The 70,636-nt window shown below is 43.9% G+C and overlaps 4 protein-coding genes across 17 annotated transcripts in view; 3 read left to right on the top strand and 1 right to left on the bottom strand.

Moving 5' to 3' along the window:
* QSER1 (glutamine and serine rich 1) overlaps positions 1 to 8,264 on the top strand; it is an 82,779-nt gene extending 74,515 nt beyond the window's left edge. For all 5 annotated transcript variants that reach the window (XM_051825478.2, XM_051825482.2, XM_051825487.2 and 2 more), the window contains 3 exons: positions 2,151 to 2,303; positions 3,543 to 3,638; positions 4,623 to 8,264. In XM_051825478.2, the coding sequence (XP_051681438.2) occupies positions 2,151 to 2,303; positions 3,543 to 3,638; positions 4,623 to 4,763 (390 nt within the window). In that variant the 3' untranslated portion in view covers positions 4,764 to 8,264. The remainder of the gene's footprint in view (positions 1 to 2,150; positions 2,304 to 3,542; positions 3,639 to 4,622) is intronic.
* Positions 8,265 to 33,301: 25,037 nt separating this feature from the next.
* On the top strand, positions 33,302 to 54,503 carry DEPDC7 (DEP domain containing 7). 4 transcript variants are annotated; one of them, XM_051825615.2, is made up of 10 exons: positions 33,302 to 33,438; positions 43,052 to 43,233; positions 43,471 to 43,861; positions 47,750 to 47,877; positions 48,678 to 48,867; positions 51,993 to 52,204; positions 53,250 to 53,392; positions 53,582 to 53,707; positions 53,803 to 53,881; positions 54,179 to 54,503. In XM_051825615.2, the coding sequence occupies exons 3-10, from the start codon at positions 43,704 to 43,706 to the stop codon at positions 54,370 to 54,372; spliced, it is 1,230 nt and encodes a 409-aa protein (XP_051681575.2). In that variant the 5' UTR covers positions 33,302 to 33,438; positions 43,052 to 43,233; positions 43,471 to 43,703; the 3' UTR covers positions 54,373 to 54,503. The 4 variants fall into 4 exon arrangements, with proteins under 4 accessions (XP_051681575.2, XP_051681567.2, XP_051681578.2 ...); XM_051825618.2 differs by lacking the exon at positions 33,302 to 33,438 and adding an exon at positions 33,743 to 33,858; XM_051825607.2 differs by lacking the exon at positions 43,052 to 43,233 and having other exon boundaries at positions 33,308 to 33,438.
* A 7,254-nt stretch (positions 54,504 to 61,757) lies between these two features.
* Positions 61,758 to 70,636, top strand: part of TCP11L1 (t-complex 11 like 1) — a 46,243-nt gene continuing 37,364 nt past the window's right edge. Inside the window, exons 1-2 of one of the 7 annotated variants that reach the window (XM_008269518.4) lie at positions 61,758 to 61,895; positions 65,745 to 65,931. In XM_008269518.4, coding sequence (XP_008267740.2) covers positions 65,769 to 65,931 — 163 coding nt within the window. In that variant the 5' untranslated portion in view covers positions 61,758 to 61,895; positions 65,745 to 65,768. Of the gene's footprint in view, positions 61,896 to 62,147; positions 62,372 to 62,450; positions 62,470 to 65,744; positions 65,932 to 70,636 lie in introns of those variants that run through there. The other 6 variants (XM_008269545.4, XM_008269529.4, XM_051825641.2 and 3 more) reach the window with 6 other exon arrangements.
* CD59 (CD59 molecule (CD59 blood group)) overlaps positions 67,811 to 70,636 on the bottom strand; it is a 684,742-nt gene continuing 681,916 nt past the window's right edge. Inside the window, exon 4 of the transcript XR_011387757.1 lies at positions 67,811 to 67,893. The gene's annotated coding sequence lies outside the window, so the exon portion shown is untranslated. The remainder of the gene's footprint in view (positions 67,894 to 70,636) is intronic.

Genomic DNA, 70,636 nt, shown 5'->3' with positions numbered 1-70,636 from the left:
GGTTTACTCCCCAACTGGGCGCAACAGCTGGAGCTGGGCTAAATCGAAGCCAGGAGTCAGGAGCCTCTTCTAGGTCTCTCACGCAGGTGCGGGGGCCTGAGGACTTGGGCCATCTTCCACTGCTTTCCCAGGCAATAGCAGAGAGCTGAATTGGAAATGGAGCAGCCGGGTCTTGAACCAGCACCCATATGGGATGCTGGCACTTCAGGTTAGGGTGTTAATCCGCTGGGCTACAGTGCCAGCCCCCGGGGTAATTATTTTAGAAATGTCAAAACTGTTTTCTAATATCTTGTGAGGGAGTCTTCAAAAAAGTTCATGGAAAATGTGTATTATGAAAAAAAATGATGCATGAATAATCCAAATTCTATTGCACAAAAATTAACGCATCTTTTGTTTTACATGAACTTTTCAAAGTACTTCATATTACAATAAAACCATTAGTTGGAATTAAATCAGCTCAGTACATGCTTATAGCTTATGCAAGGTAACAGCTGAAAAGTTAATTTTCATAGAAAAAAGCAAGACTTCTAAGTTTGTGATTATTAATTTTATAATTTTCATGTAATATACTTTCCATTTCAAAATCAGTTCACACAAGTATTAGAAGTTAGGATGATTTGAAGTAAAATATTACTAGTGGTAGCTTTAAGATATTCCATTCCTTAGATATAATTAACACTGCTTCCCATGATGATCTTGGTAATTTGGGGAGTGAGTCCTGAATATGCTTTTTGTTTTTTAAGGTTTATTTATTTATGGGGCTAGCGCTATGGCATACTGGGTTAAGCCATAGCTTAACCTTAACCTCTAGTTGTGGTGCTGGCCTCACATGTGGGTGCTGTTTCAAGTCCCAGCTGCTCTACTTCCCATCCAGCTCTCTGCTAATGATTCAGGAAAGCAGTGGAGGATGACCCAAGTGCCCAACCCTGTGCCCACGTGAAATACCCAGAGGAGACTACTGACTCTTGGCTTCAGATCGGCCCAGCTCCTGCTGTTGCAGCCATCTGGGGAGTGAACCAGCAGATGGAACACCTCTCAGTCTGTAACTCTGCCTTTCAAATAAATAAATGAATCTTTCAAAAAAAAGATTTATTTATTTGAAAGGCAGAGTGACAGGGAGAGGCAGAAAGATCTTCCATCTGCTAGTTTCCTCTCTAAATGCCTGCATAGCTGGGACAGAGCTGGTCCAAAGCCAGGAGCCAGGAGCCAGGAACTTCATCTGGGACTCCCATGTGGATGTCAGGAACCCAAGTGCTTGAACCATCACCTGCTGCCTTTCCAGGCACATTAGCAGGAAGCTCGATCAGAAGCAGAGTGGACTTAAACCAGCGCTCCAATATGGGATGCAGGTGTCCCAGCAGATGCTTATCCTGCTGCCCCATAGCACCTACCCCTCCTGAAGCCTTTTGAGGATAGCGATGCTCTGTCTTCCTCCAAAATTCATGTCCTTCAGATTATCTTTAGCATCTAGCTCTCATTTTAAAGAGTCACATTTTCTCCTTTATTCCCACTGAAATTGGTCTTGCCACACGGCCACTGTATAACCAGTGGTAGCTACCCTGTGGTTGTGGTCTGAAGACTATCAGGCTCTCAAGATTTTATGTCACAAGTGCTTTCCCTGTAGTCAAAATGCAAGAAAAATAGTGAAGCCAGAGAAGCACTACAGTTCTTGTTTTCATCTCTCCTCATCTTCATGCAGGATAAAATGAGCTTGTTAGAGCAGAGCTTGTCCACGTGGCCATGTGTATTGACAGTAGTTCAGTTGGCAGCACTTAGAAGATACTTATATTTGGCTCTCTTTCCCCTGCCTTGAAGTCATAGAGGCATTTCTAGAAAGAACTCTTCCTTGTTCAGGAATCTGCATAGAGTGGTATATTGTTGCTTAAACAAGCAGGACATGAGGTTGGCCTAGATTCAAGGGATGGGGAAATAGATTTCACATCTGATGGGAAAATTTGAAAAGAATTTGAGCCAACCCACTTCCTGTGCATTGGCCACACACACAGGTACATGGGCATAAGTATATATTTACCACAGTCTGTCAGTACTGCTGCATGCGGGTATATGTGTTTATAGAAATTCTAAATGACTGGCCAGAGTTTAGGTTAGTGTTCTTCTGATATCAATTACTTTGTCTCACTGTTTTAAAGAATGCTTTGGAAAGTTTTCCTGAACTAACAATAATAACTCGAGACTCTAAAGCAAAAAGTGGAGGATCTGTTATTTCTAAAATCAAAATGAATGGCAAAGCTTACAATAAAAAAACTTTAAGGACTTCTAAAACGACCACTAAATCTGCCCAAGTAAGTATATATTGATTAATGTAAGTATCCCTTTGCCAGTTGTCACTATACTTCTCACTGAAAGCATTGAAACAAATGCTGTCCTGTGTTGCTAACGAGCGAGTCTTCCCAGGCAGGAATGAGCTGCTCTGCTACAGAGCAGGGACTGCCTGTGACTGTTTGCTCCAGTGACTTGTGCAGCATCTGGTTTATCGTAAACACACACAGGTTTCTTAAATGGACTAATAAGGAAGGAAATCATCTCACATTTCTATTTATATGTTTATATAATCAGTTTTTAATTGGCAAATACAAATGTGCGTGTTTATCTTGTTCAACATGTTGTTTTGAATTAAGTATATATTATGGAATGGCTAAATACCTGTATGTAGTCTTGTCATTGGATACACATGCATACATATGGGTGCACACATATCCCATAAGAAGATTCCATATTGATTTCATATCTGCAAGGTCAGTAAAATTGGTATTTGTTATCTTCAAACATAGTATAAATTGTTATACCTTCTCTAAAGTGTTTGGCAGTATAGCTACTCCATATCAAAAATACATTCTGGGATGGTGCCGCGGCTCAATAGGCTAATTCTCCGCCTGCGTCGCCAGCACCCCGGGTTCTAGTCTCAGTTGGGGCGCCGGATTCTGTCCCGCTTGCTCCTCTTCCAGTCCAGCTCTCTGCTGTGGCCCGGGATGGCCCAAGTGCTTGGGTCCTGCACCCACATAGGAGACCAGGAGAAGCACCTGGCTCCTGCTTCGGATCAGCGTGGTGTGCCGGCCACAGTGCGCCAGCTGCATTGGCCACTGCGGGGTGAACCAACAGCAAAGGAAGACCTTTCTCTCTGTCTCTCTCTCTTTCACTGTCCACTCTGCCTGTCCAAAAAAAAAAAAAAAAAAAAAAACATTCTGTGGAAACACATTCACGATGCATAAGAATGTATCCCTTTGTTTATTACACAGTTTTTAAGTGCTAGGGATACAACAATGAAAACCAATCAAAACTGCTGCCTTCATATAATTTATATCCAAGTGGATAGAAAGAGACCATATGTAATAATATGGAAAGATAACCAAGCTGCAGTTAGGTCAAAAAAAAGCTGAAAAAAGAAAAGTTGCAGGATAATATGTGTAATATGAATATTAGTCATTTTCATGATTGAGGTTGACACTTTTTATCTAGTATTTTCCTAGACGTATTCTTATCTTACATGCTCCAAGAAATACATCTACATCTTTTTTTTATAGGAGTTTGCTGTTGATCCAGAGAAAATACAGTTGTATTCTTTGTATCATTCACTCCATCATTATAAATATCATGTTTATCTGATATGTAAAGATGAGGTAATTGCTTTTCATTTATTTTTAAAAGAAACGTTTTTTTGAACTTTAAGGAGACTAGTATTTGTGAATGGTTTAAAGAGAATTGATGTAAATTGTATGTGTGTGTATTTTGCCATTTTTTCCTATAAATAATGACTGGAAGACTTATTGTTTATTCTCAGTCTTTCTGCTATGATTGTGCTCAGATTAGTCGAAGTCTTACCACCTATTGAGCTGTAATTGGTAATGTGTTTAAGCTGACAGTACTTGCTTCACGTTACCATAGTACATGATGCTTTTAATCCTCCTCTAATTCGTTGCTCTCACTGCTTTGAAAACTCAAGGTCTTATCACTGGAATGGCCTTTTTCCACTTAATTGCAGAGAAATGGAGATCTCTATTTTGGCATGAGGAAATGAAAGTTACATTTTAATTGTAAATTTTAAGTTCAGAAATTATATAGGACAAAGTACTACCTGTGGATGGGATATAAGGATTAGCTTCCTCAGACAGGTTAAATGACCAAAGCAAGTACTCTTCTATTTGAGTAGCACTATCACCTTTTTATTAAAAAGGATTCTGTTGGTCCCAAGATATATCTGATATGTGAGACAATTGTCTGGTATGAAAATATGTTCATAAACCTAACCTCTGTATAGCAAAGGAGAAAGTAAAGACAGTGAATCAAAATATATTGACTACTTTTACCATGCTCTGAAATGCAGAATTGACCCCAAAATTTGTCAGTTGCTGCTTAACACAATTGGAAGAAACTGAGAAAGTTTGAAGCACTTTTGTAGCCTTTCTCTGCCCCAGTGGAGCCAAAGGTAACAGGGTTAGGTTCAACAACATTTATCTGATTTAATCTCTATGGATGGAATTAAGACAAAAAGATCAATATTTTTAGGTGAATTAATTCTCATTTCATTCAAGACATACAAAAAAAAAATAAGCCCCCGTGAAGAGCTTAAGTTATTGCTAATATGGCAATTTTCTTTATTTTAGATTTCTTCTGTGCAGAAAAAAAATGAAGATTTAGGACAGGAGGAAATTGTTCAACTTTGTATGAAAAATGTAAAATGGGTGGAGGACCTATTTGAAAAATTTGGAGAACTTCTAAATCATGTACAGCAGAAATGTTCCTAACATTTCTACAAAAACCCCATCTTTTTTATAGCACTAATGAAATGGCGGAGGGGGGTGGTCAGAGATAATCAAGTGTCAAGCAGTGGTCTCCTGCAGGCATGGAGCTGTCATCGGGACCCCTGCTAAGGGACAGTGGTGCTGCTAAGGAAATCAGTCCTTTGGAAATGGACCTGAATCCCACCACATTTTTATCCTAATGATTTTTCTATTTTGTAAACAGTTGGGTAACTGAGTTTTATTTTCAGAAATGTTTTTTGACAAATGATGAAGCATGCACTAAATATAATTTTTTTTAATTGCTAGAGAAATAACACTTAAGTAACTTGATTTTTTTTTTATGGCTCTGGCTAAACACCAGAATGGAAGAGAGGTGGCAGAAAGCAAATGTTTGTATTCATGTCTGGCCACAAACCGAAACTAGTATACATTATGTAGACAGATCTGGTGTGATGTAACATCCTGTAGGAGAGTATCATCTACTTAAAATATAAAATTCAGAAACTGTCTTCTGCTTTATGGACTCCTTTACTCTTAACATGTTCAGGAAACTGGATGTGGAATTGGTGCAATTCTGTGACTGCTTTTTGTGTCAAATTATATTGTGATGAAAAATCAATGACATACTATTTTCCCTATCTTGAAGAAAAGTATTTTTGTTTATACTGTGTTTTTTCCTTTGGAAAAATTTCAATTGTACATTTTATTTTACTAATAGTTGTATTTTTCACAAGGAAAACATTGTGGTTATAAGTATGTTCTCTGTATCTGTACTACGCTTCATTATTTTCAGTAAATTTTATTTAGTTATATGTTGAATTTCTATTGTGGATTTTATCTACATCTGTTCATTCAGATTTTCTCCAGTGTTATCCAGAATATGCATTCAGTACTAGAATTAGTTCAGCTTTATAAATGGGGTTGTGTTAAACACTGCAGTTTTCTAATTCATAAAATAAATTTCTTGCTAAACTAGCACTTGATTAACTGATTCGCCAAAAGTCTAACTTTGTGATAAATTTTGAAAACTAAAATGGATAATTAGACTATGCAGTGTTAAACACAGTTCTTCCCTAACTCTTAGAACTGGAAGTGATAGAATTCTCTTTTTGGTGCCTTTTCAACCTTTATACACACTATTGTAGTTTTCTTAAGTTTAATGACTAGTAGCATTTCAAGTAGTTTAGCTGAGACAGTGAATGTATTAGGTTCAACATGACCTGGTGTTTTATTTGTGTTTGCCAACAGGATGCCTTATTTGTTTGTGAAAAAGATCTACTAGTGTCATTCTAAACTATCTCCTTTTTTAGGATTCTAAAGAACTTGTTAAACATCATACTTTTGTTTATTTTACCACCATTTAGTGCCTTAAGTCCTATTAGGAAAGCAGTGTTACTGCTTACTGCCCAAATATGACATGCTTATATGGATATTGGTATTGCTTTTTTGAGTTAAGAAGCCTGTTTCTCATACTTAAAAGTATTGGTAAAATAGCAAAAAAACTGAAGGTAACATGGGACTTAATTTAAGAATAAAATATTTGCATGATACCATTGGGTGAAAAATGAGTATTTGAGTTAGATTTACATATTTATTTCTAGTGGTTTTCTTATTAAAAGCAATAATCCTTAATACTTGTACTTGCCATTAAACAAGGTACTCACTAATGGAAGTTTCTCTCAAGGGTAAAATTTTCCATTTCTGAAAGTTTTTTAAAACCTATTTGGGCAGCTTATTTTGAAAACAAAAGTAACCTATTAGATTTATTTTGCCTAACTCTATGAGAGGTGCAGAGAATATCAACAATGGGATCATCATGAAATTAATTTTGTAAGTGGAGAAGAGTAGGAAGCAGCCATAATTCTTTGATGGTATTGACTCTGGACAGGATTGGTTTCTTTCATTTCCAAAGTGAAGAGTAGGGAATTATATTTCCTAATGTCATGTTGTAAGTATACATCTTTGCATTGCTCCCCAGCTTACTTTCCTGAATCATGGATGATTTAAATATTTTTGAAAGTTGCCTTGTGTATAGATAACTTTAAAGTAGATTTTGAAATCATAGCCACATTTTCTACATGACAGGTCCCATGGAAAGCAAAGACATTTCCTTAAAGTTAGTCTTGTTTCCCATAGCAAATAATGATTTCCTTTTGAAGTGCAGTTACCCTCTAAACTGTTTACAGTTGTGTTCATTTTAGTTGGCAAAACAAGTGTTTTCATAATATGGGAGGCCAAGTCCTATTGTACTGCCTTGTAGAGGCCCTGTTGGTTAAATGCATAATCATCTCTCGTTTGATCCATACAGCATAGGTGAAAATATCGACCTCAGGCCTTAGAGAAAAGTGGGACTATTTTAACAACCATGCTTGAGTCCTCTCCTTGTATGAAATTAAGTGAATACCTAGCTGGTTAGCATTTACATTCCTTACCAGGGAGCTTGAAATTTATAATATAGAAATAACTTTAGGTTGTAGATAGGAATAAAGAGGTAAATAAAGCACATGTTACCACAACCCAGGAAAATATTTTTGAGAAAGATTGGATTTTCCTACCTATAAAGATTGGAAATCATGAAATGTAAAAAATCAGTTTGTGATGATGTTTATCACTAGTTCAGATGAGCGGTTGGAGAAGGGGCCTGGCCTCCTTGTTGTTTTCACTATAACCTAATTCCCACTTATTTGATCCTTTAATGGAGTCATAAATTTATAATAATTTATGGATCATCACAGTAAGTCAACACTAGAAACTACCCATTTTCTATTACAGTCTCAAATAGCAAACATTGTTAAAGTGTAAAAAAATCTTATTTTAAAATGGCTTAGAAATTTGTCAGTTTACTTTTTAAAATTCTAAAGTTATTTAACTTTCTTAAATGTAAAAATAAAAATATATAGATGACTCATTCATTGGACTGTTTTCAAATATTTCTTCACATTCCTTAAAGTGTAATTTTCCTCTTACAATACATATTTATTTTCTTTAAAGCAGCTATATTCCTACCCATGACTTTGAAGATAGACCCACAGAAACCAATATAGCAGCAGGCATATGAAGCAACTTTTCCAAAAGTTGCTTGAGATGTGTATGTAAGTTGTGAGTTTTATTGTATTTGTAGAATACAAATTTGTTTTAAACTGTATTTTGAACTGTTTCATGAAAATGCTTTTCAAATAGAGTGAAATATCCCAGGATAATTGCTTCTGTGTCAGTTGTACTTGACACAGTAACTGCACAAATGAACAATGTACACTATGGGTTGTACATTAACTTCTGTGTACAACTTTTGGCATCTGTGTTCACAAATGCATGTTTTTACAAATCACTTTTATTTATAAGTGACAATAATTGAAGTTAAGGATATAAAGAAACCTGCATTTGTAGTCCAGAGTTTTTAATTGGTCCATAATACAATGTATGGAAATGTGAAAGACAATTTTGTATATTTGTTTGCTACTAACTCAGATTATTAAAATGAAAACAGTTTTTTAAACAACAAAATGAGAATGGGGTTTTTTTGGCTTTGTTTTTTTAAGAATTGAAAAATGAATTTCTACATAGCTAAAAGCATCATCATGTTATAGATACTTCACACAACACACATCATGTTATGGATTATTAGAGTTGTTAGGTACAAATGATATGGGGCTTGACTCTTTATTTGTTCTTTTGTAATTTGTTTTCGTTACACGGTTAGAAAATCTTCAGTGCAATCAATGATCTCCATCAAGAAATATTTAACATCTCTGTTTTCTCTGGTTACTGAGACTACTGTTCATTTTAGTATTTTCCACATATTTTAGAAAATCATTATTCTTATTATCCGTATTGCAAATCTGAATGATAGCACTTAACACTGCACTGTTTTGTAACATCTTGCTGCTCTGGTTCTTTTAGTACCTTTTTAAATGTACTTTGTATCTCAGAGAGGCTCTCTGAGCTCAGTTACGTAACTTGCCCCATCTCCAAGAAAATGTGCAAAAGAATATGTCTACTCTTGTTTTCAAAATAGAAATATTTTGTTATGAGAAAAACAATAAGGCTACTCTTGTTTGTTGCTGGGGGAAAAAAAAAACTGTGGGAAAGTTTAAAGAAAAAGATATAAAACACTCTGTACTAGGTCTTGATGTAGGCCTAAAACATGCTGTTTCATTTCCCAGTATGGTATAAGTCACGGATTTGGTATTAGATGGCCCCTTTAGTCCACTGCGGCTTCTTAAAAATTCCTAGATTTCAGAGATACTCACATTTCAATGAAAATAAAAAGCACATTCCAAAGTGAAATCAAAATGATCTGGGTTGTTGATCATTTTAAGTTATGTATATATCTGTTCTTCAGCTAGGATGAATAATTTAGAGCTGCCTGGTTTCAAATGAAAGGAAGATACAATTACCTGTCAGTCTTGTTAAACCTGATCTATTGTGTGACATTAATCGGAGGTCTGGAAATTGCTTTGCAAAAATCACTCGTGTTTTAATGTGTATTTTACCCGTGAAGCTTGATGTTTGTTGATTTCACTCAAATTAAATCTAGGTCTTCTTTGAGTTTTAGTCCTTAAAAGTATTTAGAATAAGGAAAGCAACAACAAAAATCATTTTAACATAGAATAATAAAGGACATGATAGAAATGTTTCTCTAAAACTGTAACCAGAATTATTGTTACCTTCTCATCTTCACAGCCTTTCTGTGGTTTTCCATTATTTTTAACCCAGTTATCACAGTTTACAAAGAAATAGTCGCCTTTAACTTTCTTGTCCTTCTTTTTGCCTGCTGTGGCCCAGTCTTGGGGACCGCCTTTAGGTTTTAATCCTTTAGACCAGATTAGCTGCCCTTGATTCTTACAGCGTAGCATTCACCATATTTTGGTGTAGTTGAGTAATTAGGGGTCTCTCCTGCTGCATCCTGTTATCTGATGATAGGACCCATGTCTGTTTTGCTCACCATTGCATTTCTGGCACCTCTACAATATCTGGAACATATTATATTTTCATTAAATATTTGGTGAATGGTCACGTGAAAGAAAAGTTACAGGGAATATTAAAAAGATAAAGACAGCAAAGTATAGATTTCGCAGTAAAGACACAGCTAACCCTAATGAGAAGTAGTAATTGCAACATTAGAAGAAAGTGAATATACTGAGAGTTTGTATAGTATCAAAAATTGTTGGTATTTTTTGAAAAAGTGAACAGCAGTAGCCATTTCTTATTTTTTTGACAGGCAGAGTTAGACAGTGAGAGAGAGAGAGAAAGGTCTTCCTTTTCCATTGGTTCACCCCCCAAATGGCCACTATGGCTGGCATGCTGTGCCAATCCAAAGCCAGGAGCCAGGTGCTTCCTCCTGGTCTCCCATGTGGGTGCAGGGCCCAAGGACTTGGGTCATCCTCCACTGCCCCCTGGGCTACAGCAGAGAGCTGGACTGGAAGAGGAGCTACTGGGACAAAATCTGGTGCCCCAACTGGGACTAGAACCTGGGGTGCCAGCGCCACAGGTGGAGGATTAGCCTAGTGAGCCTTGGCGCCATCCTAGCCATCATTTTTTAATTTTGTCCTCACACACAGAGATAAACATTCCTGTGTCTTTGAGGCTTGAGATTCTCCAACACAGAATGATGGAGGGAGGGAAGAAATTCCTGGTAAACATTTTAAAATGTTTGTTACATTCCTTCATTGTGAGTGGAGTAACCCAGTAGAGGGGTTTATTTATTTGGGAAGTTCATTGAAGTAGTAAGGATTCAGCTGAGCCTCAGGCTAGGAGACTTGACAGATCTACATGAGAAAGAAGGCAAAACACTTAAGTTTGTGGTCAGGAGAATGGTGTCTGTTTCAGTTCTACCACTAAACTAACTCTGTCCTCAGGCATAACATTTGGAACCTAATCTGATTTTATTTTCTTAAGATTCATTTATTTGAAAGGAAGAGACAGATCTACCATGCCCTGGTTCACTCCCCTAATGGCTATAATAGCCAGGACTGGGCCAGGCTGAAGCCAGGACCTTAGGAGCTTCTTCAGGGTCTCCCACAGCTCAATCACTTGAGCTCTTCCCCTGCTTTCCCAGGTGCATTGGCAGGGAGCTGGATCTGAATTGGAGCAGCAGAGGCTTGAACCAGTGCCTGTATGGATTCCGGCATTGCAGGCAACGGTGTAGGCTGCTATGCCACAATGCTGGCCCCTGAATCTATTTTCTTATCCTGAAGGTGAAGTAAGAAACAAAGTCTTTTGAAGCTGTTACTGTTCTTTGATCCTAGATGGACTAGAATGCTGAGAGCAGAGTGGTTCTATCTGGAAGCACCAGATGAGCAGAGTAGCAGAGTAGTGAAAATGGAAAGGTCTTAGCATAGTTCTACTTCTTGCGAGACTGAGTTCAAGACCAATTCAGTCATGTTGTGCACACACGCGCTCCCCTCCTCAGCAGTGCTTCCTTCCTCATGGGACACCAATATAATATTAGAACCACATCAGCATCTATTATGAAATGCTTAGGATCTGTATCCAGAGCCTTCATTCTTCTCCAGCAGCACAATAGGCTCCTAGTAGGTTTGTGTTCAATAGATTAGTAAATGTATAAATGAGAGTGTTTCAAGCTTGGCCTCTTAGGTGGTTCAGAATGCCCTCTTGTCAGTGGTATGTTCCATGCTTCTTTCTTGTATGTTTGTATGTGGGCTTTTTTTTTTTTTTTTTTTTTGGAAAGGCAGAGTTAGGAGAGAGAGAAAGATCTTCCACCTGTTGGTTCACTCCCCAAACGGCCACAACAGTTGGAGCTGGGCTGATCCAAAGTCAGGAGTTTCTTCCTGGTCTCCCATGTGGGTGCAGGAGCCCAAGGACTTGGTCCATCCTCTGTTGCTTTCCCAGGCCATAGTAGAGAGCTGGATTGGAAGTGGAGCAGCTGGGACATGAACCAGTGCCCATATGGGACACCAGCACTACAGGCCGTGGCATTAACCCGCTGAGCCACAGTGCTGCCCTCCCCTCGCTTTCTGTCTTTAAAATGTCTCCGACAAAAAAAAAATGTCTCCAACAATAGCCATCCTTTTCTTGTCATTCTTAGTTCTCATTGTGCTTGCTTTTCAACAGACTGGAATCCATTCTCATTTAATTATCATATTTAGCTTCCATCCAATCTGTGGATGTGAATTGGCCACAGGTTCTTTGAGCAATGAAAGAGAGAATTAAAAATACTAGTAGCAGCCTAACAGAAAGAACCTGGCTATAGAAGTCGAGAAGTAGGATTTTTCACAGCAGATACTAATGTAAGTACATTAACATTATCACAGGAGTTTGCAAATAATTCGCTATTTAAAAGATTATATATTAAAGCATCATTCAAAATCATTGCAAAGGAAGAACTTGACTTTTAAATCTGCCCATACTGCTCATGAGCAAGTACAGCATTCAAATGAGAAATATGAGAAGTCACCCCTGATGGATACAGCTGACCACTATTCTGCTCACGCTTCTATAACAAAACATAGACTGGTGGCTTAAGCAACAGAGATTTTCTCACAGTTCTGGAGGTGGAAGATCTTAGATCAAGGGCAACAAAGTTGGTTTCTGGTGAAGTTTCTCTTTCCTGGCTTGCAAACAACTGTATTCTCACTGCCCTTACATAGAACAAGTATTAACAGTTAGTACTGGGCATTTGGGGAATGAGCTAGTGGATGGAAGATCTCTTTCTCTGCCTTTCAAACAGATTAAATAACTAAATAAAAATTAAAGCAAAAGTTAGGGTTAAAAAATACACTATTTGTAAGTCAGTTGGTTATATTTCTGTATCCTCACCAAAACGTGTGAATGTGACCTTATTTTGAAATAGGATCTTGGGGCCGGCGCCATGGTGCAGGGCCTCAATGCCCTGGCCTGGAGGCCAGCATCCCATATGGGCGCCAGTTTGAGACCTGGCTGCTCCAATTCCAATCCTGTTCTCTGTTATGGCCTGGGAAAGCAGTACAAGATGGCCCAAGGGCCCAAGTCCTTGGGCCCCTGTACCCGCGTGGGAGACCTGGAAGAAGCTTCTGGCTCTTGGCTTTGGATTGGCGCAGCTCCAGCCGTTGCGGCCAACAGGGCAGTGAAAATCATCAGATGGAAGACCTCTCTCTCTCTCTCTCTCTCTCTCTGCCTGCCTCTCCTCTCTCTGTGTAACTGAATAAATAAATAAATAAATCTTTCTTAAAAAAAGAAAAAATTTAAAAAAAGGATCTTAATGCTTTTTCTGCATTTATTGAGATGGTATGATTTTATTTTATTATAGTAGTTTTTTAGAAGATTTTGAAATTATACAAATGTATGGGATACAGTGTGACAATCTTATACACATATATAATGTGTAATGTTCAAGTTAGGTCTGCATTCCATTCAAATTTCTTTCATTTTTATTTATTTATTTATTTTTGACAGGCAGAGTGGACAGTGAGAGAGAGAGAGACAGAGAGAAAGGTCTTCCTTTGCCGTTGGTTCACCCCTCCAATGGCCACTGTGGCCAGCGTGCTACGGCGGGCACACCGCGCTGATCCAAAGGCAGGAGCCAGGTACTTATCCTGATCTCCCATGGGGTGCAGGGCCCAAGCACTTGGGCCATCCTCCACTGCACTCCCGGGCCACAGCAGAGAGCTGGCCTGGAAGAGGGGCAACTGGGACAGAATCCAGCGCCCCGACCGGGACTAAGCAGAGGATTAGCCTGTTGAGCCGCGGGGCCGGCCTTTCATTATTTTTTTACTTAAGTTTTTTGTTTGCTTCTTTTAGCAACTGCTCTAGAGTTTACCATACACATCTTAGTAGAAGCAGCTTCAGATTTAAATGAACTTAATTCTGGTAATACACAGAAATGTTACCCTTATATAGCTCCAATCACCTTCCCTGTTTGTGATATTCTTGCTATACATATTACATCTCTATGTAACAAAGCCAACAACACTTGTTATAATTATTACATTATCATTTGTAGCTATTTTCTGAGCCCAACAGTGTGGCTTCCAAATACCTCCTCTGTGTTGTTTGTAACAAATTTCACCTACATTTCTGTATGTTGCAGGCCCAGGAATACATTATATACATATTATCTTACACAAATGCTTTTAAAGTCATTAACAAAAAAGATAAAGTACTCATACTGTCTTTCAAAAGTACATAATTGCCTTATGTACTTCTTGGTGTGAAACTGAATTATCATCTGGTGTCACTTGCTTTCAGCCTGAAGAACTTTCTTTATTATTTTTTGTTTATGTGACAAAGTGCACTTCACCTTCATTTTTCAAGGGTGGCTTTTCTGGATATAGGACTCTCAGTTGGCAAGGTACTTGAGTATTTTGAATACAATGTCCCACTGCTTTCTGGCCTTGATTTTTCTGCTGAAAATCCAACTGTTCCTCTTACTGGACAAGTCATTTTCTCATGCTGCTTTTAAGAACTGCTTGCGTTGGACTTGGAGCGCCTTTACCCTGATACGTCTATCTGTGCATCCCTTTGTTTATCCCACTTGGAGTTCACTGACTTTTCTAGACATGTAGGTTACTATTGTTTTTCAGTAACTTTAGGAAGTTTCCCTCCATTATTTCTTCAAAGGATACTTTTCCTGCTCCTCTCTTTCCTTCCGTTTTTCCATTTCATATGTGTTGCTGTGCTTATCCCATACGAGGCAGGGGTGCAGCTTAGGGGTTAAGATGCCTGCATTGTCTCCCTCAGTGCTGCCTGTGGAGGTGGCAAACATCTGCTCGGCGCCGTGGTCACCCTCAGGTCCCTTGGGAAGCCCAGGATCATCAAAAAGAGGGCCACGAAGTTCATCCAGTACCAGTCAGATCTGTGTGTCAAGATTAAGTGTAGGCCAGCCCGCGGCTCACTAGGCTAATCCTCCGCCTTGTGGCGCTGGCACACCGGGTTCTAGTCTGGGTCGGGGCACCGGATTCTGTCCCGGTTGCCCCTCTTCCAGGCCAGCTCTCTGCTTGGGCCCTGCACCCCATGGGAGACCAGGATAAGTACCTGGCTCCTGCCATCGGATCAGCGCGGTGCACCGGCTGCGGTGGCCATTGGAGGGTGAACCAATGGCAAAGGAAGACCTTTCTCTCTGTCTCTCTCTCTCTCTCTCACTGTCCACTCTGCCTGTCAAAAAAAAAAAAAAAAAGATTAAGTGTAACCGGTGGAAATCCAAGACGCCATGGAGAATTTCAAGGGCCAGATCTCGGTGCCCAGCACTGATTATGAGAGCAAAAAGAAAACAAAGTACACGCTGCCCAGTGGACTCTAGAAATCTCTAGTATATGATGTCAAGGAGCTGGAGGTACTGCTCATTCCAACTCTGATTCCAGCTTCCTGCTAATGTAAACCTTGGGAGGCAGTGGTTATGGCTCTGATAATCAAGTTTTTGCCATCATGTGTGAGACTGGGTTGAGTTCCCAGCTCTCAGTTTTAGCCCGGCCCAGCCCTGGCCATTGCACCCATTTGGGGAGTTAGCCAGTGGATGGAAGATCTCCCTCGCCCTCTCCCTCTCTCTGTAAATCTGCCTTTCAAATGAATAAATCAGTATTTAAAAAGTAAAAGGCAACCTATAGAATAAGAGAAAATGCCATAAATCTGATAAGGAGTTAATATCTAAAATATATTAAGAAATACACCTCAGCAACAATAAAAATAAAGGACCTGAATAAAAGAAGATATAGAGGGGCTGGTGCTGTGGCGTAGTGGGTAAAGCTGCCCAGTCTACAGTGCCAGCATCCCATATGGGCACCAGTTTGCATCCCAACTGTTCCACTTTCAATCCAGCTCTCTGCTATGGCCTCAGAAAGCAGTATAAGATGGCCCAAGTCCTTGGGTCCCTGCACCCACATGGGAAGACCCAGAGGAAGCTCCTGGCTCTCGGCTGCAGATCGGCACAGCTCCAGCCATTGCAGTCACCTGGGGAGTGAACCAGCGGATGGAAGACCTCTCTCTCTTTGCCTCTTGTCTGATTTTCAAATAATATATATATATATATATATATATATATATAAATCGCCAGCAAGCATCCAAAAAGATACTTAACATCACCAATCATTAAAGAAATGTAAATCCAAACAACCATGACATGCCACCTCACACCCATTAGGATGGCCACTACGATAAAAGAAAAAAAGAACAAGCATTGGCCAAGACAGGGAGAAACCAGAACTTTTCTGCATCGCTGGTGGGAATGGAAAATGTCATGGCTACTGTGGGAAACTATGAAAGTTCCTAAAACAGCATAGAATTATGGCCCAGTAATCTCACTTTGGGGTACATATATTCCAAAGATAGGAATGCAGATCTCAAAGATATGCACATCTATAGCCAAAAAGTACAAGCAGCCTAAATTCCCACTGACAGAGTTATAGATAGAAAATATTTTATATCTATTTTTCAGCCTTTAAGAATAAAATGCTGTCAAATGCCACAGCATGGATGAACCTTGAGGACAGTAAGCTAAAGGAAAGCATGTGGCACAGCAGTTAGGAATCCACTTGGGATTCCCGCATCCCATACTGGAGTGTGTGGGTTCAAGTCCCTGCTCTACTCATGCAAGTTTCCTGCTAACGGCAGACCTGGGAGACAGCAGGTGATGGCTCAAGTAATTGGGTCCCTGCCTTCCATGTGGGAGACCTGAATTGAGTTCCAAGCTCCTGGCTTTCCTCAGGCATTTGAGAAGTGAACCAGTAGAAGAAAGAGTGTTCTCTGTCTCTCTAACACTTTTCTGCCTCTCAAAGTAAAAAACTGAAGTCTTTGTATTGTGCCCCTACCTCCCTGAGTTAATGACCATGACTATCACATTTAAAAGTTATTGAGTTTAATACTTGTGCACATTGATGTATAAGTTGAATTATTTGAAGATTCTTTTTTTTTTTTTTTAAGGATTTACTTATTTATTTGAAAGAGTAACAGAGCAAGAGGGAGAGCAAGCTTCCATCCACTGGTTCACTGCCCAGATGGCTACAATGACCAGGTCTGGGCCTGGCTGAAACCAGGAGCTTTATCCAGGTCTCCCACGTAGGTGGCAGGGGCCCATGCAGTTGGGCCATCTGCTGCTTTTCCCAAGCCATTAGGAAGGTGCTGGATACGAAGTAGGGCAGCCAAGATATGATCCTGCACCCATATGGGATGTCAAGGTTATAGGCAGTGGTTTTAGCTGCTATGCCACAATGCTGGTGTACCTTTCTAATTTTTTTGACATTGACTTGTTTGTAAAGCAGAGTTACAGAGAGGGGGGAGACAGACCATCCGTCCACTGATTGACACCCTAGATGGCTGCAATGACCAGGATGGTCCCGGCCCAAGCCAGGAGCTTTATCTGGGTCTCCCACATGGGTACAGGGGCCAAAACACCTGGACCATTTTCCACTGCTTTTCCCATGTGCATTAGCAGGGAGCTGGATGGAAGTGGAGCAGCCGGGACATGAACTGGCACCCATATGGTATAGGGCATGGCAGGTGGTAGCTTTAGCTGCTACACTACAATTTCAGCCCCTTGACACTCACTTTAAAATTGTGGTTACCTTCACAATCCACAGTTGCCTGAGCTAGAAATACTAGGAATCATCTTTGACTCTTTGCTTTCCTTCTCTGACCAATCACATCTAATCATTTTCCTAGCTCTATACATTCCCCAAGCACAATGCACATCAATTAGGTGATGAAGAAAAGTATGTAGAAAGAATGATGGAAGGAATCTTTTAACTTTCCCTTTGTTTTGCCCTCTAATTTTCTTTTTTTAAAAAATTTGCTTATTTGAAAGGCAGAGTTACAGAGAAGCAGAGACAGAGAGAGAGGTCTTCCATCAGCTGGTTCACTCCCCAAATGGCCACAACGGCCAGAGCTGTGCTGATCAGGAGCCAGGAGCTGCTTCTGGGTCTCCCACGTGGGTGCAGGGGCCCAAGGACTTGAACCATCTTCTGCTGCTTTCCCAGGCCACAGCAGAGAGCTGGATTGGAAGTAGTGCAGCCGGGTCTCAAACCAGCACCCATATGGGATGTTGACATTGCTTTACCAGTTATGCCACAGCGCCAGCCCCCTCATTTTCTTTCAGTAGAGACTAACAGTACTGGTTTAGACTTGAGTCCTCCTCATCTGTTTCTTTTTTCTTCACTGATCTCTTTGTAGACTGACCTCCCAATCTAATCTGCACACTTTCATCAGAATTTGGCTTCTTTGATTACCGAAGACCACTCATCATGTGGCCCAGCGTATGTTTCTTACCCATCCTCCCATCAGCTCTCCATCCCTGCACTGGGGACCCTACTCTGCAGCCACACAGAAGTTGTAACTGTTGAGAATGCATTCACACTCTCACTGAGCATCTTCTTCTGTCAGCTGAGAATTCCTCCACTTCCTCTTCTTTTAATTCTCAAGTTTAACACAGCTCTACAAGGAAGACGTCCTGTACTTCAGAAAATTCATAGCAGGATGGGTGTTGTGGCACAGAATCAGGCCACTGAATGGGATGCCTGGATCTTGTGTCAGGGAGCGAGTCCACGGCACAGCTTCTCCCCTCCTGAATCAGCTTCCTTCTGAGGCATCTGGGGGTCCACGGTGATGGTTCGAGTGCTTGGGGCCCCGCCACCCACATGGGAGACCTAGATGGAGTTGTGCGTTTCTGGCTTCAGCCTGGCTCAGCCCTGGCTGCTGTGGCCATTTAAGAAGTGTACCAGTGAATGAAAGATTAATATTTTCTCTCTCTCCCTCCCCCCCACTTTCTGCCTTTCAAGTAGATAAAAATAAACAAACATTGAAAAATTAGGGGCCAGTGTTGTGCAGTGGGTTAAGCTGCCACCTGCAACACTGGCATCTCATATGGGTAGTGAATTGAGTTCCGGCTGTTCCACTTCTGATCCAGTGCCTTGCTAACGCACCTGGAAAAGCAGCACAAGATGGCCTAAGTACTTGGGCCCCTGCACCACATGAGACCCAGATGGAGTTCCAAGCTTCTGGCTTTGGCCTGGCCCAGCCTCAGCCATTTGGGGAGTGAATCATCAGATGGAGGGTTTCTGTCTGTCTCTCCCTTTCTCTGTAGCTCTGTATTTCAAATAAATAAAATTTTTTAATTAAAAGATTAGTTTATTTTTGTACAAAAAATTTGAAATCCATGCATAATTTTTTTTATTTTTTTTATTTTTTGACAGGCAGAGTGGACAGTGAGAGAGAGAGACAGAGAGAAAGGTCTTCCTTTGCCGTTGGTTCACCCTCCAATGGCCGCCGTGGCCGGCGCGCTGCGGCCGGCGCACCGCGCTGATCCGATGGCAGGAGCCAGGAGCCAGGTGCTTTTCCTGGTCTCCCATGGGGTGCAGGGCCCAAGCACTTGGGCCATCCTCCACTGCACTCCCTGGCCACAGCAGAGAGCTGGCCTGGAAGAGGGGCAACCGGGACAGAATCCGGCGCCCCGACCGGGACTAGAACCCGGTGTGCCGGCGCCGCTAGGCGGAGGATTAGCCCAGTGAGCCGCGGCGCCGGCCGCATAATTTTTTCATAATACACATTTTTATAAAACTTTTGAAGAAGTACCCTCATATTTGGAGTAGAAGTGGAACCAAACAAAAAGTTGGAAAACTGTGTACTATGGTTTGAATATGGTGTCAGTATGTCCCCCAAGGATTCCTGTGTTGAAATGTAATCCCCACTGTGAGGCATTAAGAGGGTAGAAACATAATCCAACTATGATTTTTTAAAAATATTTGTTTATTTTATTTGAAAGACAAGGTTACAGAGACAGAGAGAGATCTTCCATCTGCTGGTTCACTCCTTAAATGGCTGAGGCTGGGTCAGTCCAAAGTTCGGAGCTTCTTCTGGGTCTCCCATATGAGTGGAGGGGCCCAAGCACTTGGGCCACCCTCTGCTGCTTTCCAGGTCATTAGCAGGGAGTTGTTTGGGAGGCGGGGCAGCTGAGACTTGAACCAGGCCTATATGGGATGCTAGCATCACAGGTGGTGACTTTACCCGCTATGCCACAATGCCAGCCCCGACTGGTGTTTAGAGATGAGGCCATGGAGTCAGTGCTGTGACGAAGCGGGTAAGGCCGCTGCCTAAAGTGCTGGCATCCCATATGGGAACCGGTGCAAGACTCAGCTGCTCCACTTCTGATCCAGCTCTGATATGGCCTGGGAAAACAGTAGAAGATGGCTCAAGTCCTTGGGTCCCTGCACCCGCATGGGAGACCCAAAAGAAGCTCATGGCTCCTGGTTCCTGGTTCCTGGCTTTAGATTGGCACAGCTCTGGTCATTGCGGCCATCTGGGGAGTGAATCAGCAGATGGAAGCCTTCTCTTTCTCTCTGCCTCTCCTCTCTGTGTGTGATTCTGACCTTCAAATAAATAAATAAAATCTTAAAAAAAAAAAAAAAGAGAGAGAGAGAGAGAGAGAGAGAGAGATGAGGCCTTTGGGAAGTAATCAGAATAAGCTAAGATAATCCTCCACCTTGCGGCGCCGGCACACCGGGTTCTAATCCCGGTCGGGGCGCCGGATTCTGTCCCGGTTGCCCCTCTTCCAGGCCAGCTCTCTGCTATGGCCAGGGAGTGCAGTGGAGGATGGCCCAGGTGCTTGGGCCCTGCACCCCATGGGAGACCAGGAAAAAGCACCTGGATCCTGGCTCCTGCCATCGGATCAGCGCGGTGCGCCGGCTGCAGCGGCGGCCATTGGAGGGTGAACCAACGGCAAAGGAAGACCTTTCTCTCTCTGTCTCTCTCTCTCACTGTCCACTCTGCCTGTCAAAAATAAAAAAAAAAAAAAAAAAAAAAAAAAAAGAATAAGCTAAGAAAATGAGGGTGGAGCTTCCATGGCTGGATACTGTTGGCTTTGTGAGAGACCAGAAGAGACACACACTCCCTGTCTTTTGCCATGTGATAACCTGTGCTGCCTTGGGGCTCCAGAACCATGAACCAAAATAATCCTTTTCTTATAAAATTACCCAGCCTCAAGTATTTCATTATAACAATGAGAAATGGACTAATGTATTCTGGTATAGAGGTTTCATTAAGCATAATGAGCAGGAAGACTCATTGGTGTAAGTTCTATGACCAGCAGGTAAAGTCATATAAATTTATACCAATGAATTCTCCTATTAAATATTTGAGAGAAGGTAGTTCATAACAACGTATTATGTGGAGACACAAAGAAGATATGTTTTCCCTATTTTTAAGCATAATTAGACTTGAATAGACCTCTTTTAGGAGTAATAAAAAAAGAAGTAAATGGAACCTGAGACTCTTTTGCAGTGCAAATAAAATAAGCTGGTAGCAAAGAGGAAACTGCTTTTCAGCCTTCATTCATGAAAGACTCACTGAGTTCCTACCATATGCCGGATGCTGTTCTAGGTTAGGTTTATGTCAATGGATCTTGACCGTAGGAGGATTATGCTGGGGGAGGAGCAGGAAGACAGTAGATGGTTTGTTTGTTTGATTTTATTTTATCTGAAAGCCAGAATGAGAGAGAGAGAGAGAGAGAGAGAGAGAGACATCATCTATTTGCTGGTTCACTCCGCAAATGTCTGCAACAGCTATGGCTGGGCCAGGCTGAATCCAGGAGCCAAGAACTCTATCCAGGTCTCCTAAATGGGTGGCAGTGACTCAATTTCAGTTCACAATTGATCACACTGATAGGTCTAAGAGTCAAAGGGATCACACAAACAAGACTAGTGTCTGCTAATACTAACTGATAGAATCAAAAAGGGAGAGAACGATCCAACAAGGGAAGCGGGATACACAGCAGACTCATAGAATGGCAGATGTCCTAAACAGCACTCTGGCCTCAGCCCTTAAGGCATTGGGATCTGGCTGAAGAGCCCAAGAGAGTATTTTAGGCATGGAAAGCCAAGACACTCTGGCAAAAACAAAAACAAAAACAAACAAACAAAAAAACACCTAAATGAAAGATCTCTGAGTGAAATCCCAGTAGAAAGCACGGGGCCATCAAAGAAGGAGGTACCTTTTGCTGAAGGGAGGAGAGAATTTCCACTTTGACTATGACCTTGTCTGAATAAGATTGAAGTCGGCGAACTCAAAAGGCTTCCATAGGCTTGGCAACTCATGACTAGAGCCTAGGGAGATTACTGACGCCATAAACAAGAGTGTCAAATTGTCAAGTCAACAACAGGAGTCACTGTGTACTTACTTCTCATGTGGGATCTCTGTCCTTAATGTGTTGTCCAATGTGAATTAATGCTATAACTAGTACTCAAACAGTAGTTTTTCTTTTTATTTTTTTTTGACAGGCAGAGTGGACAGTGAGAGAGAGACAGAGAAAGGTCTTACCTTTGCTGTTGGTTCACCCTCCAATGGCTGCCGCGGCTGGTGCACTGCAGCCGGTGCATCGCGCTGATCCGAAGGCAGGAGCCAGGTACTTATCCTGGTCTCTCATGGGGTGCAGGGCCCAAGCACTTGGGCCATCCTCCACTGCACTCCCTGGTCACAGCAGAGAGCTGGCCTGGAAGAGGGGCAACCGGGACAGAATCCGGCGCCCCGACAGGGACTAGAACCCGGGGTGCCGGCGCCGCAAGGTGGAGGATTAGCCTAGTGAGCTACGGCGCCGACCCTCAAACAGTATTTTACACTTTATGTTCTGTGTGGATGCAAACTGATGAAATCTTTACTTAATATATACTAAATCAATCTTCTGTATATAAAGATAATTGAAAATGAAAAAAAATGTATAATACAAAAGCAAGCTATTTCAATATACAACTTTCAAATTAGGAGGTAGAGAACAGCTTTATCCACACTGGGGTAAATAATGTTAAACCCTTCTCATTACCATATAGACCACATATTCCTTTAAAAAAAAATGAAAGAGATATGGGGGCCAGCGCTGTGGCTCAACAGGTAAAGCCATCATCTGCAGCTCCAGCATCCCATATGGTTGCTGTTTCGAGCTCTGGCTGCTCTAGTTCCAATCCAGCTCCCTGCAGATGCACCTGGGAAAACAGTGGAAGATGGCCCAAATCCTTGGGCTCCAGGACCCACGTGGAAGACCCAGAAGAAGCTCCTGGCTCCTGGCTTCAGATCCTCCCTGCTCTGGCTTTTGTAGTCATTTGAGGAGTGAACCAGCAGATGGAAGATTCATATTCTCTCTCTCCTCTCTCTCCTCTTACTCTGTAACTCTTTCTTTCAAATAAATAAATCTTTTTAAAAAAAGGTAGGGATATCAAATTTGGAAAAGAGAAAAAGACTATTATAAGGAAGACCCAGAGTGCTACCAGGTAGCAGTGAAAGCTGGGGGTTACAGTTGCCGTATTTAAATAGGATGACTAAGGATGCCCTCACTGAAAAGGCGATATGATCAGGATTTGAAGAAAATGAGAAAGCTAACTCTGTGTTTAGAGAAGAGCATTTCAGGTAAAGCAGCTCTACAGAGACTTGGACAGGAATGTGCCTGGCACGTTAATGACCGGCGAGGAAGCTAGTGTGGTTGGAAGAGAACGGTGAAAGGGTGGAGTGGTAGGAAACCATTGCCAAGTTTTGAATCAAGGAGTGCCATATATGATTTCCACTTCAAAGACTGATGTTGCTACTTTGTTTGAAGACTGAAAAGGGTGAAGGCAAAGAATGAAACAAGGAGACCAGTTAGGAAGCTGGTGCAGAAATCCAGATAGAGACAATAGGGATTCAGGTCAGGATACTAGGAATGGAAGTAATGAGACATGGTCAGGTTCTGGCATAATTTGAAAACACAGTGAAAAGATTTGCAGTCAAGGATGACTCCAAAACTTAGGGCCTAAGCTGCTCGAGTTGATTTTGCCATTAATTGAGTTCCAGAAAATGCTGATCAGATCTTGAGTAGGAAGATCAGGAGTACAGTTTTAGACATGTTACGTTTGGGATGCCCACAGGACATCCAAGTAGAAATGCAGAGTAAGCAGCAGGATAAATGAGGTTGAAAATAAAGAAAAGTTTAGAGTAGAAATATAATCTGGGAGTCCTCAAATAGTTTTTAAAACCATGACACTGACAGCTGGTGTTGTGGTTTAGCAATTTAAGCTGCCGCCTTCAAGGCTGACATCCCATATGGGTGCCAGTTTGAGGCTCCTCCACTTCCGATTCAGCTCCCTGGTAATACACCTGGGAAAGCAGTGGAAAATGGCCCGAGTCCTTGGGTCCTTACACCCACATGGGAGACCTGGAGGAAGCTCCTTCCTGGCTCCTGGCTTTAGCCTGGCCCAGCCCTGGCTGTGGTAGTCATTTGGGGAGCGAACCAGTGGATGGAAGATTCTCTCTCTCTCTTTCTCTCTCTGCCTGTGTCTCTCTCTATGCCTTTCAAATAAATAAAATAAATCTATTTTTTAAAAAAGCAAAGCACTTAAGACTAAATGTGATTACTGAGGGGGAAAATAATAGAAAAAAGGACAAAGGACTAAGCTCTGGCACTTCCACATTGCTAGGCAGGGAGAAGCAGAGAGAGCAGAGAATGAAGGCTCAGGAATAACAACAGAGACAGAGAAATGTTCCTTATCCTGTTCTGGAAGCCAGGACCTCAGCTCTGTGTTTGGTGGCTATCAACCAAGGCTATTCTGGACTGGATGTTGACTCTTGGGTAGTATATTAACTCAAACTCTCTTTTTTTTTAAATAGAGAAACCAAATACTTATGAATATAACAAATTTTTATAATTTAAAAAATCATTTTTTTAGATTCTGTACATATTATTTTGGAAGACAAAGAAAAAGCTATACCCATTTTGTAGGGGAGAACAACTCCATTGATAAAAGAGAAAATGGTTAATCAACCCAAACTCTAGAGATCTTAATATTACAACAATGGCCATAGTTTATCTCTACTTAAGTTTACCAGCCCAAAATTGTCACATGACTTTACTACAGATATTATGATGTTCTAAATATTTGTCATGGAATGTATTAGTCATTAATTAATTAAACATATGGAAAGTAGAATAAAATGACCCATTAATGTATTTCATTAGTCCATGAGAAGGGTCATTGTTGATTTGTCATTTACTTAAAAGACAAAAGGGGACAAATGGGGATAACTGGAACATTTCTACAAAGTACTTATGGTAAACATGATTTATTCTAGTTTTTCCATAATTCCCATAGCCTCTAATAAGGAAACTTTAAAAGTCCTGCTCTTTTGAAATCATATAAAGGGGAATTTCTTATTAAGACTAATTTATTCTTCAGTCATCTCTGATTTCAATATCTAAGCAAAGGACACAGAAATTTACCTTAATATTTTCTGGTTTGATGTAAAGAAAACTTAGAGTATCTTTATATCAAATATACTACATATAGCTAAAATTACATACTTGAAATACTTTTTATCAAGGCCTACTGCATCTAAAATAAATACTTGATTCAGGCATTCACAAAAATTAAGAACTGACTATGAACCAGTTTCAAAACTAAGTAATAGGAGCAATGAAGAGAAAAGATGAAAATCCCTCCCCCCATCTAGGGAGCTACACTGTATGGAAAAAATACTTCCAGGTAAAAGGGAACTTTGTGTAGTACTAGAGGACTCCTCCTCAAAACATGCTTCTCTGAAATGGTAGTCATCACGAGTGCCTGTTAAAAACGATGAAGATTTCTGTCTTTCGTCATACTGGGGAGGAAAAAAAGATGAAGTCCCAGGGACTCTTCCTAAGAAGCAGTAAATCAGAGCATGGGGTGGGAGAAAGGGATCTGCATGATTTTAAAAGTTTATCTGGGAGCCGGCGCCGCAGCTCACTAGGCTAATCCTCCAGCTAGCAGCGCCGGCACACCAGGTTCTAGTCCCGGTCAGGGCGCCAGATTCTGTCCCGGTTGCCCCTCTTCCAGGCCAGCTCTCTGCTATGGCCCGGGAGTGCAGTGGAGGATGGCCCAAGTACTTGGGCCCTGCACTCCAGGGGAGACCAGGAGAAGCACCTGGCTCCTGCCATCGGATCAGCGCAGTGCGCCAGCCACAGCGCGGCGGCCATTGGAGGGTGAACCAATGGTAAAAGGAAGACCTTTCTCTCTGTCTCTCTCTCTCACTGCCCACTCTGCCTGTTAAAAAAAAAAAAGGTTAATCTGGGGCCGCCACTGTGACATAGCCGATAAAGCCACCATCTACAACGCCAGCATCCCACATGGGCATTGGTTTGAGTCCTGGCTGCTCTTTTTCTGATCCAGTTCTCTGCTGTGGCCTGGGAAGGCACTGGAGGATGGCCCAAGTCCTCCTGTACCCATGTGGGAGACCTGGAAGAAGCTCCTGGCTCCTGGCTTCAGATCAGCGCAGCTCTGGCTGTTTCTGCCATGTGGGGAGTGAACCAGCCGATGGAAGGCCTCTTTCTCTCTCTACTCTCTCTGTCTCTGCCTCTCTGTAACTCTATCTTTCAAATGGATAGATAAATCTTTAAAGAAAAGTTGATTATTTTTTTTCTTTAATTTGAAAGAGAGAATCTTCTATCAACAGATTCACTTCCTAAATGCCTGCAACAGCTGGGGCTGAGCCAGACTGAAGGCAGGAACCAGGAACTCCATTCAGGTTTCCCTTGTGGGTGACAGGGACCAAAGTACTCGAGTCATTACCTGCTGCCTCCTAGGGTGTGCATTAGCAGGAAGCTGGATCAGAAGCAGAAGTGGACCTCCATCCCAAGCATTCTGATATGGAGTGTGGTTGTCTTCACCACGGAGCCTCTTTAGAATACGTTTTTAGAGTATACGTAAAGTTGTCATAGGCCCAGGGTCCTTGGGAACCTCTAAAAGGCCATTATGAGGTCATGTAAATCTAAATTATCTTTTAAATTTTGAGCATGGATTTAAGCCTGTTGAAATGCACTCATTTGAATAGATATTAATCTATACTAAATATGCAAAATATCTGAGAAAAATCTTTCTTAAGAGACAGAAAAGGTATTTTTAATGTGTGATACTTAATCTTTAAGCTTTCAAGGCTTTGCAATAGCCTAAATAGAGAAAACAATTTATAAGCCTTTTTTTTTATATATAGTAACCAATCATCTGGGAAAGTGAGGATACAGACTTTCCCAAACAAAGCTCGGGTTTCTAAACAAGAGGTAGATTACCTGGGATATGTTCTAACCCCAGGAAAGCATGCTCTTTCAGTCAACAGAAAGGAAGCTGTTCTACACATACGGTCACAACAGACTAAAAAGCAGCTAAGGATATTTCTGGGAATGACAGGATTCTATGGAACATGAATTCCAGGATTTGGATTCCAAATTTTGCATGAAGCTTTAAAAGGCCCTGACACAGACACACTGTGCTGGACAGGGGAGCTACAAAAGTTGTTCCAAAGAATTAAGGAGCTTTTAACAGAAGCTCCTACATTGGGAATCCCTGATGGCAGGATTCTATGGAATATGGATTCCAGGATTTGGATTCCAAGCCTTTATATGAAGCTTTAAAAGGCCCTGATCCAGACACCCTGTGCTGGACAGGGGAGCTACAAAAAGTGATCCAAAGAATTAAAGAGCTTTTAACAGAAGCTCCAACGTTAGGAATTCCTCAGCAAGCCATTCATAGAAAGATCCCCTCAGATCAGCTGCAGCTTAAATGGCAGGGGCCTTATCAGGTGCTACTGAGCCAGCTACCTCACTACAATTAGGGTTAACCTTCTACCTCCTAAGTCTTCACAGGTGAACTCCAAAGACAGGCCTGATTATTCTGGTGAGCCAATTGAAGGTCGTAAGTACCTCTTCAAAAACAAAAAGATAATTAAAGCTTTAGCTTTTGTCACATCAAGACTGCTGCATCTTAAGGCAGGCATGCTGTACCTGCCTCTTTGATTATCTCTGGGAGCTGTTATTGACAAAAAACTCCTAAATGGGTTCATCTATTATGATTCTCTCTGCTCAAGCTAAATGAGTTTATAATCTACAAAAGGGTAGCCTATCACCACCCACTATCTGGGAGTCTGTAAGATATATTCTTTCCATCTTAAGGGGCACTTGCAATTGATTTTGTTCCAATTTTGCTTATGCTAATTAGCAATCTTGTATGTTTCAGAACTCAAAAACTTCTGAGAATAACTGACCATGCAGGGCACACAGCCATTGGTGGTGACCAAAAATTCTCCAGCTCATAAAGCAAATTCATTACATGAGATAGGCGGAGACTTCCAGACCCAGTACAGGCAGGGCCTGTGCTATGCCCCTAGTGAGCAGGAAGCAGCTATAGAAGATATGGTGATACTACACCCTTCAGCATCCCTTAAGATGAAGGTCTGGAGGCTCTGAGGGGGGAATGATACAGGTAAGCAGATAGGATCAAATAGATTAGGTTTGTGAGCTGGAAGACCACACCTCCTGTGTGATCTCATGTCCATGGCCCCACCTGTATGCCCACCTGCCAATCAGACTGTGTAACTACTCCCACTCTGGGAGTAAATAAAAGGCATGGAACAAGGTGGGCCCTTCCCTTGTTGCCCCATAATTGTGTGGCTTTTCAGCCGCCCGCTCTCTCCTTTCTGGCCTGCATGCTTGCTCCACATGGCTTGTGGCCTGCTCTCTGTCTTTGCTTTGCTGCTGCTCATAAACATACGCTTGTTCCACATGCCTCACTCCTGCTCTCTGCCTGGTATGGACCCAGCTTAGCTTCTAGACCTCTCTTTCTTCCCTAAATAAAGCCCTCACTTTCCTGCACATTTCTCTCACTGAATAAATAGCTTAAAAATTTAAAAAACAAAACAAAAGAAAATCATCATTTGGAGGAGTCAGCCTTGGAGCAAGCATTTGGCTTAGTGGTTAAGACCCTGGTTAAGGGGCCGGCGCTGTGGCATAGCAGGTAAAGCCGCTGCCTGCAGAGCTGGCATCCCATATGGGTGCCAATTCAAGTCCTGGCTGCCCACTTCCAATCCAGCCCTCTGCTATGGCCTAGGAAAGCAGTGGAAGATGGCCCAAGTCCTTGTGTGCCTGTACCCATGTGGCAGACCCAGAAGAAGCTCCTGGCTCCTGGCTTTGGATTGGCTCAGCCTCACCCTTTGTGGCCATTTGGGGAATGAACCAGCAGAGGGAAGACTCTCTCTCTCTCTCTCTCTCTCTCTCTCTCTCTCTGCCTCTCTGTAACTCTGCCTTTCAAATAAATAAATAAATCTTTTTAAAAATAACAAAGTTAAAAATAAACTACAAAAGATTTTCTTGCCCATCACTATCTTATATTGCCAGAGAGGCTGGAAGTGTTGTGGGGCGGTTTTCTATGTGGGTTTAGGATTATCTCACAACTGACTAGTGAATCATAAACTTTCTGTTTCCTATTGACTGGTTTATACCAGTTGGAAATCAGACAAGTTTTTCCCATACTCTGTTAGGTAAGAAGTCAGATATGAGCTTATGTGTCTGTGACAAAGGCCTAAAGAGAAGACCTCTATGTCCAGCATTTGCATCTGCATCTCAGAGTCATCCCGATAAACGTTTCAGGGGCAGCCCAGTATTTGCATCCTGCCCTGCCCCCTTCTACCTGATAACCTGCCAGGTGGGGGTCCCCACTCCTTCTGCCTGACAATCTTCCACAATCTTCCAGATGCAGCCCAGTATCTGCATTTCAAATACCCTGCTCCGGATCCTGATTCCCCAGGGGGTCTTGTTCATCCTTCCTCTACACCAAGGACTGTGCCAGCTAGGCTTCCTCCTATCTGATACCTTCAGGGGAAAACTCAGATAGGAGCTTCTTAATATTTACATCCATAAAGTCCTTTGTTTCAGGAGGAGATGTGTGAAGACAAAGACCCATCTCCTTAACACCCCCCCACCCCACCCCCACGCCTCAACTGGACTGCGAGCTCAGCCCTCTGCCTCTCTGCTGAGCCATCCACCTGGCCTGGTCAGGTGTATTCTCCACTCAACCATGTAACCTCACTCTTCCCCCAGTCCAGCAACTGGGCACTCTCTCTCAGGTTCTGTCTGGAGAGATGCCCATCCATTCTTATGGATGTCCCTGCCCTAATAAACCTTGCTATTTTACTTTCCACTACTCTCTGTCTCATGCCTGAATTCTTTCTTGTTCGAAGACAAGAACCCTGCCATTCTCTGGTAACATAACCATAATAAAGACTTGACAAACTTGTTTGAGAAATTATCAATAAGAGTGATTTTAAAGCACACAATAAGTGAAAAAAAAAGTGCAAAAAATACAACCTGGGTTCTTGCTGCCAATAGTTAAATAGTACAGAAGGGGGTAGGGGGCAAGGACAAAGGAAGAAAGGTACACAGAAGGCTATGCAGCTGGATAAATTAGGAAGGGATGAAAGAAATTTGCTTTCGTTTATAACTTGCCTGTGATATACGTTATGAGAGGATTATTTTTAGAAATTTAGAAAATTTTTATCAGATTATTCTAAACATTAGAATTTTTAAAAATTAAAAAGTATGAAGTTGGAGACCAGCGCTGTGGCATAGTAGGCTAAGCCTGCAGTACCGGCATTCCATATAGGCACTGGTTCTAGTCCCAGCTGCTCCTCTTCTGATCCAACTTCCTGCTAAGGCACCTGGGAAAGTGCTTGGGCCCCTGCACCCATATGGGAGACCCGAAGGAAGCTCCTGGCTCCTGGCTTCAGATCAGCCCAGCTCTAGCTATGGCAGCCATTTGAGGAATGAACCAGCAGATGGAAAACCTTTCTCTCTGTCTCTCCCTCTCTGTCTGTATGCTACCTCTGAAGTAAATAAATAAAATTTTTTTTAAAAAGTATGAAGTTGGGGCCAGCATTGTGGTTGGGTGGGTAAGGCTGACTGTGATGCTGGCACCCCATTATGGGAGCCGGTTCAAGTCCTGGCTGTTACACTTTCAGATCCAGCTCCCTGATAATGCTTCTGGGAAAGCAACAGAGGATGGCCCAAGTGTGGGTTCCTGCACCCACATTGGAGACCCAGAGGAAGCTCCTGGCTCCTGGCTTCAGTTTGGCCATTGTGACCATTTGAGGAGATAGAAGATGGAAGATCTCTCTCTGTTTTTCCCTCCCTTTCAGTTACTCTGTTTTCAAATAAATAAACACTTTTTTTTAAATGATGCTTTAAAAAAAAAACCCTCCATTTTGGTGCTGGCATTGTGCCACAGCTGGTTAAACAGCCATCTGGGATGCTGGCATCCCATATCAGAGTGCTGGCTGAAATTCTGGCTGCTCCGCTTCTGACCCAGCTCCCTGGTACTACACCTGGGAAAGCAGTGGAAGACAGTTCAAGTACTTGAGCCCCTGCCACCCATGTGGGAGACCCACACTGAGTTCCAGGCTCCTGGCCTGGCCCAGCCCTTGCTGTTGTGGCCATTGGGGAATGCATCAGTGGATAGATCTGCATCTCTGCCTCAAATAAATAAAATAACACTCTGTATTTTGATGAGGACAATCAAAGTATCTACTATATGCCCAATAGTGCACAGATGCTGGGGGAAAAAATCCAGTTTTGTTAGGTAATTGATTATGTGTGTGTAGAATATCAGTGTGACCTGGGACTGAACAGTGATGCACTGGATAAGCACCACAAGTGGTCAGAGAAAGAATGTATCAGGAAACATGGTGTGGAAAAATCAGTCCAAGAGTAGGAAGTGGGTTACGCCTCCGGGGTGTATGGAATGCAGACCGGTAGGAAAGAGAGTTCCAGCATTCCAGATGAAGTAGACAAATATTGCATGAACTATTGAAAAATCCTTGGAAAAACTATATAAAGTACCTACGTGATCACTCAGGCCACCTCCCTTTCTCAGAAGACCACGTGTTAGCATTTGTGAAGATTTTTTTGACTGAAAGAGGATCAGCTTTTTCACCCTCCCAAGTAGGGAGGGTAGATCTGGGTGTGCATTCAGCTATGCAGCATGGGGAGAGTTAAGGGAACTGGTGTGCTGTACTGGTTGCCTGGAATGAGTCCTAAGTTACAGCTTATCTCTCTGAGTAGTAGCCAGCTGAGAAAAAGAAAGGAAATTTCTTGAACAAATTTGATGTTGGGTTTTCCTACCACCAGGGGGAGAAAACACATAAAAATTCCTAACTCCGGAGCAGCAACTGTCCCCCCACATGGCACCCACTAAACCCAGGTTCTTAGGGCCATGGCTTCTTAGTTTGTATTTTCTGAAACCACACATAGGAGCTTTGTCCAATAAGCTAAGGAATGAACTCCCACTTAAACATCATTCTAATTTATACACAGCTCACACAGCATCCTCCTAAGAAGACATTTATTATATGTACCGAAGGTTGAAAATGATTGCAAAATTCCCAAACTTACAAAAAATGGCCAAGTATTTTGCAATGGTATTACTGGTCTCTTAGAGAGCTCTCGGTTTCAGATGTACCCCTGCATTTCCTGTCTCAACTTCCCAAGAAACCAGGATGCTCCCAATTAACAGCCCTCCCCCTCTGCACCAACTCCCCCCCACCCCCAAGCCAGGTCTCTACCCACCAGCCTCAGAGTTACTTCCGAGGCAGTGCAGAGGCCCTGTGCACACAGCCCCCTGGTCTTTGGTCGTAACCTCTAGGCTTTGCTCTTCTGGCCAGATAAGGATTTATTTGTTCTTTACAGAGAAGGATGCATGAAAACCTTGCAGTATTGGCGCCTAGTTGCAGTGGGTTAATCCACCACCTGCTGCGCCGGCATCCCATGTGGGTTAATCCACCGCAGGCTGCTCCTCTTCCAATCCAGCTCTCTGCTGTGGCCTGGGAAAGCAGCAGAAGATGGTTCAAGTCCTTGGGCCCCTGCACCCACGTGGGAGACCCAGAAGAAGCTCCTGGCTCCTGGCTTCAGATCAGTGCAGCTCCGGTCCTTGCGGCCATTTGCAGAGTGAACCAACAGAAGAAAGGCCTTTCTCTCTGTTTCTCCCTCTCACTGTCTCTAATAAATAAATAAAAATCTTTTAAAAATTATATATAAAAAAAGAAAACCTTGCAGTATTTATTACCATGACATAATTTGAAGGATCTACATTCCAAAGTACAATTTACTAAATGCTTAAGGTAATCCCTCATTAAAAACCAACCAACACACAGAAAGAAAAAAAAAAAAAGACTTCGTGTGTTTTTTGCCAACCCTTGGTACGACTGCTTCCCATACTGGAGTTCTGGGTCCAGGTCCTGGCTCCACTTAGGTCCAGATTCTTGCTCACGTACATCCTGGGAAGCAGCAGATGCCACCCACGTGGGAGATGCTGAGCCTGGCTTCCTTCTGCTTGGCCCAGCACCAGCTGTTGTGGGCACTTGGGGAATGAATCACTGGAAAATCTCTGTCTCTCTCTCTCTGCCTTTCAAATAAAACGAAAGTAAATAAAAATTGTAAAAACATCTTCACACACACAGATACACACACACACACACACACACACACACACCTCCTAGCGGGTTCCAATTCTGCTCCCCGCCTCACAGGTGAGGACACAGAGGCACACAGGGCTGAGTAGCTTGCCTGGGTCCAGGGAGGCGGTTTGAACCCAGCGGGGCTGAGTCGCCGGCTGCGTGGCTGTCTGGGCGGATGTCAGGGCCCTGCCCAGTAAAATACCTTTCACCTGCTCTGGGTTCCGGTCGTGACCTGCCTGAGGTATTCAGAGGGGCAGGGGCTGCAGGCTGCGAGGTGCCCGGGAGCACGTGACCGGCGGCGGGGCGGGGCCTGCAGAGAGCCCCGCCCCTTGCCAGTTAACAGGCGGCGGAGGCGCGGGCGCGCGCAGTTCGCTTGTGGCCCTGGTGGGCGGACTTGGCGTCGGGGCAGCGAGGGCCATGGCCACAGTCCGGGAGAAGGCGGCCGCGCTGGACTTCTCGGCTGGCCACAGCCCCGCGCAGAGGCCTCCAGGTGGGTATCAAGGACTCTCTCCCGGGGCGGCGCGGGGCGGGCTGGGGGCGCGCGCTGTGGTCCTCGTGGGGGGCGGGCCGGGTGGGGGGCGTTCGGTGGCCGCCGCCCGGAACGGTCGGCTCGGCGAGCCTGGCCCCGCTGCGGCCACTCGGACCGCGTTCCCCTCGGGCTGCGGCCCCTGCCGCCCGCGCAGCCCAGCTTTTCCCGAAGCCACCCAGACTGGAAGGTGGCCGCGCGGTGGGCCGTGCGCCCGCTGCGTGCCGGGCTCCGGCTGCGCGCGGGGACCGCTGACAGCGCGAGGATACCTGGAGCGTGCATGGTTCTCGGCCCGGCCGCACACCTTGCCCGCGCAGCGTGGCTCGTGGCCGAGTGCCTCTTCGCTTTGTTCGGGACTCCTGCTGGGAGAGAGGTTTCTGTTCCGTGAGTTACCCTTGGCAGGGACTTGGCCGAAAGATGTTCATTGACTGAATAAGCAGATTTCGGCCAGGAGAAGTTTCTGGCTTTTTTTTTTTTTTTTTTAATAGTTAAATGACATCAGGAGAGAAGTTGGTGAATATCACTACTGGCTAATCATACCTTTGGGGGGCAGTTCGTTTGGGATCTTGGCCTCTTCAAATGTTCAGACGGTTCTAAAATGCTGATCCTAGCGTATCTACAACTCACTAAATAGGGGACTCAGATGGCTGTTAAGATGCCCAGATAACTCTGGGCTTTTTTTTTTTTTGCCCTTTGGATGAGTTACAACATTGTCCTCTTTCTGGAGCTGCAGTGGGGCGGGACAAAAGCCTATAAAACACCAACCAGTAAAACAGTGATTCCTTCCTCCAGGTCAAATGGGTGCATCTCTCCGCCCCACTCTTGTGTCTAACTTACTAATTATTGTTCCTTTTAATTTTCAAAATGCTAATGATAAGTTGGGACAGAGAGGCAATTTTCATTTGTACTTTTCTAAGATCATAATACTGACTGTCTTCTGCTTCCATGTATAAGACTCCGGGAAGCACTTTTGAGGCCATTGCCTTGATTGCTATTGTGAAGAGAAGAGAAATACTGAAACATTTGGGAATGTTGAAAGCCAAATGCTATGGAAAGCAGTTCTGAGAAGTCTTCCGGCTCTCTCTTCCTGAAAGCAGAAAATTCCCAAATTTCACCTGATGAAAACCTGGCCGTTTGTCTCCTCGGTCAGCTGAAATACCAATTTGGGGCTTTGGGCGTTTGTGAACAAGTTCTGAGAAGGGATACAGGAATGTGTTTTTAAAAATTAAGAAGATGCCTCTCAGGAGACTTGGAGTGCTAGTTATCGGATTTGAATGAGGAGGAGACCGCTGTGGACTTTACGCCAGGTGCAGTGGGCAGAGGGGCCCAGTGTGTGTGCTCGCTTGTTTGGCGTGGTGCAGCTGGCCCTACCTGTTGGCGTTTGGTAAACCCTCTTCCACCGTTAGTTTGCCTGTGACAGTCCTAGTGAACAGAGCGATGGCAGCCAACGGTTCTTGGTTCCTTGCCATTCTTGTTCTGTGTGCTCTGGCAAACAGCTTTGCGCTTCTCTTTCACCACTGCTTAGTAATTCTTCCATACTTTAAAGGGGTTACCATGACACGAGACGTGCTTTTGATGAAGAAATACGGTCAAGATGGCAACCTTTAGCCAATCCTTTGAAGACACTTGTCTTTGGACAAGAAAGCAGTGTGTTATCCTGTTATCCTTTTATACTGTAACCTAATTCTTTGAATTTGCCTGGTGTCACTTTTCCAGAGAGCTCAAAGTGCTTCCCGTATGCTGTCTCATTAATCTGTATGGACTACTGCAGGGGCCAATGCTGGCTTTGGTTGATCATTATCTTAATATTTTAAAATGGTTCTTGTGAGTAGATTTATGTATTTCACCTGCCAGCAGCCATCTCTTCAGAGGCAATCTCGGCTTCGCCATGTCTGTAAAGCCAAACAGGAAGAAAATAAACTTTGAACTACCAAAACCAACATGCAGTAAAAGTGTTGCAATGTTGGCATTGGAAGCAGAGGAAGTAACTGCTGCCCAGTTTTTTTGGTTTTTTTTTTTTTTTTTTTTTAAGATTTATTTTACTTATTTGAAGAGTTACATAGAGAGGTAGAGCCGGGGAGGGGGGTGGAGAGAGGGAGGTGTCTTCCATCCGCTGGTTCACTCCCCAAATGGCTGCAACGACCAGAGCTGAGCTGATCCGAAGCCAGGAGCCTGCAGCTTTTTCCAGGTCTCCCACATGGGTGCAGGGGCCCAAGCATCCAGGCCATCTTCTACCAGGACATAGCAGAGAGCTGGATTGGAAGTGGAGCAGCCAGGACTTGAACTGGTGCCCATAAGGGATGCCAGTGCTGCAGACCAGGGCTTTAACCCACTGCGCTGCAGCGCTGGCCCCGACGCTGCCCAGTTTTAACACCCCAAACACAATTACCTTTATATTTATTTTCATGAGGTTTCAGTTACTGCCCATAATACAGTCCTTTTCCTTTGTTTTGAATTCCCGTGAATAATGTTTTAAAACCTCCTCTGAGAAAATATTTCTTAATCCTAAAGAGTACAGGATTTATAGATTTGTTTTCTGATGAAAAGTTAAATTGTCGGCCGGCGCCGCGGCTCAATAGGCTAATCCTCTGCCTGCGGCGCCGGCACACTGAGTTCTAGTCCCGGTCGGGGCGCCGATTCTGTCCCGGTTACCCCTCTTCCAGGCCAGCTCTCTGCTGTGGCCCGGGAGTGCAGTGGAGGATGGCCCAAATGCTTGGACCCTGCACCCGCATGGGAGACCAGGAGAAACACCTGGCTCCTGGCTTCAGATCAGCGTGGTGCGCCAGCCGCAGCACCCATTGCGGGGTGAACCAACGGTAAAGGAAGACCTTTCTCTCTGTTTTTCTCTCACTGTCCACTCTGCCTGTCAAAAAAATAAAATAAAAAAGAAAAGTTAAATTGTCTAGTGTGTGTCACATCTTGTCTTCATCTGCTAGTGGTCTTTGAATTTCTTTCATGGGGTGACATCACCATCCAGGTGGTAGGAGTAGGTAAAGGATAAACTGAGTTCAGGGCAAGAAGAAGAAAGATATCTCCCGTTCTTTTTTACTTTTGAAACTAAAAATTTTAGAATAGATTCTGTTTACATGAAGTCATGAGGTTAGCACATGAAGTTCTCATGTGCCCTACAGTTCTCATTATGTTAGTGCAGTCCATTTGTCAGCATATGAACCAGTATTGATACATGGTTATTAACTGAAGTCTATACTCAGATCTCTTTGGTTTTTGCCCCTTCCTCTTTCTATTCTAGGATCCTATTCGGGATATGACATTGCTTTGAGTTGTGACTCCTTGGCCTCTTCCAGACTGCGACAGTTCCCCCTTTGTTTTTAGTTACACACCTGTTAATTACTGCTAGCTATACATTCCTCACAATAGCATAGAACTAGGGTTAGTTCTCTTTTGCAACAGAGAAGTTAGGCAGTTTTGGGTCCATCATTTACTAATAATGGAAAAAGTGGAACCCAGGTTGCTGAGACTTTTGAATCCACGTGTTTTCTACTTTTTGTGTTCATAGCACCATTACTGTGCCCGCTGCATTAACAAAAGTTTCATGTCTGAACAGTATTCAACCCAAGGCTTCTCAACCTCAGCCTTGTTGACATTATCTTTGTTTTAGGGGCCACCTTTTGCATTGCAGGATGTTTGGTAGCATCTCTGTCCTCTACCCATAGATGCCAGTAGCACCTATACCCTGTGACAACAGAAACGTCTTCAGATATGCCCCTTGGAGGGTAAAATTGCCTACTGAGAACCACTGTTAACCCTTCTTTAATCATGTTTTTTAATAGTTAGCAGTAATCTCCACTGATATTGATTAACCAATTGTATTCTGTTGCAATCTGTAAAGCAGTTAAATAATTTGAACCTCTGAACTGTGAGGAGATTTGGAAGGGATAAGGCACTAACATACTGTTTTTTCAAGATTTATGGAAAATCAAGAGTTACCTAGATTCTGCTGGTGCCGCGGCTCAATAGGCTAATCCTCCGCCTTGCGGCGCCGGCACCCCGGGTTCTAGTCCTGATCGGGGCACCGGATTCTGTCCCAGTTGCCCCTCTTCCAGGCCAGCTCTTTGCTATGGCCAGGGAGTGCAGTGGAGGATGGCCCAGGTGCTTGGGCCCTGCACCCGCATGGGAGACCGGGAGAAGCACCTGGCTCCTGGCTTCGGATCAGCACGATGCACCGGCCTCAACATGCCTGCCACAGTGGCCATTGGAGGGTGAACCAACGGCAAAAAGGAAGACCTTTCTCTCTGTCTCTCTCTCTCTCGCTATCCACTCTGCCTGTTAAAAAAAAAAAAAAAAAAAAAAAAAAAAATTTGTGGGGAACCACAAAATACCTCGAATAGAGGTATTTTAATAGACAAAAAAAAAAAAAAAAAAAAAAGTTACCTAGATTCTTTGAAGAATTTAAAGCCTGATAAAGAAAACAAATGTGTTGTGAGCTGGCGTTGTGATACAGTGAGATAAGTTGTCTCCTGTGACATGAGCACCCCATGTTGGAGTGTGGGTTTGAGTCCTGGCTGCTCTGCTTCCCACCCAGCACCCTGCTGATGGACCTAGGAAAGCAGTGGAGGATGGCCCATGAGGAGACCAGGGTGGAGTTCCTGGCTCCTGGCTTTGGCCTGGACCAGCCCCAGTCATTGCAACCATTTGGGGAGTGAACCACGATGGAAGATCTCTCTCACACTCTGCCTATCAAATAAATAAATAAATATTTTAAAAGTGTATTTTAACAATTCTGTGTGTTTACATTAAGATCTAATTTTATAATGTGTATTGATCTACTTTGAAGGGTTAAATCTCACTACTGAAATGACTATAGAATTATTTTATCCTGGGGCTGGCACTGTGGTGTAGTGGGTTAAGCCACCTCCCTCCCTCCCTCTCCCCTCCTCCTCTCTTCTCTCTGTCTCTTTATTTTGTTCTGTCAAAAGATGTGGTTATTTTATTTGAAGGGCAAACTTATAGAAAGAGATCTTCCATCCTCTGGTTCATTCCTCAAATGGCCGCAATGGCAATTTCTGATCCAGGTCAAAACCAGAAACCTGGAACTCCATCCAGGTTTCCCACGTAGATGACAGGGGCTCAAGCACTTGGGCCATCCCAGCACTGCTTTCCTAGGCTCATTAGCAGGGAGCTGGATAGGAAGTAGAGCAGCTAGGATTCAAACAAGCACTGTGATATGGGATGCCAAGAGTGGCAGCTTAGCATCCTGTGCCACAGCACTGGCCCTTCAGTGCCCATTTCTAAAAGAAGGATATGGCTTTAGTTTTCAAATTCCTGTACTCGGCAGTTTCGACCTGAGGCCATAGAATTCAACTGTTTGCTCAGTAGCTGAAGAAACCAACTCACAGAGGTTAGGGCTCTTACTCAGGGTTTCATAGCTGGTATCTAGACACTTTAATTCCTTTGCTTATGATGCTTTTAAAAAACAGCTGGATAAATGTGAATAAGGAAGCATCAAAATGTAGATGATGATGACTTTTAAAGAGTTGTCCTGCTCATATGTAAGTGAGGTTTGAGGACAAGCTCCAGCTTCTATTCTGATTGCTAGACATACAAAGCAATCCTTGTAGACTCCTGATCTCTTAAATCCTGTGTAGAAATCACAATAAGTCATCTTCCTGGGCTGTGTTCTCTATCAGTGTTCAGTTAGATGATGATAAGTAGGTTTGAAACCAGCATGTGGGGGATCTGCGTTCAGTTGGTGAAGTCAGCATTAAATAAACAGGTTGTCCTGGTGTGCACTTTGGCACGTTTACTTGTCAAGTCTAGGGTCCATTATGTATTAAAGATTCTGTATAGACATGAGCAAGTTTGAGACTGTGGGTGGTGATGCTTGAGGGGAAATATCCCAGGATGCAATGGTTGGGAATTAATGGTCAGTGAGAACAGAGGAGACCTGAGAGGGCTGAATTCTGTCATGCCTGGAGGACTCTGGAAACATTATGTGGCTCACAGGTGCCTACTCTCCTGCTCTAACCTGCTCTTTAATCTTTTATACAGTGTTAGCCAACCTGCAAAACTTCCTGATTTCCCACATTTCTGCAGCAAATTGATATGGGGAAATGTATTCTTTACCTCTTAATTCACCTATAAAGACTAGCCTTTCCCATATCATTGAGACTGTTTGTCCTCTCCTCTCGCCCCTGTTCAGTTGTCCTATTAAATCTCAAATTAATAGGTGACTCAGCCTTATTGTCTAGGTTTTGTGTGCTGACCTACTTGTAGCTCAAGTGTTATGGCTATGGGTTACTGCATCTGTAACATTATCACTAGCCTGGAAGTGTATTTCATTGGTACCTAAAGGGAATCTGGTCTCTACAAGGTTGAGTCTTACACATCTTTTCTTTCCCTGCCCCTGTGTACTGTGGATAGTATTTATATACAGTTCACGGGCTGGCATTGTGGCATAGTGAGTTGGGCCACCTGCACTACCAGCGTCCCATATGGGCACTGGTTTGAATCCAGGCTGCTCTACCTCTCATCCAGCTCCTGCTAATGTATCTGGGAAAAACAGCTTATGATAAAAATAGAAAAAAAGCTATATACAAAATTTATGATATCCCACCTTATTTTAAGAATCATGACTACTAAGTGTTTTTGAATAGCTTAACTGAGAGTTCACAAATCTTAGAGGTTTTCATTATGTTTCTTCCGTGTCTCCCACATGGGTGCAGGGTCCCAAGGACTTGGGCCATCTTCCACTGCTTTCCCAGGCCATAGCAGAAAGCTGGATTGGAAGTGGAGCAGCTGGGACTTGAACCGGTGCCCATATGGGGTGCCAGCACTACAGGCCACAGTTTCACCTGCTATGCCACAGTGCTGGCCCCTTATTCTTCATAATTCAATTTTTGAAGCTGTTCACATATATTTTGGAGACTGGCAACAATTTTTTTGTTTAGTACTTCCTTATGAAATATCTTTAATTTTGACAAAAAACATTTCAAACATCATAATGATAAGTGATAAATTATCCACCTATTATTGGTATTGGAAATATACAAATAATCAGTAAAGGGCTTTGTGTATGTATGTACTATTAATTTTCACGGTAAAGATGTCAAAATTGCTAGCAGCTAAAAAATATCTCTTCCTGTCTCAACTCTACCTTTTAAATAAATATCTTAAGAAATTATGCTATGAGTGGATACAATGGAATGGTTCAATAAACACTCCTTATGTTTATTGAAACACAAGAGGTGAATTCCAAGTGACCCACTTAAAATCCCTGGTTCTAGTGCAGTCAGAGTTTTCATTCCTTACGAAATTTTTCTTAAATCATAATACATTCTATGTATATAAAAGTAGGAAAGTAATTTCAAGTAGCCATTTCTTCTGTGTGTGTGTGTGTGTGTGTTTCTTTTAAGTTTATTTGAAATGGAGAGAGAGGGCCGGTGCTGTGGCATCACAGGTTAAGTTGCTGCCTGCAATGCCAGCATCTCATATGGACGCTTCACTTTGGATCTGGCTCCCTGCTAATGTGCCTGGAAAAGCAGCGGAGGATGGCCCAAGTCCTTGCGCCCCTGCACTCATGAAGAAGACCCAGATGAAGCTCCTAGCTCCTGGCTTCAGCCTTGCCCAACCCTGGCTGTTGCCACCATCTGTGGAGTGAACCAGTGGATGGATGATCTTTCTCTCCTTCTCTTCCTCCCCACCCCCAGAACTCTGCCTTTCAAATAAATAAATCTTAAAAAACAAAGGTGGGGGGGATCTTGATCTACTGGTTCACTCCCAGATATCCCACCACAGTCAGGACCAGGCTGAAGCCAGGAGCTTGGGACTCTCAATCTGGGTCACCTCCATCGTGTGGCAGGCACCCAGCGACTTGAGCCGTGACCTGGTGCCTCCCAAGATGCATATTAGTAGAAGGCTGGACTGGAGTGGAGCAGACACTGTGGTTACGTGGCATCACAAGTGGTGTCTTAACTGCCGCACCAGAAGTCTGCCCCAACAGTTTCTTTAACTATCATTACTCCTATCCTTTTATTGCACTGATGAGTACTGTTGAAGGAAGATGTATCTCGCGTTGCCTTGAAGTAGTAACTTCTTAACTTCTTTGCCAAAATATCCCAAAAGTAAAAGAACTAATGTGCCTAACAAAAAATGGGGACTCAAGACTACTGAATTTTCTGAGGATGATTAATAAGTGCAACACGGAAAAAGGCATATGCTGTTTATGTAAAGACAGGGAGAGTACAGCTGCCAGCTCCCAAGCTGGTAGCTAGACCCGGTTCCCTTGGCTTACTAAAACCCAGCGCCCATTTCTTTCCACCTGATCATTTTTCCTTCTTTGTAGTTTTGCCATCAGTTTATTACAATATACAAAATACGATAGGAAATTGTTGAAAGCTTGTTTTTGTTTTGTGTTTGGCTAAAATCTTGCTTTGTGTGCCCACTCTGTCTTTGTAATAAGTCATCCTATTGAACATAAACCAAATTGTTGCTTTATCCTGCTTTAAAAGTACTTAATTTTGGCTGGCACTGTGGCTCAATAGGCTAATCCTCCGCCTTGTGGCGCCGGCACACTGGGTTCTAGCCCTGGTCGGGGCACCGGATTCTGTCCCTGTTGCCCCTCTTCCAGGCCAGCTCTCTGCTGTGACCCGGAAGTGCAGTGGAGGATGGCCCAAGTGCTCGGGCCCTGCCACCCACATGGGAGACCAGGAGGAAGCACCTGGCTCCTGGCTTCAGATCAGCGCGATGCACCAGCCACAGCGCGCTGGCCGCGGTGGCCATTGGAGGGTGAACCAACAGCAAAAGGAAGACCTTTCTCTCTGTCTCTCTCTCTGTCTACTCTGCCTGTCAAAAAAAAAAAAAAAAAAGTACTTAATTTTAAAGCCTAAATAATAGGAAGCTTAAATATACTAATTTATTCCAGCAACCAATGTGTATGTGTTTCTGACTGATAAATGCTTTGAACTCATATAGACCACAAACCCAACATGGGTACTGTCTCTTTCAGTGTAATATCTGGAAGTTACATGTAACCTCTTTGGGTCTGTTTTTTGTTTTAAAGATTTATTTATTTTAAAAGTCAGAGTTACAGAGATAGTTACAGAGAGAGAGATTCTCCATCCTCTAATTCACTCTCCAAATGGCTACAATGGCCCAGCCAAAGCCAGGCAATTCATCCAGCTCTCCCATGTGGGTGCAGGGACCCAGGCACTGCTGCTTTCCCAGGCACAGTAACAGGGAGCTGGATCAGAAGTGGAGCAGCGGGGAACCGAACCAACACCCATATGGGAAGCATCGCAGGCGGCAGCTTTACCTGCTGTGCCACAGTGCCAGCCCGTGAATCTGTTTTTAATCTCTCAAATAGAGGTGATATCTACTTCATTGAACTGCTAGTGAAAATTAGATAATTTATGCAAGGCGCTAACAGAGTTCCTTGAACAAAACTCATAGCTGCCACCAGGCTCCACGTGACGTGTCCTTTCCCCTGCCTTCTCAGATCCCAGCTCCACTCCCTGCTCGCTCTCACTTCCTCCTCGTGCTTCCTGCTGGCCTCCTTCAGCTCTGGCAGGCACACCTCACATCAGGGCTTCGCTCTTTCTGTTCTCTGTCCTTTCCCTAGGCTCCTACACAGCGTGTGCTCGTTTCGCTCCAGTTGCCACTGAGATACGACCTCGCCGGAGAGGGCTTTCCTGACATCCGTTTAAGACAGCATTCGCTTCCTTACCCTGCTTTTTCCTTTTAGCATTAATCAAACGCAGCACTGCCTGTGTCCTCTCACAGAACCTACATCCGTGAGAACAGGTACTTTATTTTGTAAACTGTTCTGTTGTAGCACTTTTAACAGTGTTTGGCACATGGTTGGAACTAAGTTTTTAATTGCTATTAATAGCAATATCTTACTTTGCCTTCATGATTGTTCCTTATTAATATCTTTGAAAATTGCTAATTTTCTTGCCTAAGTACTGTTTAGACCATCTAACAAGGTAGTAATGAACAAGGCAGTAATGCTCAGTTTCTCTGCAATTTTTCTCCTTCAAGGTTTCAGTGTGGCCCAGAAGCCATTTGGAGCCACCTATGTGTGGAGCAGCATTATAAACACCCTTCAAACACAGGTGGAGGTGAAAAAACGAAGGCACCATTTAAAACGACATAATGACTGCTTTGTTGGTTCAGAAGCTGTGGATGTCATTTATTCTCACCTAATTCAGAATAAGTATTTTGGTGACGTAGATATTCCTCGGGCCAAAGTGGTGCGAGTGTGTCAAGCACTTATGGACTACAAAGTATTTGAAGCAGTTCCAACCAAAGTCTTTGGAAAAGACAAAAAACCTACATTTGAAGACAGTAGTTGCAGCCTGTATAGATTCACAACGATACCTGACCAGGACCGTCAGTTAGGCAAAGAAAACAAGCTGTGCTCACCTTCCGGGTTAGTATGTGACATTAGATTATCATGGGAATGTCAGCAGGATTTTTTTTTTTTTTATGAGGTGTTGACTGGCATTGTATTTTTAAGCAGTATGTTTGGCAAATCCTAGACTTGTTCATTTTAAAATTATAAGTTTATTTTATTTATTTATTTATTTATTTTTTGACAGGCAGAGTAGACAGTGAGAGAGAGAGACAGAGAGAAAGGTCTTTGCTTTGCCGTTGGTTCACCCTCCAGTGGCCGCTGCGGCCAGCGCGCTATGGCCGGCGTACCGCGCTGATCCAAAGGCAGGAGCCAGGTGCTTCCTCCTGGTCTCCCATGGGGTGCAGGGCCCAAGGACCTGGGCCATCCTCCACTGCACTCCTGGGCCACAGTAGAGAGCTGGCCTGGAAGAGGGGCAACCAGGACAGAATCTGGTGCCCCGACCAGGACTAGAACCCGGTGTGCTGGCGCCACAAGGCGGAGGATTAGCCTGTTGAGCCGCGGCGCCGGCCATAAGTTTATTTTTTTAAGTGCAACAATTTTTAATATTTTGCCACATTCACTTAAAATGTAGAGGTTAGCTACATACACCTAATTACTACTTTTTCTTGAAATCGGTTAATCTCACAAGTGAGGGACTCATGATCATAACATGGGGAAGAATATATAATATACATTGTGTGATTCAGCAAAACAGGTTTTGTAACTGTATACCAAGTGGTATGGCATCCACACAGTTTTTATACTCTCTGTAAATTAATTTTCTCAAATAAGAGAAAATGTGATATTTGTCCTGGGTCTGGCTTATTTCACTTCGCAGAATGATTTCCGGTTTCATCCATTTTGTTCCAGATGGCATTTTGTTCATATTTTATATGTAACAGAAACAACCAGCAAACTTTGATATTTCTGCTTCGGGTTATAGTTACAGTACAAAATAGGGATTCACACTCATGGGGAGGGCGTTTAGCGCAGTAGTGAAGATGCCAGCATTCCCTAGTGGACTCCTGATTTGAGTCCTGGCTATTCCACTTCTGATCCAGCTTCCCGCTAAAGCACACTGTGGGAGGCAGCAGGTGATAGTTCAATAAATTGGGTCCCTGCCACCCATGTCAGAGACCCAGGCTTAGTTTCTGTCTCCTGGCTTTGACCTGGCCCAGCCCCGACTGTTACAGGACTTAAAGGAGTAAGCCAGTGGATGGGAGATCTCTGTCTCACCATTTCTTTCTCTCTGGCTTTCAAATCAGTAAAATCATAAAGAATTGACACACAAAGCAGCATGAGAGCGGGGGAGGGTACAGACAGGCAGGGGGAGAGCCCTGTCACGGGTCATCTCTAGGATCCACCAAGTGGCAGATGAGAAGTGTGAAAGGCGTGTGGGAGCCAGAATGTAGAGGGCCTCATGTGACATCCTACGGGATTGATGAGTCTTCATAATTTGTAACACACGTTGGGGAGGCTACAGAAAGAATTTAAACATGATGAGATTGTACAAGGAGCCTTCAAAAAGTACATGTAGAATGTATCATGAAGAAACTATGCATGGATTTCAAGATTTTTATACAAAAATAATGTTTAAATTCCATTTTCTATGAACTTTTTTTAAGTCCCCGTGAGTGTTAGGTCAATCTGGCAGTTGCGTGGAGCCTGCTGGGGAGCGCTGGGTAGGGATCTGTTACAATACCGCCGGCTGCAGAAGTGAGGGCTGAACTAAGCTGCCTGGGGGGCAGGGGAGTCATTCCAGGGGACACTGGGGAGCCAGCATTGTGGGCAGCAGCAGGTGAAATGGATGTGGGTGGTGAGAACGTTGTGGACTTTGTTATTTATCATGAAATACTCCTCAAACAACTTGAGCTTTTCCCGTTTTCTCAGCTACACTGTGCAGAGGGGACAATGTAATACAGACCTGACCTGAAGTTCTAGAGTATTTCCCTTTGAATATTTTTTTTAAATGTTTGCTTATTTTCATCAACTTGAAAGGCAGAGCAAAGAGAGAGAGCTCTTCCTTCCATTGGTTCACTCCCCAAGTGCCTATGACAGCCAGGGCTGGGCCAGGCCAAAGGTCTCCCACTGGGTGGCAGGGGCGCAAGATTGTCACTCATCATCTGCCGCCTCCCAAGGGATACATTATGATACATTATCCCTCCCAAGGGATTCATTAGGAACTGGATGAGAGCTGAGTAGGCAGGACTGGAAGAGGTACTTGGATAATGGGTGCAGGTGTCCGAAGTAGCAGCTTAATCTGCTGAGCCACAGTACCCACCTCACCTTCAAATATGTTCTCATTCTTTGAAGAATACGGAATCTGCCTCTCCATACAGGAAGCAGATATGAGGATAAGGGCATGGGGAACACTTTCAGATGCATTTGTATATGTATTTTGTATATGTATTTGAAACCCCTGGGACCAGATACATTTAGGAATTTGTAACTCTGCAGAGTTTAAAGAGGTTATTTTGGGGGCCGATGCTGTTTCACAGTAGATTAATCCTCCTCCTGTGGCACCGGCATCCTATGTGGGCTCCAGTTCTTGTCCTGGCTGCTCCTCTTCTGATCCAGCTCTCTGTTATGGCCTGGGAAAGCAGTAGAAGATGGCTCAAGTCCTTGGGCCCTTGCTCCTGGTTTTGGATCAGCTCAGCTCTGGCCATGGCTGCCGTTTTGGGGGGTGAACCAGCAGATGGAAGACCTTTCTCTGCATTTCTCCCTCTCTCTGTCTGTAACTCTACCTCTCAAATAAATAAACAAAATCTTTAAAAAAGGTAATTTTGTACATAGATCATTCGCAGGTAAACGATTATAGATCTATATTTGAAAATGAGAACTATCCAGCAAAGAATGCCCCAGAAATAGATATAACTAATAAAACAGTAAGCGTAATCAAGTTTTACTTATGTTTTAAAATTGGTGACTAAAATTTGGTCACTGAATTACTTAAATCTAAATATTTATAGGGTCAGTGTTGCGGTTTAGTGGGTAAAGCTGCCACTTGCGACACCGGCATCCTGTATCAGTGCCGATTCATGTCCCGGCTGCCCCACTTCCCATCCAACTCCCTGCTAATGGCCTGGGAAAGCACCAGAGGATTGCTCAAGTCCCTGGACCCCTGCCACTCACGTAGGAGGTCTGGAGGAAGTTCCTGGCTTTAGCCAGTGAATCAGTGGATAGAAAAGATCTCTGTCTGTCTCACCTGCTCTCTCTGTAACTCTAACTTTCAAGTGAATATATCTTTTAAAAACAATTCACATGACATAAAATTCATACTTAAAAAAATATCTAAATGGGGGCCAGCATTGTGACACAGTGGGTAAGGCCAGTGATTGCAACGCTGGCATCTCGTATGGGCATGGGTTCCTGTCCTGGCTGCTCCACTTCCCATCTAGCTCCTTGCTAATGGTCTGGGAAAAGCAGCAGAAGATGGCACAAGTGTTTTGGCTCCTGCAACCACACCCACACAGGAGACTCAGTTTAAGCTCCTGGCTTCAGCCTGGCTCTTTTGGCCCTCTGGAAGGTGAACCAGTGGATGAAGGATCTCTCTCTCTGTGTCTCTGTCTCTCTCTTTCTTCATCTCTCTCTGCCTCTCTTCCCCTCCCTCTCTCCTTCCCTCCCTCCCCTCTCTCGCTCCCTCCCTCTCCTTTCTCTCTTTCCAACTCTTGACTTTCAAATAAATCTTTAAAAAATAAAAATTAAGAAATCTAAATATTGAAAGGAGAATTTATTTACGCTATGTTTATTTAGACTTGAGAAAAAAGGTGTGGAGTGTTTTTATATTTTATTACACTCAGAATTTGTATTTGTTATGTTTTTGTTTGGAAAGACATAAATATTCTAGAAACTATTAGATCTCAAGTACTAAAATATTTCTGTGGCTATATTAATAAACAATAACTTATAAGAAATTTATTTTAGGAATGCAAATGCATTATTTAAGTCACCTGATCCCAAATCAACCAGTCTGGAGGATTTGTGGGAAAATCTGAGTTTGAAGCCTGCTAACTCCCCTCATGTAAATCTCTCTGCAACCTTGTCTCCACAAGGTAAGCTAAAGATGCACAAAGTGAGGAACAGAAGACTTGACTTCAAATAAAATTATTTAAAAGTTTTCAGTCTTAACCTTTACTAGAGCTTACATATTCCAAGTGCGGAGAAAGAGCACACTATGTATTAGAGCTGTTTCTATTAAGTTTTAACAGAAGTCCATTATCTTTAACAAACGCATCAGTGTTAGAACTCTGGAACACTGACTTTTGTCCTATCAGCTGGCAGAGGTTCAAAACTGAACTGTTTGGCGTGCAGATTTTTTTACTTAATCTGTTCTCAGATATTTCTCTCCCTAAGTTTTATTAGGTTAAAGAAAAATTTGAAAATTACATTAAAACATGAAGAGAATCTGTGTGCTCCTCCTTGTGTGTGGCGGTAGAATGCAGCTCAGTGACTCTCATTCCCCCTCCTTCCTCTGTGCCACTGTGGAAACCCTGAGTGACTACCCTGCAGCCAGGCATTTCAAACCAGCCCTTAGATTGAATGGATCATTCTTTCTTCCAGACTCCTTATTAACATGTTATATGACTTGATCTCTTATCTCTGCCAGATTGCTTTATACAGTACAGAGAATGAAAAGAATTCCTGTTGTCCAAAGTCTGTTCTCCTACACTTTAAACAAATCTTGGATTGTTTTACTTTGTTGGAAGAAAGCAGTTCATAAAGTTAACTTGTTCTTTTTGGTGTTGGAGGATGGGGACACCCAAACTTATTAGCTTAGACCTGTCTAGATAAATATTGTTGTGAACATGTAATATTTATTCCTACTTTTCACCTCCTCATTTTTCCTGTGTAGTTATTAATGAAGTATGGCAAGAAGAAACAATTGCACGGCTACTACAACTTGTGGATCTTCCACTTCTTGACTCCTTACTCAGACAGCAAGAGGTTGTGCCTAAAGTTCCCCAACCCAAGAGGCAGCCTGACGTGATCAACAGCAGTAACTACCTAGATCGAGCGATCCTCAAGGCTTACAGCGACTCTCAGTATGTGGAAGTGCATGTAATAATCAGTATGTTTGCAGGAAGATTATAAATAATGGCTTTAAGATAATCTTTTGAATTCTACTTTCCCTAGGATCAAATATGCATTGCCATTTGGTATAATCAGTATTTGAGAAAGAACACAATTAGTTAAAGTTAGGAAATAGTTTAAATTTCATTGCTTTTCCTATCATTTTTGTTTCACATGTTCACTTGCACATCAGGTAAAGTGATTATGCACCATCTTAGTTAAAATGTAAGACTGTCAGGTGTCTTCTGAAGATTTCTCAAAGGGACCAAGAACAAAATTAACCAATTAGGGGGTCAGTGTCAGTGGCACAGAAGGTTAAGTTGCACGGGGTGCCAGCATCCCATATGGGCAGGGGTTTGAGTCACAGCTGCTTCACTTCTGATCTGGCTCCCTGCTAATGGGCCTGGGGAAGCAGTGGAAGATGGTCCACGGCCCCAAGTTCTTGGGCCCTTGCCACCCACGTGGGAGACCCAGATGGAGTGTTTTTTTTTTTTTTTTTAAGTTGTTATTTTATTTATTTGAAAGACAGAGTCACAGATAGAGCCAGGGGTGGGGGGGGGGGTGGGTCCCCAAATGACAGCAATGACCAGAACTGAGCTGATCCAAAGCCAGGAGCATGGAGCTTCTTCTGGGTCTCCCACACAGTTGCAGGGGCCCAAGAAATTGGGGCCATCCTCCACTGCTTTCCCAGGCCACAGCAGAGAGCTGGATTGGAAGTGGAGTAGCCAGGACTTGAGCTGGCGCCCATATGGGATGCCAGCACTGCAGGCCAGGGCTTTAACCCACTGCACCACAGTGCCCCCCCCCCCCATGGAGTTATAGGCTCCTGGCTTCAGCCTGGCTCAGCCTTAGCTGTTGCAGCCATTTGGGGAGTGAACCAATAGATGGAAAATCTGTGTCTTTCCTTTCTAAGTCTACCTTTCAAATAAAATAAATCTTAGTGGTTTTTTTAAATATAGTTAAAAAATTCTTGGAGTCCTTTTAACTACATATGCTTTTATACTCTTCTAGAATGCCTGTTAAATACATCATTTTAAATTAACTAGTTTTATGAAAGTAAGGGTCTCTCACATCTAGCTGCCATTCTACTAAATATGAATCTTACAGTTTGAAGATGAAACTTCAGGTGCTACAGAAATTAAGATTTTCCCCCCTTCGGAATAGTTCCATATTTCTCATAACTTTGAAACTCATCTCCTAAGTAATATTATGAAAGGTTAACATAGGGGCCCATTCTGTGGTGCAGTGGGTTAAGCTGCCATCTGCAGCACGGGCATCCTGGCTGCTCTACTTCTGGTCCAACTCTCTGCTCATCACCTGGGAAAGCAATGGGAGATGGCACAAGTCCATGGACTCCTGCACACATGTATGAGACCTGGAAGAAGCTCCTGGCTTCAGCCTGGCCCAGCCCTGGCTGTGGCATTTGGGGAGTGAACCAGTGGATGGACAATAACACACTCACACACACTTTCTCTCTCTCTCTCTCTGCCTTCTCTGTAACTCTGACTTTCAAATACATAAATATTTTAGGAAACAAAGTTAAAATAAGTCCTTATATTTTCTAGTTTATTTAACTTTTAATTATCTTGCTTTAGCAAATAATGTTCCACCCGCTTTAAGGAGATAGAAATGTTTGAAAGGAAAGTGACGTGCATTTTCAGTACTTCACTAGGGCTGCACTAAAGTGAACTATTAATATGCTAGCTGAATGCCAAGATGTAGCTGAAAACCTTATATGAAAAAGCAAATCCCAACATAGTTGTTCAAGTCTGCTCACATAATAGGAGGGTTATTCTACAAGAGTTTAAGTTACTTTTCTACAACCTAAAGTAACATCTGAAGACATTTTTAAGTATCTTAATTTTCACATACAGAGTCTGTATGTCACAGTGAAGGTCATCCAGCCCCATCTTACTACAAAGCCAATGAGGCTCGTGCCAGCGAGGGAATGACTTGCCTGGGATACTCATTTGGGTCGTGCAGAAGTAGTTGTCCTGAGTCCACGGCAGTAGAAGACACTGTTTTTAAACTGTATATATTAACAAATTGAATATTAAGAGCTAGCCATTTTATTTCTTGTAGCATTTTTGTAAAGTTACTCAGCTGCCATTTGACTAGACACGGTAGTTGATATTTAATTATTTTGAGACTTTTATCTTCCTCTGTTAGAGATGACAGTGAGAGATCATAGATCACACACATCCTCTGAAGAAGCAACCTTGTGTTGCAGAAATACTGGCCTAGGAATCAGACCTGGGTCCTGGTCCTGCCTGGGGCCCGAGCAAGTGACTTCCAGCTTCCGGATGTCCTTTTTGATGTCTGAATTGTAATGGATAGTTTTCTGTTTCAGCAAAAAAGAAAACGTAGCCAAATTGAATTTTCTATCTTTGATATGTGATCTAGCTATATATTAGAATGCTTATATATGGCCTAGTAGTTAAGATGGTGGTTGGGAGTGCTGGGGTTTGATTCCTGGCTCTAGCTCCTGATTCCAGCACTTGCTAATGCAGACCTTGTGAGGCAGTGGTAAGGCCCACCAAGTATTTATGGGAGACCTGGGTTGAGTCTAAGCTCTCGAGGGTATTTGGGGAGTGAGCTAACAAATGGGAGATGTCTGTCTAATTAAAAAAATAGATAAACTGGGGGCTGGTGCCGTGGCACTGAAGGGTAAAGCCTCGGCATGCAGCACACCAGCATCCCATATCAGTGTCAGTTCAGGTCCCCGCTGTCCCACTTCTAGTCCAGCTCCCTACTAATGTTCCTGGGAAAGCTGCAGAAGATGGGCCCTGCACCCACGTGGGAGGCCCAGAAGAAGCGTCTGGCTTCAGAGCTCCTGGCTCCTGGGTCAGCTCCAGCCGTTGCAGCCATTTGGGGAGTGAACCAGTGGATGGAAGACCTCTCTCTATTTCTGTCTATGCCTCTCTCTGTAACTCTTTCAAATAAATAAAATCTTTAAAAATTTAAAAAATTTTAATTAAGCATATCTTTACATGGATAGGCAGTTATCCTGGTGGCAAGCTTGAAATAGTAAATTACTGGTATTATGTTTGTTATTCCCTGCTTTATAAAGTAATCCTCCATTCTCTGTCTCACACAGGGAAGATGAATGGCTCTCTGCAGCGATCGACTGCTTGGAATACTTTCCAGACCATTTGGTGGTGGACATAAGCAGAAACTTCCCTGAGCAACCAGACAGCACAGACATGGTGAAGAGACTTCTGTTTGATGCCATTGGCAAATATTACAGTAGTAGGAAGCCTCTGTTAAATCATTTATCTGATGTTCATAATGGAATTGCAGAACTCTTAGGTAAGTGAGATCCTACCAGAGAGAATGTATCTTTTGGAGGAAATAGGAAAAGGTTAATTTTCCTCAACAGTAACAAAAAGAGCATTCATTACTTGAAGCCAGGAGTGGACCTGGATTAATCCATAGAAAGAATGCTTACTCCAAAATCTCTTTCGTTCATTTGGAAAGAGGCTTTAGTGAGCTCTGAAGTATGCAGAAATTTCTGGTTGCAACAGGAAAACACTCATTCATTGGAAGCCTAAACTGAGAGCAGCAATCTTTTTTGGTTTTAAGATTTACTTATTTGAAAGTTGGAGTTCAAAAGGGAAAGACACATAGTCCACATGCTGGTTCACTCCCCAAATGGCCCAAAGGCCAAGGGTGGGCCAGGCCAAAGCGAGGAACCAGGAGTTTCATCCAGGTCTCCTATGTGGGTGGAAGGGGCCCAAACACTTGGGTTGCCTTCTGCTTTCTCAGGCACATTAACAGAGAGCTGGATTGGAAGTGGGGCAGCCAGGACTTGAGCCAGTGCCCAAATGGGATGGAGGTGCTGCAGGTGGCAGCCTTACCCTCTATGCCATGCCGCCGGCCCCAGCAATTCTTTAGAGGAATGACCAGCACTAGCACCATGGCCCTTTCAGTCTCGAAGATGGCAGACATTCTGCTTTGTCCCTTCATCAGTGAGCCAGACATTCCACTTGGGCTGTTTAAAAAATTGGAAGTATCAGAAAATTCCTGTTTTTCTGAGGCAGAGATGGATAATCAGCATCTGCACATAGCATATTGAATTAATGAAAAATACAGGCTGGGGAATGTATCCTCAAAGCCAAGAGTTAGATTTAATGACCTAAGATACTGTGTTACAAGAATTTAGGCAATTAGTTGCCAACTGGAGAACAGGCTCTCTTTATGGTATGGGTCATTCATTGTAATTCCTAGTCTTGTTTTGGTTTTGGAAACAATTTTGAATAAATGTACTGTATGGTTTAAGCTACAACTTGAGTTTTATTCCCTTTAATATAGTCATGTTTGGTCAATTAAAAGCAGTTTTTTCTTTTGGCCAAAGTGAATGGGAAGACAGAAATAGCACTAGAAGCTACTCAGCTCTTTCTAAAGCTTTTGGATTCCCAAAGCAGAGAAGAATTTAGACGACTACTGTATTTCATGGCTGTTGCAGCACATCCTTCTGAATTGAAATTACAGAAAGAAGTAAGTCTTTTGTTTAAATGTTAATTGTATTGAGTATCTTTAGTACTCACAGGACCCATGTGTCAGATTATCCCATCTTTTTCAAGTATGCTGAAATGGAGAATAGCTATTAATAGTCCCTTTTCTATTAAAGGAAATAAACCTTAAGTCTTCTGAATACATAGTACACAGTGTGTTTTATTTTTATAGAGTGACAACCGAATGGTTGTGAAAAGGATATTCTCAAAAGCCATTGTTGACAACAAAAACTTATCCAAAGGCAAAACTGATCTTCTGGTACTCTTTCTAATGGATCATCAGAAAGATGTTTTTAAGGTATGCTAAATTTAACCACCTACAGGGTTAAATTTATTAGATTGCCAGATTGAAATGCATTTGAATAATGTCCTATGTCCCTTCTTTTTCTTAAGATTCCTGGAACCTTACATAAAATTGTCAGTGTTAAGCTTATGGCCATACAGAAGGGAAGAGACCCAAATAAAGATGCAGGTAAACTGAGAAATACTATTTTCAAAAGACAGATTCTTAGTGTTTATTTAAAGTATTTTGCTGTAAGCGTTTGCACTTCAATTTTAACTGAATTCTAAACATTCTCTCAGAGTTATACAAACTTAGCACAGAGCCTGTTTCATAAAGCAGCATGACCAGGCTTAGAGAAAATCAGCAGTGTTCATTTCTTCAATTCATCTTACAAAGTGGGAAAGAAAAACAAATATTAAAATATTGTTTGACTTTTGTTAAAGGAGCAGTGTCATTAAGTGAACTTTTCTACTTTTACATTTTAAGGATATATTTATTGCCAGAGAATTGATCAAAGTGACTATTTCAACAGCACACAGAAATCGACGAAAGACGAGCTCTTGAACTTACTAAAAACTATTGATGAGGACTCAAAACTGTCTGCCAAAGAGAAAAAAAAGCTGCTAGGTCAGTTCTATAAGTGTCACCCAGACATCTTTATTGAGTATTTTGGAGACTGAGTTTCTAATGTTTGTATATAAGTTGTGTATTTTAAGAATAAATAATGTATCTTAAAGATCCAATCATATTTGTAAGCTTGGAATTTCTAAATATGAAACTGTACCTAATAAAAATTCTTTTTATAATCTTATGTGTCAAAAACTGAGTGTTATTAAGATGACATATTGCTGTTGCATATTGTCCACTGTGTTCAGTGCTTTATAGAACATGATAGGAATTTAGATGACCTGTACTGTTTACATAAGAAAGTATTAGATAATAAGGAAGTCTATTACATATTATAAGGAGTGTCATTTGTATTTTGAAAAGTACTTAAAGATGCAAGGTAAGAAACTTATGCTATGACAGGAAAGCAGTGACAGATGGCCCAAGTGTTTGGGCCCCTGCACCCACATGGGAGACCCAAAGGAAGCTCTTGGCTCCTCCTGGCTTTGGATCTCCCCAGCTCTCGCCATCATGGCCATTTGGGGAGTGAACCAATGGATAGAAAACTGTTCTGTCTCTCTCTCTCTCTCTCTCTCTCTCTCTCTCTCTCTCTAACTCTTCCTCTCAAATTAAAAAAAAAAAAAAAAAATTGGGACCAGTGTTCAGCGGGTTAAAGCCCTGGCCTGAAGCACTGGCATCCTATATGGGCGCCAGTTCTAGTCCCACTGCTCCTCTTTGGATCCAGCTCTCTACTATGGCCTGGGATAGCAGAAGATGGCCCAGTCCTTGGCCCCTGCACCCACGTGGGAGACCCAGAAGCTCTTGGCTCCTGGCTTCGGATCAGTGCAGCTCTGGCAGTTGCGACCATCTGGGGAGTGAACTAGTGGATGGAAGACCTCTCTTTCTGTCTCTACCTCTCTGTGTAACTCTGTCTTTCAAATAAATAAAATAAATCTTTAAAAATAAAGAAACTTAGGCTATGATAAAATGAATCTTAATCTTTTTAAAGATTTATTTATTTGAAAGTCGGAGTTATACAGAGAAGGAGAGGCAGAGAGAGAGAGAGAGAGAGATAGGTCTTCCATTTGCTGTTTCACTCCCCAAATGGCCACAATGGCTGGAGCTGTGCTGATCTAAAGCCAGGAGCTTCCTCCAGGTCTCCCATGTGGGTGCAGGGGCCCAAGGACTTGGGCCATCTACTGCTTTCCCAGGCCATAGCAGAGAGCTGGATCAGAAGTGGAGCAGCCAAGTCTCGAACCGGTGTGCATATGGGATGCTGGCACTGCAGACATCCACTACACCAAAGCGCCGGCCCCAAATGAATCTGTTAATTACCATGAATTGTAGATAAGTCAGAAATCAGACTTCTAATGCTTCTGAAACTTCATCTGTTTAAGCTTATTGTGGAAAATTTCAAGTGTATATGAAAGTGGGGATAATGGGATATCCCAGGTACCCATACTGACAGTTGTGAACTCACAGCCAATCTTGTTTAATCTGTTCCCCACCCAATCCTTGCTACCATCCCAGTGACGTATCACTTCCTGAATAAAATTTCAGTGTGTATTTCTGAAAGGACATTTAATACATTGACAATATCCTTATGAGTCATACAAAAACAGTTTTTTAGAATCAAGTATGCAATTAGTGTTCAAATATTCTGATGATCTCAGATGATTGAGTTTATTCAAATAGACATCCAAATAAATTGGAATTGTTAGTGTGCTTCTTAAAGTCTTTAAAATCTGTAGGTTCATCTCTCTCTCCCCACCCTCTTTTCTCTACTCCTTGTCCCTCTTTGCTAGTCGCTATTGATGAATTTCCTATATTCGTGATTTTGCTAATTTTAAGTTTGGGCTATCCTTTATTGTATTCCATTGTGCCCTAAACTTGTAAATGGGTCATTAGAGCCAAAGTTTTAAACAAGTTTTAAACTTTTTATTTATTTGAAAGGCAAACACAGAGATCTGTTATCTGCTGGTTCATTCCATAAATGCCTATAACACCTGGGGTTGGGCCAGATTGAAGCTAGGAGCCAGGAACTCAGTCTGAGTCTCTTATGTGGCCAGCAGTGACTCAAGTACATGAGGCATCACCTTCTGCTTCCTGGTGCACATTGGCAGGAAGTTGGCATTGGGAGTAAGCGTGCACTTGAACCCAGGCACTCTGGGTTGTGATGCAGTCTTATCTGTTACACTAAATACCCCTCGCCCTCTCCTAACACATTTTAATCAAGTTAATGATTATTTTGGAATGAGTGCACACTGAAGGTACATTTGGTAAACAATATAATACAGCTTAAAATACAATTACAACTTGAAATTGTTCAGCCTTACAGCAAAACCAAAAGGTAAGCAAATGAGATTGAATTTTAGCCATTTTTTTTTTCAAATTATATATTTGAAGAGCAGAGCCATGGGGAGACAGGGAGAGGAGGAGAAATCTTTTATCTGCTGGCTCACTCCCCACATGGCTGCAGTAGCCAGGTGTAGACCAGGCTGCAGCCGGGACTCTGGAACTCCAACCTGGTGTGTCATGTGATTTGCACAGTGCATTAGTAAGGAGCTGGGTTAGAAGTGGAGCACCTGGGACTCCCAGCACTCTGATACAGGATGCTGGCATCATAGATAGGTAACTTAACCTGCTGAGCTACAACATTGGCCCCCTGAATTTTATCTTTTTTCTCTTTTAGAGAACTTACTTTACACCTGTTACACCACATAGCATGTTTTAAACATTGGCATAGAGGTACAAAGTTTATTAGAAACAATATATACTATTACTTAGTCTTCAAATATTATTGTACTTCAATTTTCATAAGCTGACAAAGCATTCATAAAATCATCTGCAGACTAGTTCTAGCAGACAAATATCACTTTGAAAGAGTTACAGAGGGAGAGTCAGATCTTCCATGTGCTGGTCACTTCCCAAATGGCCACAACAGCCAGTGCTGTGTCAGGCTGAAACCAGGAACTTGGAGCTTCATCCAGTGGGTCAGGGCCAAGTTTGGGCTACCTTGCACTGCCACTCATTAGCAGGGAACTGGATCAGAAGTGGAGCACCAGGACTTGAACTGTTGCCGATCTGTGATACTGGCACCACAGGCAGTAGATCAACCTGCCATGCCATAATGCCAGCCCCAAAATGACATTTTTAAGTAGACGTGACTTCTAAATTGACGAGGTCTGTTTTGCAATGATTTCTTGTATGAGTGGTAACGGTGCAGCTGGAGGCTTCTTGCACCTTTGCGTGTTGAGAACCAGCAATAGGGGTGAACTTGTGATTTTTGAGTCTACTGCTCTTGCTGCCTGCAGATGTCAGGCCAGGCATCTCCCTGTGTTTGTCCACTGAGTGTCAGGATTTCTTCCAATAGCTTTTTGTTTGTTTTTTAAAAAACACTTATTTAAAAGAGTTAGAGATCTTCCACCAGCTGATTAATTCCCTCCAAACGGCTGCAACAGCCGAGGCTGGACCAGGCCAGAGCCAGACACTTGGCACTCCACCTGGGATTCACACATTGGTGGCGGGAGCCCAGGTACCTGGGCCATCCTCTGTTGCCTTCCCACGTGTGTTACCAAGAACCTGGATTAGAAGTAGAGTAGGCGGGACTTGAACTGGTGCTTATATGGGATGCTGGCATGTCATGTTGTGGCTTAACGCACTGTGCTGTAACACTGACCCCTTCTGATAACTTTATGGAATGAATAAGAATAACCTCAAGGAATGTGTGCATGGAATCTTCATCAACCCAGTAAGAATACAGGACTCTGAAAACCCCCACAGTTCTGTCCAGATTGTTTCTTTGCAGCACACTGAAGGCATGTAGACTTCAGCCGCCTAACACCATGATGGACAGGCTTGCTGTGGGTCGCACCCTTAGGAAATGTGTGCTATGGACACCACAGTGCACATGGGTTCTACATACACATGCCTTGCTTGGCCTTGTGTCCCAGGTCCTACATACACATGCCTTGCGTGGCCTTGTGTCCCAGGTCCTACATACACATGCCTTGCGTGGCCTTGTGTCCCAGGTCCTACATACACATGCCTTGCGTGGCCTTGTGTCCCAGGTCCTACATACACATCACCTTGCTTGGCCTTGTGTCCCAGGTCCTACATACACATAACCTTGCTTGGCCTTGTGTCCCAGTCTGCATGCTTTGTCAGGTGGGAGGGAGTCCTGTGGAGCACAGACAGCTGGCAGTACTGTTAGCAGTGGACCTTTAGGAGCAAGGGTGTCACATCTGACTGCTCCTTTCTCCTCAGCTCCTGGATGTACTTGTATGCACCCATCCTGGTGCCCGGCACACTGAATTTTAACTATTTTAACAGACTATTACTGAGAAGTAGGGAAAGAAGTTATGTATCCAAATACTTGCATATCAATGACCTTTTTTCTCAACTATAACGGATGCTCACTAGTCTTTAAATGAAACTTAAGGACTAACATCTGTACTGTATATATGATACCAATTTGCCTAATTAAACAGAATATCAGGTTTTTTACATAGGTAAGATGGGAAAGTCCCTCTCTACAATGAGGCAAGAGAATAGTTCATGATTTAGTTGTATATAGGGAGTTTTCAGAAATAAGCTGCTGATCTCTGCTGTGGCCAGGGAGTGCAGTGGAGGATGGCCCAGGTGCTTGGGCCCTGCACCCCATGGGAGACCAGGATAAGTACCTGGCTCCTGCCATCGGATCAGCGCAGTGTGCCGGCCGCAGCGCACCGGCTGCAGCGCACCGGCCGCGGCGGCCGTTGGAGGGTGAACCAACAGCAAAGGAAGACCTTTCTCTCTCTCTCTCTCTCTCACTGTCCACTCTGCCTGTCAAAAAAAAAAATAATAAAAAATAAGCTGCTGAAACTGGTAAGACCAATCAAGTAGGCAGAGCAGCTATATGCTGTCTGATCTGCAATCCGGATTTTGCACATAATTGAGTAGCATAATTATTTGGCAACCAAAACTCTAACACCTTCAGGGGAAAGCAGAACTAATTGGTTAGTTATGTTCATGCCTCTAGAAGGCGCAACATTCTACTAGAACAGTTTCATGGAAAATATGCTAGTAGCATGACAGTTTACCTAACTTCATTAGAATAAAATTTTAAGAAGAATTGCACATGTTCACTGCAGGCATCAGGAAGGTTTGAAACCAGGTCTAGTGCTACCCTGAATACCTTGAGTAGACTTCCTGGATCACTAGAACGGTGAATTACCGGCTGCTGTAGGCCCTCATGCATCTAGGACACCTTCTTGGGGACCCATCCCTGTGTATACTTGTATACCTCATACCTGAGTGATTCTTGAGCCTTGCTCCCACCCTAACAGTGGATAAGAGTAGGTCCCTGGTCCAAGGGCAGCCTCCCTGTAGGCTGCCAAGACTGCAAAATGAGCTTGGCCAGTTGAATTCTGTAGAGGTATGTCTAAAGCATGAGGGCATAGCGAGTAAGAAAATCCAACCTTGGGCCAGCTGTGGCTTAGCAGGTAAAGCCACCACCTGCAGTGTCAGCACCACATATGGGTGCTGGTTCAAGTCCTGGCTGTTTCATTTCTGATCCAGCTCTCTGCTATGGCCTGGGAAAGCAGTAGAAGATGGCCCAAGTCCTTGGGCCCCCGCACCTGCGTAGGAGACCTGGAAGAAGCTCCTGGCTTTGGATCAGCCCAGCTCCAGCCATTGGGGCCATTTGGGGAGTGAACCAGTGGATGGAAGACCTTTGTCTCTCCCTCTCTTTGTAACTCTACCTCTCAAATAAAGAAATAAATCTTAAAAACAACAACAACAACAACAAACCTTCAAAGTAGAGGGAGGAGTGGAATAGACTATAGGGAGAAGCAGCGATGTGATGAAAGAGAGCCCTGTGTTCCAGGAAGGCAACAGGCTGGGAGCTGAGCCCCGGAGCAGCTGCGTCTTTCTCCTTCCAAGTCCAGCAGCCTTGCAGTGCACTCCCTTTCAATTGAGCAATTGGAGTTTCCAGTCCCTGCAGCCAATGATGAAAGGAACATGTGTCAATGTATTTAAAAGAAACAGGTTTCAAACACCCAAAGCTTACAGGTTAATCATTCCAAATTAAATCAGTAGTTTTGGTATGGTCACAGCATCCTCTCCAAGAGAAACTTGGGTTTTATTAATCCATTGATCCCAATGAGTGAAACCTGGTGATACTAATCCTTCAAGGAAGGTAGAGGACTCCTACTCTGAGAGGCATGGATGGAGCTGTAGCCGGGTTGCAGACTAGAACACCTGGTAAGGTTTTACGCCTTCTTGTGTGGCATCACCCCATCCCCACCCCGGATTTGGGATGGATAGTTTTAGAACCACTGTCCCCCAGATTCTAAGATGTTGTTAGCATTAACAAACACTAATTTGGAGACTTTGTGCTGCGAAGTCTGTACTCAGTGAGAACTGAGTGTCTTCTTTGAGGATCTCAGCTGTTCCAGTTGAACATCTTCAGGGTTTGGGGATTTTTCTCTCCTAAAGGGAATCTTCATCTGAGAATGTGTGTGTGTTTAAGGGGACATTCTTACATGCTAATTGATAAATGGTTTGAGGGTGCTGTATTGCACTCAACCAGTAATACTTGAGGAATAACTACCTACATATCTATTTAGAAAGTAAGAGTGTTTGCAAGCACTAATTCTCCCTTATCTGTTTTGTGCTAATTAATTAAGTGTAATGGGCTGTAGGTAGGAGACTTCATTTTAAGGCGTAATTACAAATGCACCGTTAGCAAGACTCACATACCTTGCACTTTTTAAGAACGGGTACAGGGGCAAACTATCAGTGTAGTTTGGAAAAAGCCCAACAGTCACGGCCCCGGCTCGGGGGCCGAGGCTACCAACTGGGCTTCCCTTGTCCGGGTTCACCGGGAGAACGCTGATCCTTTCTGGAACGCTCTGAGCGCTCACCGCGTGGGAACTGTCCACACCCGGAGGAGCCCTTAGGCGACGCTTACCTCCGGCCTGCGGGCGTTTCAGAGCTGAAGTCTTAATCTTCCAACAGACAACGGGCAGCAGCCCAAGAAATGACTCAAAACCCAAACCAAGTCAGCCGCTGAGGCTTGACTGTCCGCGTGGTGGGCGTACCTTTAACCACCCAAACCAAGGCACAGGAATAAACTTTGGGTAGTGACAGGGATGACGGAATATTTAAATTTCAAAGCCCAGGCGGGGAAGGTTTTGATCACCATTGCGCCCGAAGAGCCTTTCCTTTTCCCGCCCTCTCTCCCTTGCGTCCCTCTCAGGTCGCTGGCAGCTGCCGCGCTGCCCGCCTTTCCGTACAGAACCATGGCGCCGCCCAGCTGCGAGCCGCCCGCCTTTCCGTACAAAAACATGGCGCTTCCCTGAGCGGAGCAGGCGCCGCCGGGATAAGTGCTACCTCCCCGCTTCCCGACGCTCGAGAGCAGCCCCTTTGGCTGTTGCCCACTGGAAGCGGGCAGGGAGAACCGCCCGCAGCGCGGCGAGGGATGCGGCCTCTGAGGGGCCGAGGCTGAACCGCCCCTGCCCCCCGCGCATCGCTCCCGCCTCTGTGCCGCGGCGCCCGCCCCTCGCGCTGATTCGCGGCGGGAGAGGCAGCAGGGAGAACGGCGACTCCGCGACAGGTGAGGGGAGCGGGCGCGGAGGCTGGCGGGGCCCGCACGGGAGGCGCGAGGGCGCAGGCACAGGCATTTGTTTGTTTTTCCCCGTCGGGTCGGGCCCGGGCGATGCCAGGCGGGGGCGAGGAAGAGGCAGGGACGCCGGGCGGGTGGAGCCCACCTCTCGAGGCCGCCCTCCGGGCACGCCCGGCTTCCCTCGCCCGCGGCCGGCCCGGCCACTCCCTCGCTGCCCAAACAGTTGTTTACAACGGAATCTGGAGGTGGGGGGAGCGGCACTGAGGGCCGCCGGAAGCGACTCCCCGCGCCGCGGGACGGAGCCCCTTTCTCTGGCGGGGAGCCCCTGGGGTGCAGCGTGGGCCCGCGTGCGGCTCCCACAGATGCCGGTCCTCCCCGCAGGTGCGAGGATCCCGGCACCCTCGGCTCCGTCTGTGGGCTTGTTCGGGGTTGCTGAGTGAGTGAGCGAGCGAGCGCAGTGTGAGCAGGTGAATGGTTCCTGTGGCCCCGGCATCTCGTTCGTTACCATTTGCGGAGAGCCGTTGGGTGCCCGGCCCCGCGTTGGCTCTTTCCCCATACCGAGGCGGTAGGTGGGCTGGCTCCATTGTACAGACGGGAGACCCCCAAAGTGCGCGGCTCGCAGGGGGCCAGGGGTGGCTGCGGCCAGCGTCCAGCGCTCCCCAACGCAGTGGCATCCCGGATGACACAGGGATTCGACGCTGCAGCCAAACTAAGTGGGGATCTACCTGGGGGAGTTCACCTGTGCGTGTGCCGTAGGTGTGGGGAATGTGGTTGGTCCTGGCTTGCAGGAAGCTAAAAAAGCCGGGTGAAGAGTTCTTACAGAGCTGAAAGTGACACGTTTGCCGTCGGCCGTCTCCCACTTTTGTCACTTAGCCAGTGAAGTGCCCCTCCCCCCTTCCCTACTTTTTTTTTTTTTTTTTTTTTTTAAATTGAGTGAAATCCGACTCCTTTCAAAGACCAGCTCAAGTGTCATCTTTTCCGGGAAGATTTTCCCATACTCCTTCCAGGCAGGATTAGTTTCTCCCTCTGCTATTCCTAAGATCCCGAACCGTTTCAAAATGCCACCCTTAGTGCTTAAGTTTTATTATGGTTCCTTGTAAGCACGAATACCTCCCTTTGTAGACTATTTTCATCTTTCTAGTCTTACTCAAATGAGCATATTTTGAATTGAATTTAAGGCAGTGATCGTGCGGGATCCCTAGTAACGGGAGGTTTAGCAGCGCGGGTGGGGGTGGGGGTGGTGATGAAGTATCCCGGCGGAGATAGGACTTGAATTTTAAAAGGATGGGGTTAGTGTACTCAGCTGAGCTTTAGAGACCTAGAACTCTTGCCTTTCCCCTTCCCTGCGCACGATGAATTACTTCATCCGTTCTGGGCTGCTTCTCATCATGTGAGGAAGATAAAATTAGGAGTGTTTGTGTTTGTCCTTTCTTATGGAATATGCTGGTTACTGTTAGCCTTTGGCTCTTGGAGCATTTCCAAACCCTTAATAGGATTTAGAGCTGAGGAGATGGGTGTTGGAAGGTAAAATGATACTGGAAGGAGGGAATGAATTAAAATAACCTTCCTGTTAGTAATAAAGGCCTGAAAAATTTCAGTTCCAGTAACTTTGTTCTATTGAATGGAGATCCCTAAAATCTCAGATAATTGTATCAAGTGATTCCTGTCAAATGTGTAGAAGAGTCTGGCAGGCCTCCCTGGAGCAGTCAACATTTCTTTTGATCCCTTGACTATCTCTCGGGTGTGTAATAGAGCCTAATTAGTGTATATGGATGTGTTTTAGGATCTTCAGGTGCTGCCAGTACAAATGCTAATTATTTTCAGTATTGTTAATGCAGAAACATTGTGTCTTCTTCCTTGATGAGAAACACCCTAGGAATAGAAAACCTGGGGCGGGGGGTGGAGGGGGCTGTGGCTTTAATGAAAGGATTTTGTGTAATTCAGAGAGCTTTATTGGGTGCACTCTGCTGAGCTGCTGCTCCGGAACCCCGCATACCAAATCAGAGTGCCTGGGATCAAGTACTGCTTCTGCTTCGGATCCAGCTTCCTGCTGATGTACCTAGGAGAGGCAGCAGATGATGACCTAAGTGCTTGGGTCCTGGCTTTGACCTGGTCCAGCGCTGGCTGTTGCATCTGGGAAGTGAACCAGCAGATGGAAGATCCTCTCTAACCCCATCCCCACCCCACCCCCGCCTTTCTAATAAATCTTAAAAAAAAAAAAAAAGCCCTTGAATAACTGCAAACCTAAGTGTCAGGTGTCAATCCTATACCAATCACCTGAAAGAATGAAAACTCCACCCAATCACAAGTATTTAAGTTACTTGCAACTTCTTACTTTATTTGCCATGTTTTCCTATTGTCTGGCAATGAGTTAATGAAAATATTTGCCCCATACATTTCTCTTAAATGCTGCATAAGAGTCTACAGTCCTGCCGACGCCGCGGCTCACTAGGCTAATCCTCCGCCTTGCGGTGCCGGCACACTGGGTTCTAGTCCCGGTCGGGGCGCCGGATTCTGTCCTGGTTGCCCCTCTTCCAGTCCAGCTCTCTGCTGTGGCCCGGGAGTGCAGTGGAGGATGGCCCAAGCACTTGGGCCCTGCACCCCATGGGAGACCAGGAGAAGCACCTGGATCCTGGCTTCAGATCAGTGTGGTGTGGCGGCCATTGGAGGGTGAACCAACGGCAAAAGGAAGACCTTCTCTCTGTCTGTCTCTCTCTCACTCTCCACTCTGCCTGTCAAAAAAAAAAAAAAAAGTCTACAGTCCTGATTGTTATCACCAGATACCTTATCCACATGATAGAGTCAGGAAATCAGCTCTACAGCTCTGTGTATTCACTTGGAAGCCTGATTAAAAGCATTATATCCAAGGAGTTTCCCTATCAGCGCTCAGGAACAAAATTCAAAAACTTAAGATTGAATCGCTTCCTTTTTTTAAACTAAAAGCAAGCAGTTTATAATGTCACCTTCTAATAATTTCAGGCCCTGATTCTTGTGACATGGTACTTGGGCCTGGGTCAGAAATATCCCAACTTAACACTATCAGAGCTCCACAAATTTGATAAATCACGGGTGTTGCTTTTCAAGTGTCTGTTTAATCATTGAAGTGCAGTATTTTTTTTTTTTTTTGGACAGGCAGAATGGACAGTGAGAGAGAGAGACAGAGAGAAAGGTCGGCGCACCGCGCTGATCCGATGGCAGGAGCCAGGTGCTTCTCCTGGTCTCCCATGGGGTGCAGGGCCCAAGTGCTTGGGCCATCCTCCACTGTACTCCCTGGCCAGAGCAGAGAGCTGGACTGGAAGAGGGGCAACCAGGACAGAATCCGGCGCCCCGACAGGGACTAGAACCCGGTGTGCCGGCGCAAGGCGGAGGATTAGCCTAGTGAGCCACGGCGCCGGCCTGAAGTGCAGTATTAAAGCTGAGTAAGATCTTAGCAAGTCCATTTATTTTTTAAGATTTATTTATTTATTTGAAAGGCAGAGTTAGAGGCAGACAGTGAGGTCTTCCGTCTGCTGGTTCACTCCCCTGTTATCCACAACGACTGGCACTGCACTGATCCAAAGGCAGGAGCCAGGATCTTCTTCTGGATCTCCCACGTGGGTGCAGGGGCCCAAGCACTTGGACCATCTTCTGCTTTCCCAGGCCATAGCAGAGAGCTGGATGGGAAGTGGAACAGCCAGGACTCGAACTGGGCCTTTACCTGCTATGCCACAGTGACGACCCCAGTCCATTTATTTTATAGGTGAGAAAACCGAAATCCGAAAAGATGAAGGATTTGTGCAGAATCACACTGCTAGTTGCAACAGAGCTAGAACTCTTGGTTCATTGTTTTTTCTTTCCTAGGAAAGCATTCAAACTGAACTGAGAATGTCTGAAAACCTTGACAAGTCCAGTGTAAAAGAAGCAGGAAAATCAACATCGAGTGATCCTGAGCGAGGCCTTGCAGATGCTGCGGAACGTTCTGATGAAGCTTTGCAGGACAAAGCCAAGTCGGACTCCCCCAGCCCCCACAGGGTGCGCAGACCTCACTGTAAGCAAATTTGGCTTTGCTTAGAAGCAGCGTCGGCGTCGCTTCTCAGATTACTTTTTCATTTTACTTTTTAACAGATTCAGTATGATTTATAGGTACAAGTCTAAACATGATAAAACCGCCCTCCCTCCCTACCACCCTCCTAACTTTTTTTTTTTTTTTTCAGTTTTTGAGATAACTTATTTTAAACTTACATCACAGTAAAAAGGCTTAGTGCTTCACGGAATAAGAAGTTTAACAAGTAAAAAGCAAAAAGACCCTTGTTTAGTGGGAATATTACAATGGCTATAAACAATGAAATTGGATAGAAAAATGACCATTTCACCCATATATAGTTTTTCGTCAATTATTCATTGTTTCTTTCAATGAAATCGAACCAATGACAGTATAGCATCTGAATATATCTTGTGTGGTTACAAGATAATTAAGTTCATTTAAACTTAAAGCCATTTCCTCTCAACAGTTTATACACAGGATTAATTTTATGCAGATGGAATGCAAATAATCAGGCTTTCTTGTGCATGTGGCCCTGAGCTAGGGTTTAATACTACTTGTGCGGTAGCATTGTCAATAATCAGCATTGCACTGTGGCACAGCGGGTTAAGCCACTGCCTGACACTGACATATATTGGAGTGCTGGTTTGTGTCTTGGCTGCTCCACTTCCATCTAACTTCTGCTGATGTGCCTTGGAAGGCAGTGGAAAATGACCCAAATACTTGGACCCCTGCCGCCCATGTGGGAGACCCAGCTGAAGTTTCTGGCTCTTGGCTTGATCCTGGCCTAGCCCTGGCCATTGTAGCCATCAGGGGAGTGAACCAATAGATGGACAATCTCTGTTAATCTGCTTTTTAAATAAATAAATCTTTTTTTTTTTTTTTTTTTTTGACAGGCAGAGTGGACAGTGAGAGAAAGAGACAGAGAGAAAGGTCTTCCTTTTTGCCATTGGTTCACCCTCCAATGGCCGCCACGGCCGCCACGCTGCGCTGATCCGAAGCCAGGAGCTTCTCCTGGTCTACCATGGGGTGCAGGGCCCAAGGACTTGGGCCATCCTCCACTGCACTCCCGGGCCACAGCAGACAGCTGGCCTGGAAGAGGGGCAACCAGGACAGAATCCGGCACCCTGACCGGGACTAGAACCTGGTGTGCCAGCGCTGCTAGGTGGAGGATTAGCCTGTTGAGCCACGGTGCTGGCTAAATAAATAAATCTTAAAAAAAAAGAAAAAAAAGAAAAAAAAGGCAGCAGTTGCTCAAATGGCAGCCTAGTTGCTTGTGGTTTTTCAATTGCATGAGAAATTAAGATTTTAGAATAATGTCCAGAATGTTTGTGTCTCCAGTCTCAGTAACACTGTAATTTTTCTGAAGTGCTCTGAGAAACAAGAGGGTGGCGTATAAATTGCAGGTTTAATTAATAGTATTTGAAAAGGGGAAAGCAATTCCGGCCAGGGTTGTGCTTGTGCAGGTTAAAAATAAAAAGTGAGTGAGTTCGCCACACCCTAACTTCACTGCCCGGGGGCCTGGTTCCCGTGAGATTGAGAGCATTCTGTTTGCTGCCTGTGTTTGGCGGAGTCATTTCAGATCCCTGGCAGGGAGCAAGTCTAGTAGATGAAAGGATGGCAGTTTCTGCGCATACTCCCAGCAATGCCCTGACTTATTCACGTCTTTTATTGAGAATGTTTTTTGAAGTGAGTCCAAAAATGAGAGTTTTAAGAGGGAGTGTCATAGTCTAAGAACGTCAGTGTTGATGCTGTCTTTTTAAAGTGTGGGTGATCAGTAATTTTACATATTTGGCAGAAGTGCAAAGGTTTTGGGGTTTGAGGTGTGTTTCTTCCAGAATGATCAAAACCCTTTCCAGCTAATTTATTAGTCAATATACTATTATTTTTTTTTTTTTTTTTTGACAGGCAGAGTGGACAGTGAGAGAGAGAGAGACAGTGAAAGGTCTTCCTTGCCGTTGGTTCACCCTCCAATGGCTGCCGCGGCCAGCACACCACGCTGATCCGATGGCAGGAGCCAGGTACTTATCCTGGTCTCCCATGGGGTGCAGGGCCCAAGCACTTGGGCCATCCTCCACTGCACTCCCGGGCCACAGCAGAGAGCTGGCCTGGAAGAGGGGCAACTGGGACAGACAGAATCCAGCGCCCCGACCGGGACTAGAACCTGGTGTGCCGGCGCCGCAAGGCGGAGGATTAGCCTAGTGAGCCGTGGTGCCGGCTAGTCAATATACTTTTACAGCAAACATTAATGGGTCCTATTTTATTGTGGCTTATTATCAGGTAGGTTTGATAAAATAATAGGTCACATTATCTCTAGGGAAACATGCTGGAAGCACGTCATGCATTTATTAGGCCTTCTCTCCAATATGCAAGAAATCGTCTGTTTTCCCACCTTTAAAACAAGGAAAATACGTCTGTCTCTTCAGGTGGTTTTGTTACCAGAGATGACCGAGACAGAGCTTCTTGTCCCCTCCTTAAAAGAATTACAGAAATGAGACACAGATTGGCAAAGTTTACTGAAGAGTACACCAGACAGGCTGGGGTGACTCAGCAAGATACTGAGTGCCCAGTCTGCATTTAGACTGGGGCTTGCAGGGGTATGGGATCCACTTCTTCCTTCTTTTGCTTCTTCCCCTTCCCTCTTCTGGAATATTGCTGGGCAAAGTGTTTTTGGGACATGAAATTCCTCCTGAGGCTTTGACAGACCGAATAGCCCGCTTGCTGCTAGGCCTGGGATGTTTCCGGGGGTGGGGCTGGGACCCCCCCGCCCCCCCCCGCCATGGTTATTGGACATGGGCAGTACTTCTGATGTGTACATACTGGGCTGCTTCCAAAGCATTGCTTCTAAGGTTGCTATGTTCCTTCCCACACGAACTTCTTATCTTTTCCCTTAGCCCCTTTTCACACACACAGGCTAATATCTACCTTCCTACCTAACAGTTTTAAAAATTAAATGAATTCATGCAACATGCTCAGAGCAGTGCATTAGTTGTTATTACTCCTATTAATGTATGGCATCTGTTGCATCTCATGGTGCCAGGATTGATTGTTCAAATGTGGGTGTGTATGGCTGACCTAGTAGTTTTATTCCCTTCTGTTTCTGATAAAAGAGGCCTTTTGGTTTAGGTGTTTAGTTGTTCTTTGCTTGATGGCCTTGCCTTTGGTGTTCTGTGAGTTGACAGCATGACTCCAAATTAGTGTCAACTCAGTACTTGTCTGTATTGTCTGAAACTGTGTAGTTATGCTCTTAAGGCAGGAGTCCCTATTCTGGGACCTGTGATCAAGTTTTAAGGGATCCTGGAACTGCAAAAAAGTGCATCAGCATTTGTGTGTATATACTTTTTTGGGTGGGGGGCTCTGGAAGCTTTTTTTATTTTTCTTTCTTTTTTTTTTTTTTTTTTTTTTTTTTTTTTTTTTTTGACAGAGTGGACAGAGAGAGAGAGAGACAGAGAGAAAGGTCTTCCTTTGCTGTTGGTTCACCTTCCAATGGCCGCCGCGGCCGGTGCGCTGCGGCCGGCACACCGCGCTGATCCGATGGCAGGAGCCAGGTGCTTCTCCTGGTCTCCCATGGGGTGCAGGGCCCAAGCACTTGGGCCATCCTCCGCTGCACTCCCGTGCCACAGCAGAGAGCTGGCCTGGAAGAGGGGCACCGGATTCTGTCCCGGTTGCCGGCGCAGCAAGGCGGAGGATTAGCCTAGTGAGCCGTGGCGCCGGCCAAGGAAGCTTTCTTTACATTTTCATGAAGGTCTGCTGTGGTCTAAGTGTGTTTTGACCCCAAGGGTTTTCATGTGCGGAAGCCTTGGTGTCCTCTGTAGTGGTACTGAGGTGGTGGAACCTGTAAAAGATGAAGCCTAGGTCCACGGGTGCATTGCATTCAGATGGGATTAGCGCTTTCGTGGGAACCCTGGTTAGTTCCTGTGAGCATGGGTTATAAAAGAGCAAGCCTGGCTGCGGAATCCATCTCTGGCTTCCTGTCTCGTCATTTGATCTCTTTTATGCCTACTCTTGCCAATGTGATGCCATCTGCTGAGAGGCCCTCATTAGAGCAGAGCAGATTCTGGCTCCATGCTCTTGAATCTCCAAAACTGTGTACTGAATAAAAATATTTTCTTTGTAAAATAGCCAGCCTCGGGTATTTTGTTTTAGCAATGCCAACAGACTAATAAAGGGCCCATATCAAAGTGATGTTTAAAATTAAAATCCTATTTTATCTTTAGTAAACTTAGTTTTTTTATATCTAAGAAATATTTGTTTAATCCAAGATCACAAAGACTTTTATCTGTATTTTCTTCTAGAAATCTTAGTCTTTGTCTTTTTTTTTTTTTTAAGATTTATTTATTTGAAAGGCAAAGAGAGAGGTCTTCCATCTGCTGGTTCACTCCTCAAATGGCTGCAATGGCTGGAGCTGGACTGATCTGAAACCAGGAGCCAGGAGTTTTATCTGGGTCTACCATGTGGGTGTAGGGGCCCAAGGAGTTGGGCCATCTTCTACTTCTTTCCCAGGCCATAGCAGAGAGCTGGATCGGATGTGGAGCAACCGACACTTGAACCGTTGCCCACGTGGGTTGCTGGCACTACGGGCAGCGGCTTTACCCACTACACTACAGTGCTATCCCCAGAAATATAGTCTTGACTCATATTTAGGCCTGTGATCCATTCTTTCACATTTAGATAATCTAATTATTATTGGCACTATGTGATTAAAAAAAAA

The sequence above is a fragment of the Oryctolagus cuniculus genome, chromosome 1 (genome assembly GCF_964237555.1).
Source record: "Oryctolagus cuniculus chromosome 1, mOryCun1.1, whole genome shotgun sequence".
NCBI classification, from domain to species: domain Eukaryota; kingdom Metazoa; phylum Chordata; class Mammalia; order Lagomorpha; family Leporidae; genus Oryctolagus; species Oryctolagus cuniculus.
Note: the sequence above shows the minus strand (reverse complement) of the source record. Positions and strands in the feature narration are given on the sequence as shown.

What these genes read in the sequence shown, in the direction of transcription:
- DEPDC7 (XM_051825607.2), top strand. Translation starts at nt 33,366, where the DNA reads ATGGCCACAGTCCGGGAGAAGGCGGCCGCGCTGGACTTCTCGGCTGGC. An exon ending in AAGCTGTGCTCACCTTCCGG is followed by an intron (nt 43,862 to 47,749) that starts GTTAGTATGTGA and finishes AATTTATTTTAG; the next exon opens with GAATGCAAATGCATTATTTA. An exon ending in ATCAGAAAGATGTTTTTAAG is followed by an intron (nt 53,708 to 53,802) that starts GTATGCTAAATT and finishes CTTTTTCTTAAG; the next exon opens with ATTCCTGGAACCTTACATAA.